The following is a 72,089-nucleotide window of genomic DNA, read 5'->3' as shown; positions in this document are numbered from 1 at the left end:
TGGTTACAAGCTTTCAAGAAGTTTCATATATTCATTCATTAATGAATATAAGCACATACAGTTGAGAAAGCACTTTATAATTCTACTCTATAATTCCTAAAATATCCTTTTTAATATTTCTTGGCTTTGTTTACTTATTTCTTCCAAAGCAAAAAGGCAAGCACTCTTCACATCTTACATAGTCTTTCATAACATAAGGCAAAACAAACTGTGAACAGAACTGCAGGACTGTACACAGACTGTAAATTTCAAACAACTCAAACACTTTGGTATTTTTTATTTCAACCACAGTTTGTTTGGATGGATAAGCACTGATGTTGTTTTTGTACTTTTTAGGTTTTTTTTTCATATTCTCCGTGTCTGACCATTAAATTACTGTGCTTTGGGACCTGATTCTGCATCACTGGTGCTAAGGAGAAATCTACCTCAACTACAGAAAGCCCGCATTTATCTGTCAACATCTTTGAAAGATGATCTTAGACATCTTGATTGTTGGTGTCTATTTTTAAGTGTCTACAGTGCCTTCATTTTCAGAAAATGCTGAATGCCAGTTCCCTTAAATGCGCAATCTCTATATGACTTGAAGGCAGACATCCAGAATATCTATCTGCTTTGGTAGATCTTGCTTTTTAGGTCTCCACTTTTGTTAAACTCTCTGTCAGCATGCCAAGAAACACTAAACATTGGTATAATCAGGAGCGATAAAACCATTCTATTTTAGCCTCTTCAAGCTCATGTAGACTTAATTTTACTTTTTTACCATTTTCAATAACACTTTGAGAAAGAACAGGATATTTCCTTTATGCAATTATCAGATGTCCATAGAGAAAATACTAAAACTTCTAATTTCACTTATGTAGTTGATGAGCAGACAGGCTAATTCCAACTGCTTAAAGGGTTCTTTCACTCTTTCATAGTCTCTAGGCCTATCTGTAATACTTTATGCTTCCATTTTGTGAAGTTTCTTGCAAAACATATTAGCCTCAGTAAGAAATCTTCAATTCCCACGGAGAATTACTTTTCAAAATGATGTTCCGTGCTAGTAAGTAATATTTTTCCTGGGCTTCCACATATGGCAATATTTATCTTCAAAGTTTTCCTCCTTGGCTCATAGGCTGGTTTGTAAACCAGATGGTCTTGTGTGGCCTAATTGTAAGATGATTTGTTGTGTGATTCAGTAGCATTGTTTATTTGTACAGTGGTTTGATGGAATTTGTAAACTGCATAATATTGTTTTACTGTGTTTTCTTTTATGAAAGAGCCACATCTTGCTCTGGCATTTGTGGCGGTGATTATAATTAAATGTAGTTCTCAAGATACTTTGATCTCTCTTTGCTTTCTGCATTACACTGGTAACATAAAAACATAAAATTTCTCATTTAAGCAGGGAACCAGTGCAGAGTTTGAAGGCTGAATGACTGTACCAAGTTCTATCTTACAAAAATAGCTATAATCATACAAATAAGATGTTAAATTAAACGGTGGAATCGTGATGGTTTTTCAGCAGTGTCAACTCATTTATTTGCAGCTAACTTTTTAGTCCCCCTTTAACAAACCTCTTTCATATAATTTCTGTAGAGATATGTTTTTTGCTTTTCAAGATGAGAATAACTTTGTCCTATTTGATCACTGCATATGGTTACTTGTATTCATATGAGTATTCTTTAACTGTGAATATATTTAAGTTGCCAAGTCTATAAAAAGATCTAAGAGCATTCTGGCCTTACCACTCAGTTTACATCATGAAATGTGCCTTCAAGGGTCTGTTTGGCTTCTGGTAAGCAGGCTTGTGAAGGGGTGCTGTGACTGGGAAACCAAGGAATATCTTGGAGAACAGGGGTACCAAACTTAGGAGTTTGGGAGGCTTCTTTATTTTGAGGAACCTAGTGTCAAGCCACTCCACCTAAATTCACGTATCTCCTGGTATTGTTGGCATATGTGGAGCACCGATTGGCTCAGTTCAGTTCCTTATTCTTTTTAAAGTAATGCCCACATCACGTAAAAGAAAATCATCACCATGCTGAAACCAACTCTCAGAAGACAGACCAAAGATAGAGTGAAGAGATATAAGAAACAGGTTTGACTTTTAGCCTCTGGAAACAGTTCCCATAAAGCAGAGGCTGAACACACTGACTGAGCCTTCAGTAATGTAACTGTCTCTATACTAACTATGTGTTAAACTATCTTCAGGACTGCTGACCATAATCTCCTAGTGTCATTGCATTTCTCGACAGCAGAAAGTAAATGCTGTTGTTCCCTTAAAATTCCCTCAGATATGTTTTATCTTGGTGCTACACCTTTGTGCTTGCCATTTATTGGCATACGTACTTCTTTGTAAGGTCCTTACGGGGAATGAATAAGAATCAATAAACCAAATATTTTACATATGCATTGGGAATTATTTTAGCACTGAGATGCTGAGGCTGCAACTTCTCACAAGTATTTTACAACAGATTTGGGAAGAAAAGAATCAAAGTCCTCGAAACAAAACAATTGTTCCAGCAGGACATACAGATATAACAGTGATTTACACAAAAAGGCACAAAAGAGTCTCCTTGATCTTCCATTCTTATTTGGGTGTTACCTATTTTTCATTCCTGTATACAAACAGGTTCTGTACAGACTATCCTTGAAAGAATTTCAGAAGTATAGGTCAAAAACCAGGAGCACAGTGGTAAATCACTCATGTTCACCGTGGTGCTTAAGCTGGTCTGCAGTGAAGTTATTTCCACACCATGACTGAATGTGACTTCTCTAGGATTGTGTCTTCAGTTTTTACTGCTTTGACAGAGGATAGGCACTGGTCTTTGTTTTGTATCGAAACTCAAAACCTCTCATTCTGTCATTTTGACTCTGGAGAGATGGACACAGTTCTTCTTGTTCTTTGTGATCACTTTTCCCCCAGATAAGCTTCCTTCAAGCTTAGATTTTCTTTTTCTGTTGAACATCAAGACGTGCTTGAACACAGTCTGAATTCTCTTACCTACCTTATCTCAATGGCCCATCATAACTTCATTCTCATGTCAGGTTGCAACTTCTAAGCAGTGAACAAAAACCCAACTGGAAGTGAGGCGTACAGGAAAAGCAGTTCAGTTAAAGCAGTTTGCTTCTCTTTTCAGCAGCATGTCCCAGTAGCTCATACAGAGTACTGGTGCTGCAGTGCTTCACACTTTTCTCAGGGAGGGGGTGGGATGAGCTGTGCTCCAGTGCTTTCAGAAAAGTTTCTTATTAGGGCACATATACCAGTGGATAAGCTCACACTAGGATATGAGGGGTTATTATTTTTGCAGAGAATACTGTCAAGACTGAAAGCCATTTGTTTCTTAAGAATTTTTCTGTTTTTCAGCAATAAACTGAAAACCTGAAATTTTCATTCTTGTTTTTTTATATGTCAAAGAGGAAAGAGGAAAAATCTTTGACATGAAAGATTTTTTACTGTATCTTTGGGCTGGAGAGAAAAACTTTTCCTGGGTAAAGAGCATATTCTAAATTGAATAGCCACATAGGGCACAACTTACAGGCTGCCCATAGAGGCTGTGGAGTCTCCTTCTCTGGAGATCTTCAAAACCCGCCTGGATGCCACCCTGTGCCATGTGCTCTAGGTGACCCTGCTGGAGCAGGGGGGTTGGACTAGATGAGCTCTAGAGGTCCCTTCCAACCTTACGCATTCTACGATTCTATGATTCTTTGTTTCAGCTATTCTGCAGACTCAAGTAGACCTTGCTCTGTTAATTCAACACAGCTCATGGTTTCCAGCTTTTTTTACAGTCAGGAACATAGAAAAATTGCTTTCATGTTTGAAATGAAAGCTGAGATACTGGTATAACTGTATGACCCCAGCAATCTAGAGTGCATGTGACTGAATTCTGCTTCCAAGCTAAGCTATGAATGCATAGTATTTCTGATTGGAGAATATGAGGCATATATACTCCCTTGTTGTCCCAGAAGTCAAAGATATCTCCACAAAGTCTGATAAAACTTTGCAGATAAGTTTATCTTTGGGCTTAGTTCCAATATGGAAAAGAGTTAAGCCTGAAAATGATTAGAAAGAGCTACAAGCAACCGAAGAGAATAGTTTCTCCCTAAGCTCAGCTGGATAATATGCACATGCAATACACAAAGCGCAGCAGAATTGAAGCCTATATTAAAGGCTATGTGCCTTTGTTTTCAGCATTGTTGGGTATATTAGAATAACAGCAATACTTTGAAGGTTTTGCAGTTTAAGTAAGAATAAGATCAATTTCCTTCTTTGGTGATTATCATATTTTGCTTTTTTTTTGAGATATGTTTCAAATACAAAGCCAAATGTGTAATATAGATGCTTTCACGTAAGCTGTTGCACCAATTAGTGGTCAAAGAGTTTTTAAAAGCACACACCCTATGTATGTTATTGTCAGTTGAATGACAAACTGGGCCTCACTTGGGCCTGAATTTTCTTGTCTACATGTCATTAGATCCTCATTTGTTCCCAATTGAAATAGCAGGAGTAAAACTAATGTAAGAGAACTAGGGAAAAGACCAATCTGTTCAGCTCAGTTGCCTCCAAAAGTCATTTTCTGCATAAGCAGCACAAGTTACAAAAACAACCTGCTCTTGCTGGAGTAACCCAGAAGTGAGAAAAGCTCCAAAATTTCCTTTTTTTCCTCCCTAGGGCTGTACAGTAAGATTGCTAAGAATATAACTAGTGAAGCTGTCCAGATACCGCAATGATACTTAAGAACTAGAGGGAGAGACTTATGAGTACTGAAGAAAGCATACTATATAAACATTATAGTCCAATGCAAATTTTAGAGAGCTCTAAATTTATATATGTCACTTCAGTCTATGCATCTACACAGATGGATCAAGTATGAAATGATTCCTTCCTTTCCTCATAAGTAAATTCTTGTTTGCTGCTGTATAGATGTGCTTTTCATATCTTCAATCTGGGATACATGTTTTTATATACATAATTCAGTGACTTCTGATGATAGACTGCCTGCGGGGTGACAGCAAGTCACTGATTCCTCCAACACTGCTTACAAAAGAGGAAGAAGTTAGTTAAGACTGAGGGCAAGTTGATGGGTGGGATGAGCCTCAGCATGTACCAGAGTTCAGCCAAGGTGCAATGATGTCTGGAAACCCCTGGTTTGCTTTCTGCTTGTCACCTTGCTATTGAGAGGTTGAGCAAGGAGCAACATATTTCCCTCCAAAAAGCATCTGGAGAATGGATACCCTATTAGTTCTGGGATAAAAGGAGCCTGGAGAGGAGGGTGAGGACAAATGTATGCAGAATGGCTGATAGAGGTTGGTTTATGAAGCTGGTGTACTACAGCAGGACAAACTCGTGGGTTGGAGACAGATACAAGAAATATTTCTGTCACTTCACAGGTCATTGCTAGTGAAGCAAAGAAGCAACTTAGCTCAGCTGGAAAAGCAGGTGAAACCCACAGATCGGCTATTGAGAAGCAAGTGCCTGACATGAAACTAACTTATCCTAGCTAGGAAGAGTTCAGTTGTCTCTTGCTAGAGAAGTAGAGCTGATACAGACTGCTTAGTGTGGATTAACTAATCAAACTTGCATAACTGTATGAAGCACTGGAACCCAGGATCCCCACTATGGGATTAATTGATTAATCTGAGAAATCCAACTCTCTAGGAGGGTCTTGTGGAAGACACAATGCATTTGTATTATTTATATGGATTGGCACTACTGAGAGCGCATTTGAGATCCTATTTTGTGTCCAGCTTGCAGAGGACCTCAGCGGGTTACAGAACTGTGTAAAAAGACTTGGCAAAAGAGCACCTCACGGTTTTAGTTCTTGAGGTCTCTTACTCAGTTCTTGGAATATTGGTTGAATTTTCAAATACATAAAAGACATCATTTGTTACTACAAAGCAGTGAGGGTACTTTTAACACTAAAATAGAGTATGGAAGAGCAGTTAGGGGATGTTTAGTTACTGGAAGTGTTACTTACAGCCTTATTAATAGCTCATTTTAATTATGTCTCCTATCTGATAAACATATTAACGACTTTCAGTTATTCCCCAGTAGAACTGTATCTCCCTTAAGATTCCTCTATTCCAAGGCAAAGTGATGAGAAATAGAAACAGCCTTTTGTGCTATGCAACCACAGCCAAGGCCAAAGCAAAAAGCACAGGAAAATCCAGTGCTGTTTTCCTATAGCTACATTTAGGGCCTGGACTTTATGCTGACATAATCCTTCTGCTGTATTTAACTTTACTGCTCTGTTTTCTGTGACCTGGCTCTGCCTAAATCAGTTGGCTGCATCTGAGACTCAAGAAGTGCAATGATTCATCCCCTGTGTTACACACATCATAACTAGATATCAAGGTAGAAAAAGAAATCAAATCATATTCTTGTTTACAGTCTATTGCTTTTTTTGTCACAGAAGAAGTGGAGGAAACAACATATTTTGAATATCTCCAAACCCATGTTTCACTCCCAAATGTTCAAAAATTGATCCAGACCACCTCTTTGAGAACAGGTTACACACTGCAGTGGAATGCATAACTTGCCCATGAACTGCTGCATATTTTGTCTTTTGTATTTACATTTTTCAAAAGGGGCAAGGGGGAGGAGGAAAGCAGGTTTTTCCAGATAAAGATATATTTTTCTTATGATGGATGAAATAAATCTGCATGTCCCTGGAGACTGCCAACAAGTTTACACCAGGAACTGGAATGAAGCCATCAACTCTTTTCACATGGGTTCCATCAGATGGCATAAAACCCATCACACCAGTCCCATACTGCTGGTCTTTTAATCACTTAAGAACGAGGTGATCTAAGGGCTGGGTATCACACTATTAATTTTCTGGGAACCAACATGACGTGCAGGGATACTCTAGCTGCCTCTGACTGCCGTTACAACCAAGGGCAGTTAGGTCTGCAAGTCTTTATAGCTTGGGAAAAAATATAAAAAAAACACTGCCAGGCTTACTCTCGGCGTGTTCAGAGCTGCTCGCATGCAAGAACTTCTGACACCTTAGAATCATAGAATCATTACAGTTACAAAAAACCTTGAAGATAATTGAGTCCAACCATAAACGCTTCAACATCATGCCTGCTAAACCATGTCCATAAGTGCCTTACCTACCCAGATCTTGAGCACTGCCAGGGACAGTGACTCTACCACTTCCCTGGGCAGCCTGTTCCAATGCTTGCCTACTCTTTCTGTGTAGAAATTCTTCCCAATGTCTAACCTGAACCTCTCCTGATGCAGCAAAGGCCATTTCCTCTTGTTCTACCTGTAGTTATTCTGGAAAAGAGATCAACCTCTACCTCACTGCAACCTCCTTTAAGGTAGTTGTAAAGAGCAATAAGGTCTCCCCTGAGTCTCCTCTTCTCCAGACCAAAGCTGCTCCCTCAGCTGCTCCTGTAAGGTCTGTGCTCCAGTCCCTTCACCAGCTTCGTTGCCCTCCTTTGGACATGATCCAGCACCCCAAATGTCTTTCTTGCAGCAAGGGCCCAAAACTGAACGGACTATTTGAGGTGCAGTCTCACCAGGGCCAAGTACAGGGGAACGATCACTTCCCTGGTGCTGCTGGAACCTGAGGCCTCATACACCCTAGCACTGAACGTGGCCATTAAAGTTTATTTATAAACCAGTTGCTGGGCCTAACCAGATTTTGGAAAAGTGGTTCAGGCTCGAACATTACATCAGAACTCTTAACCACCTGATTTCAGACTTTGGTAAAATGTGGCCTCACACGTTAACATTTTGGCTTGGTCCGTCTCTAATTAGCTGGAAGAAACGTTACGTAAGAACTTTGTTCTTTATCTCACAGCGTGTTTCGCTGCATAAAAAGAGACTCAAGTCCCATTTGCCATTTGTATCTAGCCTGCTCCTTATCTTATGGCTAATGTTTTTGCTCTAAGTCGCATGGATTTTTTTAAAGGGGAGCAGACTACAGTACCTGCAAACTGTACTGAGACCCAGAGATGGATGACTACTGACCCTTCCTCCTTTCCTGCCAGCATCCTGATTGTGCATTAACACTCCGTTCAAAGGCAACATTTGTTTCTTGGACCATCACATGTTTTAAGAAAGGTTTATACCCAAGGGATACTGTATTGGATTCCAACAGGTTACTTCATTAAATGAGCATATCAAATTTGATTGGAAGTTCTCATCAGCTTTCTGTTCCATTTAATTTTATTTTTATACAGATGAAGAAATTACTGTTACACCCATACCCACTGACAAGCCAACTACATTACTTCACATCTACTTTATAACCACATATAATTACATAACCGCTCAGTTTATTTTCTTCCAGAACTCATGGCTCCTCATAGAATCTGTTCCATCTGATCTAAGAGGCAGATTTTGGCGTAAAAATTGGTTTTCAAGACATTTACATGTTTTTTTTTTTTTCCTATATTGAATATTCCGCATTTGTTAACCACAGTTTGATTCAAGCAGATCAGCAAGGGCTTCACAGATACAGCCTGGAAAGGCTGTGTTAGTGAAGGGAAAAGACAGACCCTGAAGCAAAATATTCTGCATAAATAGTTTACTTTCATTTGGGTGTAGCTCTTTGATTACATCTCATTATCGTAGGACAGCTCCCACATTTTCAGCCCCACACTGTAAAACCTCTCTGAGTACAGTGTGTTCCCTCCACTTGGTGCCTCCTTAGTTATCTACGCAATCAGGATTCTAGCTAAAATTTCCCATCAACATTGCTCCTCAAAATCTCTCAAAATTCATTGATTTCAGAAATAAAGCAGCTAGAACTGCAAAGCATTCTCATCTGCGAAAAGCCTGTGAGGGCCACCTTTCACAAGGAAGGGGCTGGCAGATTACATTCATGTCAAAAGCATGTAATTATAGTTATATAACTAAAAATAGAATGAAAATTAGTATCTGACAATGTTTGCAGGACCACATTTTATGTTAGTATAAACTCACTGAAATCAATTAAGACAGACCACTATAAGACTGGCGTATAACTGTGGTTAAATGACCCCGAGGATTGTTTTTATGCTCATCCCAAGTTGCATTCTTAAACACATATTCACAGACCACGGGGGCCATTTGTTATAATTTATCACAATAACACTAAACAATTTGGCATAAACATATCCTTTGTCCTGTGCCAAGAAATGCTATGCACCCCTTAGATCTCCGAGAAGCCACCAGGAGCAGCAGATGTTCAGCCCTTCTTGTGAGCAGCCTCAATGTGGAAGCATTTTCATGGATGATTTTATCAACTTCTAAGAGTCGATAAAAGTTATATCCTGCAGCCCTTCCTCCTGTGAGTTTTATTTATTCTTCACATGGCTGGAGCTGCAGAAGGTCTAGTAAAGCAAAGCTCCTTGATTCTTGTTTGCTTAGATAATGTGACTGTGTATTGCAGAGCACACTAGGAGAGGCTTGCAATAAACGGCCGAATATTTCCTGTCGAAGGAAACCACTTCCATGCAGTTACAGGTCTGCTGTTAGCAAACCGAAATAACCGTGGCAGCAGCGAACCAGCTTTTCTCACACACACACTGCCGGGGACAGAAATAACGCCTGGGTAGGGCCACAATGCTTGTGGAGTCCCAGGATGGTCGAAGTGGGAAGGGGTGATGCTCCCTTAATACTCGCTTTTAAGTATCTTCAAGGAAGGAGATGCCACAAGCACTGGACAACCAGTTCCAGCACTTGGCCACCCTGGCTGCAAAAGTCACCATTTCCTGCATTCCAGCTTTTGCTTCCCATCCAAAACACAACCTCACCCTGCACACAAGCCAGTGCAGGGTGCAAAATCAACAGTTCTGCTGAGCTCTGCTGAAGGATGTCATGGTGTGGGATCCTAGAAGCAGACTCAGATCACCTTCGCCTCCCACTGCACTGCAGAAACAAGGAACAAGCTGTTTTGAGACCCATTGGATCTGAGTTTCAAGTCATTACCGAAGATAAAAGCCACCATCTGCAGCCACCTAACTGCAGGCAAAGAGGCTCTGGATGAGCAGTGCATGATTTGGATGAGGGACATGTTGGGTAAAGCCTCTCCCATCCAGGGCAGTCTCTGTCCCGGGTTTGCAGGGGACACTGCTGTTCCCGACAGTCAGAGACATTTCTTTTCTGTAAGCCAACAAATATTTTGCAGTTGCTCAAGGGACAGCAATCCTTAGGGCAGAAGTGATCCATTCTTACCCTAGATGGTTTTCTTAACTTCAGTCTATGCCGTACCATGTCAAGGTCGCATACACAAAAAATTGCTTTGCACTGATTTGGCTGAGACAGAGCTAAGGAATTTGCTACTTCAGAAAAATACTGCCATAGGGAAGCAACACCAGCATATAATTGAAATAATTTATTTACCACTAGAGCACCACAAAAACAGACATACAATGTGTTAAAATACAGAGTAATCGATCACCAAAGTACAACACAGCTGTCCTTACGTTTCTTTTTTTTTTCCTTTAAACCATGCCAACCATACAATTGTATTGTTGTTAAACACACACAAAAAATGCTGTCCTAACCCACTCAGCTAAGTGCAAAGATGCCCCCTCAGCACTATCCAACCCTATGGGGTCCAATTTTTCAAGGGGCTGCACATTTCCTGCCAAGTGTTGGGTATCACCAGGTCTCAGTGACTTTGCTGAGAGACGTGGTAATCATCTCTTCCTAAGAAAGTCTCTGGTACAAGGTCTTTGAGCTGTTGAAGTCCCATCTAAATGTCACTCAGGGGAGTATTAACATCAGATCCGAGAAGTGCTTAGGCCTCACAATATACCCCCTGTAGAGGGGAATTTTGTCCAGGAGTTTTGCACATTGTAGGATCAGGCCTAGCATCCTTGATAACTAAAGGGAAATATATGTCTAATAATCCCCTTTCCCCCAGGTTGTAGGAGCTTTATAATAAGAGCATTTCAAATATTATCAGTGCATTTCTGAGGAAAAAAAAGTAAAAACAAAAATATATGAGATTCTGGGGTAATGACTTAAAGAAATAAGGTTTTATACTTAGATTCAGAGAGCAAAAACTCCAAACCTAAGCTGAAATTTTCAGCTGCGTCCAGCGCATGGTGAGTACAGTTGGACAACCACAGTGTCTCGTATCCAGCAAGCTTCAAAACTGGCTTTGAGCTGCATTCGCGTGGTAGAGATTGGCAAAAATGTCTTTAAGCTTTTCAAGAAGTGTTCATTTTTGCTCCCTTTCCTGCCCAACAAAAATACAGTTCTCATACTGAACCTGATAAAACTACTTTTGCTGTTTTGTGCAGCAAAATCCAGAGTATTTACTACCCTGAGGAGTTTCACTGAGTTCAGTGCATCTTCTTGCTGGAGTAAATCTGGCTCACGCAAGTGTTAGCAGGACAGATATTTCACTTGTTAGTCTTAACTCACTAAATATAAATCCAAAGTCTAACATACCTCCTCCTCTGCGCTGAGTCAATGCGTGGGATTAAATCATCTGTGGGGCTACATTTCCATGTAGGCAACAAGCATAGGCTCTACTGAAGTCCAGAGGAGCAACGTGTGCAAGCCACTGTGATACTTCAGTATTACATCAGTGTTCTGCTGAAGTTAAAGAAATTGCACTTCTTAAAACTGAAAGCTCAGGAGCATCTTCCTGTTAGCATTGAGATCAATAACAGAAAATGTCCTTCTCATCCACAAAGTTTGTTTCTAGCACAGTTTCGAGCTTTGCCATGCAAAACCATTGATCATGTGAAAGGAACTGAGTGTCTCATCTTCAAGATTTTTTTGCTCATCTAGTTTGGGGATTTTTTTACATTAAATGAATAATGCAGTTTTTTTGCACAAGTATGCAAATAAGAAGAAGATCCTAGGAACATGTTTGATTTTCCTTAAAAAAAGAAAAAAAAAAAAAGCTTTTTACGCAAATTCAATCAAAAAAGAAAACTTTGACCAAGCTCACAAAATCAAGGGGCCAATCCTGCAATTCCTTATATGCACCATAGCCCGCAGTGGCCTGCAGTGCCCTTCAGGAAGCTGAAGACCAACCTCCTAACTGCAAGAGGAGCAGGAAGGTCCCTGCTGCATGACAGGCCAGCACAGGGACACGGTCCCCACCGAGTCCTGCTCCGAGGGCACTGCTGAAGCCTCTGCTTCATCCTAGCCTTCTGCACAGTGGTGAATGTCATTCTCTGTAAGGGTTTGCCTGGCCTCGGCAAGGCTGGCACATCTTTTCTTGAAAAATCTTGCTCCCTGACCATCTGTTTAAATGTCTATAGCCAAAGAAAAAAACAAAATTAAAAATTAAAAAGGCGTAGAAGTCTGAATCACACAGCGATTCAAACATTACACATGGGGATGAATTAGGGGTGAGGGAAGGAGGGAAGGAAAGGTCTTTTTAATCCATCCTTTTTATAAAACAAAAAACAAATGGAGTCAGGTAGCTTATGTCATAATGATGAACAATATACAAAGCACATGTATAGCAATTATTATAAAACATGTATTTGTAGTGCAAGTCAAAATATAGGGACTCTACTCATACTGGCCAGCTAGAGGGAAACACATGATTCTGAGTGATCAAAAAGAGCCCCAAATTCAAATTCAAACTCATGAGAGCTGACAGTATTACAGAGTACAAAAATATGGTGAAAATTTACACATTACACATAAAGTACTTATTTTTTTAATAGTTTACAAATAGAGATCTACAGGTATGTTTCCAATTAAGCTGGCTTTTACTACCCACCTATTGTAATACTCTAGGTATGGTTACATATACCAAAAGAACAAAAAATCCCATAGCATAGCTATACAGCAACATATTAAGGTCTGAAGATTAGACCAGTACATGTTAAATATTTCACTGGTTTACTAAACTGACATTTTAAATCATTTACAGTAAAAAAAAAATCTTATAGACTTGTCTTTGAGACTGAAACAGAGTGTCCTTTATTAGTAAGTTATTCAGTATTTAAAACAAGGGTTTGAGACCTTACAAGAAGCCTCCCTAGGCAGTTGGCATGAAAAAAAAGGTATTTTAAAGGCAGAGTTTCTCAAGAATGTAATAACTGAATTCTATTTAAATTGAACTAAACTAGCCATTACTTTTCAGAATCTTTTGAACTTGAGTTCCTTTAGGCTTTATATGCATTTCTGACAGCTTATTTGGTCTCCACTTTGTCCACATTTGCTGGTTTTCTTTTTTTCCAAATGGTGATATGGAAATGTTCGTTTGATAGTTTTTACATACAAATAAATAATGCACTGTTAACTCTAAAACTAAGAGGAATGGGTAGGATGCCTATTGCGTACAATACAGAGAGATCAAGTAAGGCACGGGACAGATACAGCAACTCCACTTCATGGGATTTTCCTGTTTTTTTCCTTTCACATAGTAACACTAACAAATTTCTTCCAGTGTTTATTTTTTAAAAGGTTTTTTTTTTCCCTTTAACTTTGCTTCTTGTCTATCTCACACTATGTGTAGGTGAAATGTAGGAAAAAGGCCTTCAATGTTTTGCTTCAGATGCCAGTTTTAAAAAAAAAAACAAAACAAACTTTCAAACAGTTCAGACTAGTACCGCTTTTTTTCTTCTTTTTTTTTTCTTTTAACACTGATGAACCTGGGTTTTCATTTTTCTTTCTTTCTCTCTCTCTTTCTTTTTTCCTTGTTTTTTTTTTTTTTTAATACACACACATCACGCTGTTTCAGGGTATTCTTTAGCTGCATTTGCAGGACTTGACGATCATGTTGGACAGCTGTTCGATTTTGGGCGTTTTGCCAATGTAGTACAGGATGGTGAGGGGCTCTAAATCCTGGGACACGCAGCATGGAGAGGCAGAAGCTTCGGGATTTATGGTGTTATACAAGCTGAGTACCTAAAAGGAGAGAGGAGAAAGGGGTGATTAAGCCAGTTATCCCTGCCTTCCTGACACTCTGCAAATCAAATTCCTTTCTGCTTCATTTCCTCTGATGGTGCCTGGCAGGGAGTCCACTCAAATCAACAGGAAGATTCCCGGACATTAAAATTTTAATGCATTTCTCCAGTTCAATCTGTGGTCACCCCTGTGAATTTCCTAAGCTTTTAACTTGACCAATCCCAGAGCAGGTACATGCCTGGAGTGCCACCTTTAAATTACCACATGCATTGTACTGATATTCCCATGTCAGACAACACTGGAAGGGTTGCATTTCTGACCTCAGGTTACCGTTTGCAGTCCCAGGATTTACAGGTGCACTAGAGAAGAGAGCCCATCAGTGTACAAGCTCTCTGCTGCTCCTCTCACGCTACTTTTTAGCAGGTCCATTAATGCCACCGTGCAAGACCTACGACTGCAGCAGCGGTCACTCCTATTGGGAGTCACTGCAGTAGCGTCACCAGCTCCGGAGCCTCCGTCACATCAGACTCATACGCACGGCTCCCTGCACGGGAAGTGTGTCGGCTACCCGCTGATGATACATCGGTATTTCCGAGGATGCCGTTAATGTGTTAGCTAAACACCATGTGATCTTTTCCTAGAGCTTCAGCACAACATTTACATCTTGGGGAGACAGAAGATCTGTTCAGGACAGCAACACTACTTACTTTATTAAGCAACTTTTGACTCCTTGGGTAACTATCCAAGCCACATATTTGTGACCATGACAGTTATTCTTCCTCTTTCCTTAAAAACAAGTGCTGCTCCAAACTATGCACACCATTAGAGACCATCAGCAAGGGAACATACTTGCCATAGCTATACCTGGGCCTGCTGACATTGCTAATACCACGACGACCCAGCCACTGACAGCTATGAGGGCAATTTGCACTTAGCTGTTTAAGCTCAAGGCAAACACAGACCTAGACTACAATAGTTTCACATACCAAAGGGAGAGAAAAGTGCCCCTTTGACATGAAGAGTTCTCACTGCTGGCTATGTTGATCTGATATTTTAAAGGTGGCTTGAAGAGCAGGAGACATTACTATTAGTGTGAATCTGATGGTGAAAGTCTCATTTTGTGATATCTGTCATGCCAATGCATGCCTCTTAACATTTACTGTCTAGACAGCCTTACTGTCAGTAGAGAGAAATAAGCACATAAAAACACTATTCCACTCATGCAAAGGTAGGTGGCTAAAATCCCTAAAATTAAAGACATCATTCCAGATTTTCATGAGTTCATCACCACCACAGAGAAAGAGTCTCTGGTTTACTTACAAACTTTCAGAGTAAAAGAATAAATACATGCATTGGCATATTTTCACAAAATGGCAGTAGATTCAGATCATTTCTTGGTCTGGCAGCAGATCAATAACAACAGATCTGTTGTTCAACAAATGAAGAACAGCAGATCATACAGGAGGTGATAATCATGTGGTCAGATTCAGCCACACTGTTACTCCGAGAGTGTCTCCCTTGGTACCTCTAGAAAGATTTCACTGTCATCTGTGCCATCTTTCAGTTATTCTCTTTAGTGAGCCTTCCAAAACTACACCCTGTTAATATTCAGAAACACTATTTGATACATCCATGTGCCATATTGGCAAACACATTAAAAATAAATCTCTGTGACAATACATGCCCTCTGCTTCAATTATAGCTTGAAGTCATGTGCAGGTCCCTCTGTAGGGCCGTATTTCATCATCGTGTTATTAGGATAATAAATGGAAACTTTTGGCATTAGTACTGATGACAGTCCTAGAAATGTATTTCACCCTGCAATTCAGAGCTTAAAATTACCAAAGTCGTAACTTACTCTGCTGTGCTGTGTATCTGAGCTCCATAAATATGGGCAGGCTCCTGCACAGAAATTAGCATGATACCCTTTAGGTTCATGAATCCATTTCCAGCCAAGATCCCTCTTGAAGTCAATGTAAAGTGGACGCAGGCAACAATTATCCTGCACATTCCTGGAAATAAAATACAGACAAATGCATCAGTCAGAGAAGCCTGCGCAGAGGGGCAGAAAACAATCCGTTTGCTTGCTCCCTGAAAGATGCTTTACATGCAGGAAATTCTGATTCTCAGCAATTCACAACCAAATAATCCACAACACTAATAATAGCTTACAGTGTATCTGAAATCAGGTGCTTAGGCATGGCAGTGCTTGTCTATATAGCCAAAGCTAATGGTTTGCTTGGAGAATCAATCAGTAAGCATTTTTCTCCAGATGCTCCTGAATGGCATATCTGAGTAGTTGAACCTGACAATTTCCCTATAATTATGGGCCTGATAAGCCTGGGAAGCATCCCAGACGGAGCTCAGTTTCCTGCTTTCTAGGGCCATAAGCACCACATTTGCCATTAACTTCCCTAGGAGGGCAGAGTGCTTGGCAGATATAAACACCTATCAAAAAGAAACATCAGTTTATGTTATCAGCAACTACTTTACACCTCAAAAGGACATATGTTGGTATGATTATATAAGCATATAGAACACAGATGCATAGTTACCTAAAGCAATAGGCAGCATCTAGAGCACGCTTCTTCCGCCGACTGGGCTGTTGCGACTCAAGTCTGTAGGAGGGTAATAACATTAGCAGAAGATGTGGGGTCTTCCCACTGTATTTTTTCCTATTGGACTTTAAAGCTTTCACATCACCACTGGAATATGTGTAGTCATCAATACCTTCAAAAAATACATTTTGGTGATAAACATTGTGTTGCTTTTTCTTAACAAATTAAATAAACCATCTCTTTAAAAAAATTATCTCAGAAACTGGGCAATGATGTTGTCAGCTGAACGTGCTTATTGGCAAAGTGGCAGCATTAAGACATTCACAGTTCTTATGTATCTTATGTATAAAATTGTCAGCCATCCCGCCTTCAGAACCATCAGAATGGCTTTTCAGTACATTAACTCAAATGCTGAAATAACAGAAAAGACCTTTGGAATATGTAATTTTGTTAATTTCCCAGGAAATCAGTTATTCTAGGCCTTTCCTTTGCATGCATTTGGCAAGGACATTGATCAAAGCATTTCTTCTTGAAGTGGAAATCAGTGACCTCATATTTTTTGTTTTCTCTCTTGAAACACTAAGTGCTTTATTAGTTTCTTATCTTGGCCAGAGCATGGGCAAAAGAACTCAAGGCGTTAGCCTTTTGTAGCAGTTCAAACAGCAAGTAATATGCTTTGGGCTAAGTACATTTTGAAAATTACCCTCCTGAAGCAGATAATGCTATCTAAAAAGATAGCCTTTTCATTTTGTAACATAGACAATTACAGTGATCAAATGCCATAATTGCAGTTTTAAACTTCATAGTAAATATACACAGTGGCCATAGTCATATATAGATATATATATATACACACACACACAGGAAAAAAACAATCCAACACAGCAAAACAATGGTAAAAAAAAATATAACACTTGAGACAGAATATAGTCAAATTTTTGAAAAAAAAATTGAAAAATAAATGAGCCATATCATGATATACTTGAGTAAATGAGAATTTCACAAACAGAATTTCAGCTGGTTCTCATATGACTATATTGCATATATAATGGTAATGATTTTACAATCAATGCCAATTCAGTAATAACTCCCCTTTTTGGGACTGAAACTTGGTTTAAAAACACAAGGGAAGCTATGTGATCTTGATATACTTGCGCTATCTTATTTTGCTGTCCATAAGAAGCACACATCCATAGTCCTAAATACAAACTATTACTATTATTTTACAGCCTCAACAAGCTGAATTCTGTTTTAAAGAGACAGTAAGAGCTCTTTGTTTCTCTCCACAGTTAAAAGTATAATGACATTTTAAGAAGTCTTTTCTTTTATTACCTGCAAATCTTGCTTCAAGCTCTTCACTTTTATTTGGGATGATATAATTATTGGAAGGCACGAAGGTGCAGCATGGACAATGTAAACTTATCTTAAATCCAAGGTTCCTGTCTGCAAAACATGAAAGTAAGTGGAATTGATTTTCGCATGTGGAGTGAACCTGAAATGATGCTGAATTTATGGAGAAGTTGGGTCAGGAGTGAGGGGAAAGAGTACTTGTCACCTCTGTGATGGAGCCATTCATGCACAGCCTCAGTGACATCAAAAGATAACCATTCTCCTTCAGCTCGTGTTTTAACTACTTTGCTGTCGATGTAGCGTTGTCCTGGTGATGATAATTCTTTGGATTTTAGAACCTGCAAGAAACAACCAGTGTGACTGCTTAGGTTAAAATTTAGTAGGTTTTTAAGCAAAATAAACAGCTAGGAAAAGTCATGTAGAAAGAGAGCATTGAACTCTTGCCTTGCAATACAAGTGGACAAGAGATCACAGTAAAGTAGGACATATTTTGTTACCATTTTCAATAATACTTACACTGGCCAGATCATGCCAGATGCTAAAGTAGAGCCTACACAGTATGTCATACCCAACCATAACTAATCTGTGCTGTTGCTTTATCAAGGGTTTCAGTTCTCCCTTCGATTTTAGTTACTGGTCACACATTAAAAAGAAAAAAGAAGTATGGTTCATACAACTAATCTGGGGGCATGCAGAAACTCTGTGAGGTGTGAAACTTAGCCTCACAGAGATTTGTGCAACAGATGATGCTGCTTCTGTCCAGATTTTGATCGCACCTGGGTCAGTATTTGTGTCACAAGGTTTATCAAAGCTAGCTGGGGAGCACACAACAAAACTACCTTTAAGGAAAAAATAAAAAAGCCTCCTCGCCTTCAGGACACAGCAGCACGTGCCTGGGAGGTCAAGTCTTCTTTATGTCTAAATGACTGAGCAAGCACTTTCCTCACACGAGCATAGACTGCTATTATTTTCTCTCACTTTTGAAAGGAAACACTTGGGCTGTTGGCTGCTAACAAGTTTCTAGTTTCCTGGTTATTACTGTGTTGATAGTTTTGTGATGCAGGGAGGCAGAACGCAATGCAATGTTAAGTCAATTCTAATCAAGAACATATGATAATACCACACTGAATCTTCTGGCATGTCAGCCATGTGACTTTGTACTTTGTTTGGGAGTTCTTCCTTTATCTTACTACCCAGGTCTATCTCCAAATGAATAACTGGCAGACCTTTATCACTGGGTCCTCTTATTTTCTGAACCTAGACATCTAGCAAACTGTGTTGGTATAAAAATGGTGAAAATGCATAAAATAAGTAAAGAATTTTTTTTTAAAAGAGGTGTGAAATTATGTAATTATGATAAAATTATGCTTTTCCAAAATGAAAAAGAAAAAAAGGCAACACTGAAACATGCATATTGTACGTGCCCAACACGTGCCCTTTTTATTTCATTGGAGCTCTAGATCTCTCAAACACCAACCGTGCATTTGATGCAAACGATAACATTTGTCCGCTGACAGGAACAGAGGTATAAGAAGCTCTAGCTCTTCCTTCTGATCAAGGCATTTACAGTAGGAAGTGAAAAGACAGTCCAAATCCAGAAAATTATGAAATGCCCTTAGGTAGAAATTGAGGGCATTCAAGCATTTAACATTGGGGCCCCTTTTTTATAAGGTAACCTTCAAACAAAGTGTTTGAACAACTGTTTATAGAGAGCCTGGCAGCAGCAAGGAGGCTCTCGTTGCTCAAAAGTGCCAGAGGGATAAGAGAATCAGTAATCACTGCTGGGAAAGTCCCAGAGAAGCACAAATATAACTTTGCCTTCCCTTTGGTCTTTACTCAAGTGTTTTTGAGAACGTAACACAGCTGTCATTCTGCAGAGATATGTCTGAGGAGGGAAAAAGAAAAGGCACAAGAGACACAAGAATTTGGTTCTCCCATTCCTTTCTGCACAGTCATGTCTTTCCTAAGACGCCAAAAACTGCACAGCTCACCAGCAGGTTTGGCAATGATGTAAGGATCTAAAAATAAGTAACACGTTAAGAGCAACCTACTGTTAACTGTAATTGGTCTTCAGTATATCACAAAGACTCAGCTGCACCTTGGAATCCAAAAGAGAATGTCTTTATCCCAATCCCACTCCCATGAAAAGACAAAAGTCAGAAGCTGTCAGCATGTACCTGGCAGGAAGCAAAACTACGACAGATGCTCACTACACATATTCAAAAGTAGTGAGAAAAAACATCATGACCTATGAACTGAACGATAAGAAAAGCATTGGCGGGTTTCAAAACAGTGTGGCATCAGTGTGGATGTAAAACAGCTGTGAAAGCCATACTGTACGGCCCATACTGTGACTGCTGAGAGTGGGTCTTCTCTCCAAATAGTTTATGTAGCATGTTTCTGTAAGAAAATTATACCATAACAAATGAGCTAAAGGGTCGCAAACTAACTATTTCTTAAGTAATTTCTATGATCAACATCATGGGTTTAGTAGTAGCACTAGTAGTTCTAAGGTAAAAACTGTGAGAAGGGCCGTATTTGGTGAGATTATAAAATCTGTTTCAATCTATGCATTCTACATGATGATAAATGAAGTGGTGTAGCTGTAAAAATTTCTGATCTGTCCACAAATACAACACGTTCTTCAAATGTATACTCCATAAATTACTATGTCATAAATACTTGAGGGGTTGTCTCCCCCCTTCGATTCACTGCTTTGTACTTCACTTCTGGTCATACCTTCTGCTTCAGTAACACATCCTTTTCTTCCAATACACACTCAAGCCCCTTTTCTTTGAAAAACCTCTCTTCCAGTACTTCTGACACTCTTCCCACAAGAACAATTAGATTTGTTGCAAAAAAAGCACAGCCTTTTGTATACCTTGAAGCTCCTGTGCTTGAATGTCTGCCTACTTCTTACAACTACTCTGACTGGTCCCTGGAGAGATACTACCTTTAACGATAAACTTTGCTTTACCTATAAACATCACCTTGTCTTTGTACGTAGCCCATCATAACCACATCAAATCCCACTATCAGATTGCCATTTTAATGCTCTATCAGCTTAAAATATTGCTGTATAGCTTATATTTGCAGGAGCTAAGCGAAAGACTGAGAAGTGAAGGCCTTTGTCCAAAAGAGTTTATCTGTAAAATCTAATTTACATTTTCAGTGCACCAAAAGTATTAACAGAAGACAAAATTAAAAAAAAAAAGAGCATAGGAGGGAATAAAACCTAAAATCTGCATGTAAAAGAGGTTATGAGTAAAAGTTCCACTTTATTCTCCTTTATCATTTTCCTCTTGCACCTTATCTAAGCACTCCCTCTTAAAAAGACATAAAGAGTTTGAAATCTCTTTGAAACCCAACCTGAACTGCTAGGGTTATTTTTTTGTGTCTTTTTTTTTTTTTTACATTTGGTGCATCACCACCTGCATGTAGAAATGCCAGATTCAATCACTTGCATGACCAGGAGACAGAAATTCCACATACACAGACAGCCTCATCCCCCTCACTCACTCGCAGCACATTTGAACATCTGCAGGGTTAACTAGCTGACAATGTGCAAAAAGTGCACACATGCAGGTGAGAGCTTGCACACCTTTACACATGCATGAGCGAAAGCTCAAGACCAAAATATTCTAAATTTGGGCTGTGCAAACTCTCTGCAACATTTAAATGTGGGTTTATCTTCTAGGTAGATCTGTTTCTTTGGTGTTGCTTTCAGCAGAGGGATAATGCATCTCTGCCATTTTTAGAAAAAGGATTAGAGAGGGAATATATGCCCATGATCATATGATGTGGGGATTAGCACAATAAGTGGACATGTTAAGAGAAGGTTAGCCAGTAAACTTCTGGCCCAGGGTGCACAGTAATTTTCCTTCAGTAGCACTGCTTTAAATTTTAAAAACATCACTTTTTTTTTCGTCTGACTTCTTTTTGTATGAGATTCCTCCCTTTCTCATGAAAGCAAATTCGTAGCCACAGTATCTTGTATACTTCTCTTCTAGATATCATTTCTTAAGAAGAGCCTTGCCTTCTACAGATCATTTCCTCGGGCACTGCTAATCCTTCTCACAGCATTTTTTCTATTCTGAATTTTCTTAAACACATGAAAAAGACTTTTAACTATACCCATGATATCTAAATATCCCATACATAAAGATACTGTCAGTACTATAACAACACAGAAACAAATAGCAAAGAAACACACAAATAAAAGTGAATTATCTAAATGAACAAAGCAGGTAATTGTTGGAAAGGACTAAGGAAGGAACACAGACAGTTGCAAATGAAGAATTGCTTCTGCTTTTCCATCTTCATATGTCTAGGAAGCCCCATCGGTGTTCTCAGCGATGAGAAGATTTACTTGTTACCTATATCAAGCCTACCAGATTTACAGTATTTACATTCATCCTGTTGAAATCTCCTCCTCTTTAGTTCTATAAAGGCATTCTGTCCAATCCTGCTTTTAAAGGGGAGATTTTTAAAGGAGAGAATCGCTGCTCTGTTGGCAGTGATTCATCTGCGTTCCTCCCTGTCCGTTATGATGAGACTTGACCCCCGTGCTGCCTTGCAAGCATATCCTGAATCACCACAATCTGTGCAATTAGAAACCAAATGACTGAGCTTCACTGCAAGCTGGCTGCAGAAGAACAACAAATGAGTTTCCTGAAAGGGCTGATCTCTAAAATACTCTGCCAACTGCTCTTTTTATTTGTCAGCTCAACAGGAGTGCCTTAACTGATCTATTCTTTAAATCTAAGTATAAGAAAACTAAAGTAGTTATAAAAATACTGGAGGATAAACCTGTTGATGTGCATGCATGCTTATACTCCCAAATAAGATTTGTATAACAAGTATCACTCCGTGACCATAGCTCAGTTCCAAGCATAAAAATAAGGATAATGATTATATTAGTATGTATCTTATAAACTGCAAAGTACAGTAAGAGCACTATATAAATCGAAACAAGAAACAAAATAGTGTTTGCAAAAATAGTAGAAATGTCTTCTTTAAAAAAATGAGGCAAGTTGGAGGCTGCTAAAAATCTGAGTACCAGTATTTCACGTCAATGTAATTATAGCAGTTGAAAAACAAAAACAAGAACAGAAGAAAAAACTCCAAGATCCAAGATTCCATTAACAGAAACTGATAAATATTTTGCTCAAATGTTTGTCTACTTCCTTTCTCATATATGTGTAAGCAGCTAAAGGAGGGGATAGCTGAAGGAAAACATTAGTGTATGTATTCTAAACAATAACTACTGAAAGCAGTCTCCAGAGCAGCCTGGCTATGTGACTCATGGCACATATCACAGGAAAGAGCTCTGCAGAAGGACAACTGGTTCTTTCAAAGAACTAGAGCTCCAGAGGAGCTTACTTTATTTCAGGCTTAACAGGCCTAACCTGTAAATATTCGTATTTTCCTAGAGATAACACAATAAGATGCCAGAGAGTAAAAAAAAAAAAAAAATTAAGCATAATTCACAGTGCAATAGTTTTGGCTAATAAAATCATCACCTCCCAGAAACCAAACAAGCACAATATTGACTGCGGCTCGGCAGTTTTGATAAACAGGCTGGTGTTCATTCATCTTCATTCATCTACTGAAGCCATTAAAACTGTAGGCACACATCAAGGGCTACACTTCAGCAACAAAGGCATTCTGTAACCAGTTTTGAGAACCATGGTCATCAAGAGGTAGGGTTTATCTTTTGGCGTTGCATGTGTTCTTCAAAACAAACTGAAGAACTTACAAAACATAGCAAGAAGATTATCTATTCGCCTAAAAATACCTATCTATCTTATATTCTGCATTAACCTGGAACTCAGGATGGTAACTGCAATCAGACAGTGTGGTTTCTAGCTATCACTGAATGAAAGTAAATACAGTATTATCTTGTTAAAGCCTCCTATTAATCTGTTTTTTTTCTTTCCATTTGCTCTGAACTGCCTGATCACCTCCCTCCAGATGCTGCTGACTCCCTGATGACTTCTTTCCCCTCTCTACCATCTCAGACTTCAGTGATGTTCTTGTATTACAACATCTTGGCAGATTCACTAATCATTCTCTTACTTATCAGTCATTATCCGTGGTTTCCACTGGAACTTCAAGGGCCTTTTACAACAACGGCAATAACCTGACGTGTACTTGTGATCACAAAGTAACTCACTCCAGGCAACGAGATCCAGCGAGAAGTTACATGCTGGTTAACATCAGAGCAGAGAGAAGCTCAGCTGTACACAACACTGTGCCTGAAAACAGCCACTTAGGATAACCTCTTTGGAATTAACAGAATACTGCAAGGGACTAAAACGTAACCCTGTGTAATATAACTGGATTCCTGAGATTTGCATAAGCAGCCTCTTGTGGCTTCAGAATCTGTATGCAGTTTGCTGCCTCATTCCAAATCCCAAAGGCCTCTTCAGACAGCTCTCAGTGACTTCATCCAGTCCTTCCTGAAGATTAAAGTTAAAAAACAACCTCCATGTTAGTTCCCAGTCGTTTCTTATTCTCTTGTTCAAGGCCTTGGGTACTGTCTTGGACACAGGGTAAGCAACCTTTAATTCTACTTCAAACCACTACAATCTCTTCTCTCCAATTTGTTGCTCAGTGTATGTGAAAACATACGTTGTAAAGTGCAAAACCTCCACATAGCACATTTTTCAAGAAAATCAAAAGTCTACCAGCTATCAAAATATTTGCTTTTTCTTATCACCACTGGTGCAAGAAACCAACTGCATATTTTTTGAAAAAATTATCTATGTGAATTTGCAAGCTCTTTTTGTAACTACTTTTGCCAGAGTTAAGCTAGATTCTGCTTTCAGTGCTCTGGAGTCAAAAGGAGTTTATAGCTCTCCTGTTTATCAATGGAAGTTTTTCCATTACTTGCAAGGGTCTCTGAATCAGGCTCAAACTGAGGGCAGAATCTTTAGAGACTTGTATATGAGATGCACAGTGCCTGCCAAATTACAAGGTATGGAGTACTTGCCAAAGTTTTAAAAAAGCTGTAGCTTTCTGATCCATCTGCTCTGAACTTGCCAGACACGTTCTTCATGCAAGCTTGCAAATAAAAAGAACGTATTGCACGCATAACCCAACCCTCTTTATATCTAGATGGGCCACAGCTGCAGGAAGATTCCCTCACTGTGCTGGCTGCGACTCCCTGAAGGGTGAAAGAAGGTGAAGTGCAAAGAGGGTAAACAGAAGAAGGGCCAAAGAGGGTCAAAAAGAGAGGGGGCATCAGATAGTTTAGGGAATCACTGAGACTGATTCGTTGCATTACCCCGTGGTGACGGGATGCGCCTCAGGGCCTAAGAGAACGCATCGTGAGGAGGGATTTCCTCCCCATTTGCTCCCCAAATAAGGCCTTCCTCGTGCCACTGAAGATAGATGTGCAGTATAAGTTCGGGATGCAGCTCTGAGGTTGTTCAGTCTGATTTATGTTTAACCTGGCAGAAAGACTCTACATTGCATAAGCAATAAACAAGACTGAAGGGTCTGGGGTCCTTCTCCTGGAAGATTTTGAAATAGTGAGTGCAATTTCCTGCCATTTAAGAGATTTTAAGATAGCTCCAAAGAAAGATTTTATGTAAAATGAAGCAAAACAACAAAAAAAGTCCTGTAAACTTATCTAGTATTTAGCTGCAACTTGCCAGAAGCACATTATGTTTTATTAAAACATCAACAAAGAAGCCAAAGTCAACAGCGACAGAGCGGGTTCTCCTGTCCCCCAGCCAAACCCCCCGAGCCCTGCGGGGTGCTCCTGTGCTCATTTCTCCCCTAAGCGCAGGTCGCACAACCCCTGCCCTCTCCTTGGTCCAGCCCCAAGAGCCTTATTTCGCTGTATGATACACATGAGCTCCTTGCCAATGAGCTTCAGACTCTTTCCCTACACCTCTCCTCCACAGGTTTTCCTCACAGACACAGTACTGAGAAAGGCACACAAGGACTAAGGAGGCCCAGGCTCATTTTGTTGTCTCATCATTGCTGGCTGAGTGATGCCCAAAGCAATTTTTGCTGAGGGCCTGTCATCTTATTTCCATGTCTAAAAAGGCTCTTTTGACTGAGGACTCAATCCTTTTCCTTTCTTCCAGACAGTTCTGTTGGTTAGCTCGCCCCAACGACACCACTCCCCCCTTCTCCTGAACACTTTCCTCTCTACGGACCTGCAAACATCTGCGCTACCTCCTCATCACTTTGGGGCTTCCTAGCACAGAGCTGGAAAGCCAAGCTAATATTCTTCAGCGTGCTGGCAACTAAGCTGCTGACTTTGGTTGAAAAACGTGTCTGTCGGCATACCTGGCAGATCGCAGCTCTGATCGCAGGCGCTCGACCCCACGAGCCAGAGGGCTGGTTCAGACGCATGCCCCACTTTCCTATGCCCCATAACGTAGGCTATCATCTGCTAGGGGCAATAAATCTGTCCATCAGCTCAGTGTCCTGGATTTGCGCACACAGTAACGCATAGCTGGGAGGATGCACTGGCTCGTGCCACGGGATATGACATCCCTCCTTAAGTCATCTGCAGTAACTGCTCTGTTCCTGGCAGGAGGTGGCTGCACTGCAGATAAGCTCTCGAGTCACAGCACGTATGACGCGCTGTTAAATACTTCCCTTAACCCACGCTCGTAGACCGCTTGCCAAAGGTTCTCTATCCACAGTCTCAAATGTGCTAAATTTCTGTAGGGAATACAGTGTCAGGGAAAAAACAGGGATTCTAGAACAATGAGAAAGCAATTTACTGAAATATACTGCAAATTAACTTCCTCTGACCCTCTAGGCCTGAGTGGTTGCTGGGGGGGCTTGAGGGCAGGGGGGAAAAAGAGGTTGGTAGAGCAGAAAGTTATTAGGTCCACACTTCATACTGTGTTTGACACTTCAAAGAGCGCTGTACAGTTGCCAAATAATGTAACCTTGCAACCCTTCAGATTATAAGAGTCTGGTTTCAGGAGAGCGATACAGAAACTGAGAGACCCAAATATATTACTTTATATGTGGGTCACAGCGATGGCAGTCAATTAAAATCAAATGCCCCAGGTGATATTTGTAATACAGATATCCCGCAGCAGCTGACAGCCACAAATCCTGCTTCCCGGCATTTTGCTCCATGGCATAAGAGACAGCACTTTGTGCTCTTGATTATATTGGAATCAATCTGGAGCAGCTCTACTGCAGTTAGTGCAAATTGCCTCAGATTTGCACTACCGAGATTTGGCCCAAATTTACAGTAGCTTACTCTCAACATGTTCCCTAACTGAATAACAAGACAAAACACTGTCTGAATTAGACGTAAGGCATCTGAAAGACTGACTGTGGTTTAAATTTAAATCTGACTCATAATGGGTAATATGTTCCATAGTATCTTCTTTTTTATACCTCCAAGTGAAGAAAGAATCAGTCCTGCCTGAACACTGCAGGAACAGCTGGACGGACCAGGATCTCCTGATGCAGACGGAGCAAAGTCCTACTCTCGCTTTCCTCAAATTCTTAACAGTAACGTGATGTCCCCCTTGGGCTTTAACCTGGTGCTGCACATTTAATCTGGCTCAGCTCTCTCTTCTTCTGATATTTCGTGTAGTGCATTCCATTGCTCCGCAGCCTATCAGGTACCCACACATGCAGCAGCCTCAGGTAACGACAACATTAAAACCCAGCGCTTCAGCTGCATTTTTGATGATGCTTTATGATGTGTTACCAAAACATGGCACTGTTTCCATAGGAAGCAATTATTACTTGTTATTGTTTGACAATCTGTACATAATAAAACTACCTTAAAAACAATACCACAACACTCGCTGAGCAACTGGTTTTCACTTGTCCAGCTTTGTGGCCATGCCTATTCATTTTTTGGAATGCTTATTCATAAAAGACAATTTTTCCTGAAAGGTTCGGGCACTTTATTCATAAATACAGAAGCACCTTAATAAAAGAAAGATGTGATGAAGTCTTCAAAGCAAGCAAGAAAAATGATGAACAAAGACATTCTCATAACAACTGAGCTTTATCTGATCAAATTTCAATAAAGCCTGCATTTGGCATAAATCTTTAAAAACATAGCAAGGGCCACTGGAGGATGCTAAAACTTGTTTATTTAATATTATTCCTCCTCCCTTCCCCCAAAGTACTTTATCCTCTTAATATTTTCTGAAGACTTGGTGTACGTTAAAAAGCGCATCAACTGAACACACTTGAATGGAAGGATGGGAAGAGGAGCACAGAAGAGCTCTGCATCTGAGCCTCTGCTGCCTCACTTCCTTCCAGCTCCCCACTCTCCAAAGTGCTGATGTCCAGTAACTGTGAGGAACATATCAACCCTCGCTTTCGAGGAAAAGGAACACCAGAAAGGATATTTAGTGCCCTTAATAAATGCGGTTCTCTGCGCCTTCACTTACGATAGTCAAGAAAAGAAAGCAGCTTTTGTATCTATCTTATGAAAGAAACAATTTCTACTTCTCTGAGTTTTCTTTTATTATACTCTATCATAAGAATGCTTAATATGCACACTGGGCTTCCCATCTGTACAGGAACACACAGATGTTGGCAGACTAATCCTTAAATACCAAGGATAGCATTCTTGGTGAAAACAGACATTAAAGGAAACCGTTTCCATGCTCAGGGATTACAAGTCACCCAGTGGCTTCCGTGGACAATTCGAGACATGACACTGGAGTGCAGCATGTTGTACAATGCTGTCAAGGACCCTGTTTGACACCACAGAGAGCTAACAGCAGACACAGGTGGGAACTGGGTCCTGCTCTTCCTGTTCCAGGGCCCCAATAGAATGGTCCAAATTGCCTTACTGGAGTCTGTGCAAACAAGGCTGTAGGAAAACACAAAGTTCATTTCTGATGTGGTTTGGAAAAAAGACATAGGTGTTAGCCCTGGGAAAGCTTATACAACAAGGTGCAGTCTTTATTTATTTATTTATTCCAGCAATTCAAGTGCTAGGTCTGTAAGGTCAGAGGACCACACACACACACACACACACAAAAAAAAAAAAGAATTAGAAGGAGAAATATGTGTATTCTGTTTGCTTTCCTCTCTAGCCATTCCTAAAATAGCACTTGGGCGCTCTATTGTCTTTTTGGTACCACTGGTGCATAGCACTATTAATTTGTCACTGGAATCAGAATCAGAGAGCTCCAGGGGAGCAATTAACAAGATTTGCATGTGTTCAGGAAGGGCTGCTTTCCCAAGGAACCAAGTCAGGTGAGATCCTACTCTCCCTATACGACTTCTGCATCTCTTTCGGCTTGACAGAGAAAGAGGAGGGGACTCCAGAACAATCATTCCCTGAAACGGGTATGAGAAGAATTTGAAAAACCCTCATCAAGTAGATCTTGAACAAAACAAAACAGTTAGCAATCCTGAACTTGGTTGGAGAGTAAAAAAAAAAAGTAATTAAGTGTTGATTATACAAGAAGAAAACATTTACTCCTTCTGGACATAGCACTGCCAAACCCAGCCAGCACATCTCACCAGAGGACAGAAATCAGCATTTATGCATTGAGGAGGAACATCAGGCACACATGCCAACTCTGCTGGCCATCTCCTCTGTGAGGCTCTGTCCAGGCATGGCTTTTAATATTGGAAGCACAGAAGTTTGAGAAATTCTTCAAACTCTAGAAAATCTATTTGCCTCTCCCATTTCTATTGATATGAGCACCTTCTTCATTTTCCTCTTTTACTATTTACGTATCTGTGCTTTTTTACAGCACTAGATACTTCTATCACTGCCTTGTTTTGAAGTTCCTCCTGCATCAAAGGCAGCAATGCTTTTGACCCACCCTTCTCCACCTTGAGCTGCCTTAGGTTCTGTCTGCCTTCTGAAATCACATACTGATTTCTACACACTTCCCTTCAACTTCTCCCTGCTTTTGCTTCTCTGTGAAACGCTCACTGCATGCTAACCTCAAGTGCTGAGATGGAAATCACACTTAGCAGTATTTATGGACAGTGATTCTCCTACAGCACGAACTGCTGGTAAGGAATCCATGCAATTCACATCAGCCATCACTGAGATAAATGAAAATGTAGATACAAGCTTTTGTAGAGAGCTGCATACAAGAAGTGGTAAACATGACTGAAGGAAAAGTTAAAAAGGGATAGCAGAAAGATGAAGGCCACAGAGTATCTGGAGCTTATAAGGAGTAAAGCAGAAAAAAAGCACTAGCAGGCAGCTCTATCATTTTGATAGGTGCTCTGCAGGAGAAAAGTTCCAGAGACAGCCTGCTCCTCCACGGACAGAGCAGCAAAATTAACATGCCTAACATTTGCTGGCTACCTTGGGCTCGCCTTGTCTAGCTAGGAAAACCTCTACTAAAGCTTGTTAACATACAGAGACTGTTCTGGGTGGTTGTGATGGTTCGTATACAGGACAGAATTTTGCTTTTTTTGATTATAACACCATCTAACCAAGTTTATAAATCATCTGATGTCGATGGCTGAAGTGCTCAATGCAGTTTTAAAACAAAAAGAATACAGATAAGCCTTATCGACCTTCATAAGCAGAGCAGCCATCCAGTCACTTTCTTTCTCCCTCCTCAGTTCCAGAATTTCCTGTTCTCTCACTTCAATCCCTGGGCCAGCATAGAGAAATGAATCAGACCCAAATTACTATGCTTTGAAACTCTATTAACAAAGTCATTTCTGTCTGGAACAGTTAATAGACTTATCCTGAGCACAGGCCACACAAAACAAATTTAATTTCTCCTATGCAAACTATATCATAGGTCAGATGCTGGAAGACAGAGATACTTTAGCACTACTGCTTGATACATCATTCTGTCATTTACTTAAGGAAAGTCATCAAGAGTTAACTTTAGCAATCCTCTTCTGTCAGGATATGCTGAAGCTCAGAGTCCTGGGGCATACTTTCTAGAAAAGTTTTGCATATTTCAGCTTCACACGATTTTGGAAGATCTTGTTCTTAGAAGAAGGCCAGGAAATGGGAGGTTACTTTTGAAAGAAAGGACTTAAATCACTTTTCCCTGTGATATGCTCTACCTGTCAAATGGGTATAACGCTAGTTGATCTCAGAGAAGTGCTGTGAAAACCAATGAATTTATACATATAAAGCGCTTTGAGATAGGGAAGTATAAAACTTTACTATTCTTAGCAATTTGCTAAGTTGTTCCCTGGACACCTCAAACCAGTTTTTCAAATGGATGTTACGGGGCAACAAAACAGAGCAAGGACCGGAGCTTTACCTGGTACAGCTCTATGCGTTGTTCTGACACCCGCGCCTTCGAGTTCTGCAGTCGGAAGACTCGGAACTCTGCCTTCACCAAGTTGGAAGCATTTTTCTCCATCGTTGAGACATCAAATCTTACAATTCTGAAGTAAAGGCTGTAATAGCTCGGTGGGATGGCATCTGCAAGAAGTCAGCATATTTTTTTTTAATAATAAATATATTTTTCTTTCAAACACTGTAATACAAGACAGCCTCGGGAATCGGTGAGGGAAATATCTGTAGCATGATTCAGTTTCCAATGGCCAATTTAATATTATTAACAATTTAACCCCCTCAAAAAAATAACTCACATGTGTTTGATTATAGGAAGAGTATATTAATAAAAATGAATAGTCATTTCCAACTGAATTTCAGGGTGCACATTTAACCCTGCTCTTTCAATGTACTGGTGGAAAATCCTGCAGACTAATAAATTGGGAAAGATTCTTAACAGTTGGTATCTGTCAAATGCTTCAGACTTGCATACAGTTCATTGGGTCTGCTAAGAAGACAAATGTAACTGCAGATCATTTGCTCTGTATGTTCTCTGAATCCCATTCCCTCCTTCTCCCCATCCCAAATTTGGAGTATAAATAAAGTATAAATTAGCCAGCTTCAGATTTCATTTTCTATTTAGTAACAAAAGAATTTTAGCAGAATAAAAAATTTATTCTGATTCTAATAACTAGGACAGGGAGAAAACAGAATTACATTCATCTGGATTGTTGGGAGCGGTAAAAGTCAGAAAGGTAACAACCCCTATTTATACATGGGGGCAGGGTGGAAAAAAACAGTTGGCAAAAAACAAAACCAAGTCTTCAATAATGCCTTTAAAAACAGGCTTCGGTTTAGGTTTCAAAACAGTCTCTTCTTTCTTTCCAGCTGCACATGCTGACTGAGGTCAAGCAGCCGAGCACTTGTGTGTAATCCCAACTACCCGCCTGGGTTCAGTGACTATGTCGGGCTGTTCCACCTCATCCTGGCCAAAAGCACACACAGAAAACCGTGCGTGAGGCCGCTGACCATGCTCCCACCCCGGGACACTCTCCACACCCTGTTGTTTGGCAAGAGGTTCCTCGAGCTGTGAGAGGGCATCAAAATTGGGATGAACCGTAGGGACTCAAAGGGCCTGGTAACATCTCTGCCATGCTGATGGATGGGAAGTCTTCCTCTTTCTTTGCATTTTTAAAAGCAAAATGTTTATAGGAATGAGAGAAGGAGGAAAGTTTGATATATTGCTCTGAGCAAGACAGCAGTTCCAGGCAATATGAAGAAGCACTGCTCTTGGTAACACATTTAATAGGGAGGTTGCCACAGCTCTTCAGATGATAAGTCTTTCTGGGCTTAGCCTGGCTGCAGAGTAAGTACCAACAAGTCAGTCAAGAGAAGAATAAAGTAAAATATTTATTCTGTCTTTATAATATTCAAGAAAGACAGAAAATGATCAGAGGTGAACACTCCTAAAGCAATCCTAGATATGGACAAGCTTAGAGTTCAACTCTAGATGCAATGTGAGACAAGACAAGTCATCAAAATTCTTAAAAAGATTGCTGAAAGTGTACTTCCCAAAGGAGATCCTCAGTACGGTCAAAAGTGTGTGAGGTATAAATACAGGAAATCCCACGCTTCTTTACGGTCCCCTTTAAATAATAATAATAAAGAAATGTTCTCAAATTTCCACACATGCAATGATCTGAAGTAAACTGCATCATGATCAGTATTCTTACCTAAGAGGCTTATTGACATTTTTTTTTGTTACAATCTTATAATGAGAATACAAAGAAGAACATACCAGAATTGTTCTACTAAAGCTCAAGAGTATTAGTCTTTCTCTCAAAATACTCAATGAAGGTCTTCTAAGAAAAGCTTAACCTTTAATGGTCATCTTAATTTTGACAGATTTTGAAAATTTTAATAAAAGCTATATTGTTCAGATATCATATCCTTATTTAAAAAAAAAAAGTCTCTTAAATTTACTTTTCTGTTGTAGGAAGCTATACATACCACTTGTTCTTCAGCCAAACCTAATCCTACTAAGAATATAATTTGACATAATAATATGTGTATATATATATGATTTATGTTTCCAGGATGAATTTTAAGTTGTCCTTCCCTGTCATTTATTTGAGACATCAGCCTGTAGTTGTAGGCTGACGAACACTTGCCCTGGCACACACAAACCCTGTTCATCTTTACTGTATTTCATATTCATAAAATTGTATTTGATCCCGTTTGATTTTAATTAAAGTTTCTGAGTTATTTCCACAGATTTCTTCTTCTCTCTTTGCAGAGCTGTATTTTTTTTCAGCTTCATTTTCTCTATCTTAGATGAGATTGAATCAGATTTATATATACATTCATAGATTCCTGTGTGTTAGGAATCTGCACATGTGTATCTGAAAGGATTTTCCTACATCACCTCTGCATTTTGTATCTTTTCTCTATTTATTGTACAAAGAAGATAGAAGACAAATGAATACTGTTATAATATGTATGTTTTTGTATTCATGCATGTTCATTCATGTATACTGTGAACAAAAGACTACTTTATGGGACGAAAGGTATGGGACACCAATAAACTGACAGGAATAAATTCTTATCTTACAAAAGTTTCTTCTCCTACAAGGTAAGTTTTACTTCTCATGAAAACACATAAGAAATCTGATTTACTTGTTCTGTCATTCACAACAGTATTCACAGAAAGACAATTCAGGAAGAGGTCTTATTCATGGATAACTAATAAATAAATAAATAAATAAATTTGCCTCTTTACTGACTGGAGTCCCTCATTTGTAGAAAAAATGACTGACTGCAGAATTGGGATTTACATTAAACTTAATCAACATTAACATGGAGACCTTTATCGAGTTTACAAGGTTTTGTATTAGCCTTTAAGTGATTTCAGATGATGTAATTTATATATTTTTGTGACTCCACCTCAACCTGACAGTTGTATCAATTCAGACTCAGTTGGACACGTCTGGGCTCCCCTCTGATTTTGGCCCAGTGATTTCAGTAGGTGCCAGGTTAACTTTGACCAGTCTAGCCTGCAAACATAGTTACGCTGTTACAGAGTAGACTCCTTAAGTATTCTTTGAAAGATTATCACTAATAAGTGGAATTAAATCAATATGTTTCCTGTAGCTAAGAAAACACAATTTTCTTTTGTTTTGGAGAGAGGGAATAGCAAATGCAATCAAAGATTTCATCTTTATTGTCTTTAAATTATTCATTAATTCAACCTCAAATCTCTGAAGACTTCCAGCTGTAATAATCATAGTCACAACCACCACAGTAAAACTGAGGCAACAGTTACAAAACACAGTTGGAGAAGGTGAAAGCAGCATCCCTCCACGTCCCTTCAGCTCAACAGCTCACCACTTTCACCACTCATTCAAGATACGAGCACCCTGCGATCAGCCTTTTGCTTCTTTTCCTACTCAAATAAGTTCTATTCCCAAGGCCCAGGTTCAAAGGTGGTATGTGAATGTCCTTTGCTGATGGCTAAGGACAGCGCGGTTGCTGAGGCTCTGACTCACTCTGCTCGGTGCGGTGGAGAGGTTGAAACCCAGGCACCCTCTGTGCTAACACTGAGGACAGAAAACAGTTGTGTTCCTGTGGAGCAGGAGGGATGCAGGGAGCCTCTCCAAGGTATGGAGCAGTGCAGTCAGCAGCCTGATACCTGCCCCTAGTATTGCTCCAATTAATACTTCTGCGGGACGGAACAGTGTCAACAGGAAAGACTGACCACATCCTGTGACCTGCGGCCCAAAATAGCATGCAGACACCTGGGCATCGCTCCTGGCAGGAGAGAGCGATGGAGCCAAGTTCCCTGAAACTGAGAGGGGGAACCAAAAGAGTTCGTTTCATCTGAGGAATATTCCCCAAGTCAGGGATTTCCTCCAAGAAAGGATGACACTTTTGCCTTCAACAGTCGTGTCTGATGAGCTAAGCCCTTCATTCCAATTGCTTTTCTCACAAGTACCGAGTGTACCGACATTTCAAGAGAAACAAAACATTGTTTGACACAGTGCTTTTAGGATTTGGGCTTTGTTTCTGGTAAGAAGAAAAAAAAAAGAAAAGATATGAATTTGACTGTATCCAAACTAGGGCCTTCCACCCTGAATTTTCACTTCTGCTATTGATCCCCCCCAAAATTAATGATATGCACAGCACTAGTTAGGAAATGTAAACAACTTTTCTGTTCTTGCTGGAAGAAGCAAGACAGGCCGACTTCACACATACACCCACACTGGAAAGGCTGAGAGCTCCATCCTAATCCTTCCATCAAGGACTCGTAATAAATGCTCCAGAGATTTATTTTTATTTCCTTTTGTGTTTATTAAACTTTGGAGGGTTTCTTTTCCTTTTTCTTTTCTCCCTGGTGTTTTGCCCATTCTTTATTACAGCATCTACCAAACACAGTGACCTTTTTTTTTTACCCTCTCCCTCTTTTTTCTCCTCATCTTCTTTCTGACTGCAGTACATGAATGACCATGTAGTAGGCTTTGAAGCAGCACATGCAAATATTTATAAGAGTAGCTTGATTGTTATTAAATGCAGTTGTTACGCTTTCTATGCTCTGGCAAGCTTCCCTAAACCCTGCAACTATTAGGACCATTTAGGCTGTTTAGATTTCAACTCACTGATAGCAAATCCTACTTTTTTTTTTTTTTTTTTTAAACAAGCAGCAGCCCTTTACAAAACATGATGTTGTTTCTTCCCCTGCTCTCTGATCAACATATGGGATCTTGTCATGAGTCAGGCCTGACATCCCTTTAATGACATCAAAATGTGGTAAGCAAAGCCGCATGCTCAACATCATGGAAGGAAGGACAACTTGTAAGCTGAAACTGCTCATCTTTTCAGCAGGATCCTGTCCTGTCTGGCACACTTGGGTCACAAATCCTTCTCTTTTTCACGAAAAGTCTCTCCAAGAAATTAGAAACTTGCCTAACCCATGTGAATTTCCGGAGCTCATGGACAACAACTGCTGGAAATAGGCTCTCTGGAATGACAGTGGATATATAAATAGAGTGAACCACATTATGGGGGCCTACAGGCCACAGTGGGGAACTCCAATCAGCCCTCAGAGGTAAATCAGTTGTACATCAGCTTTTCATTATTTCTGAAACTCTATCCTGCCATGTGACATTAAGTTATGAACATGTCCATTAGCTAATTGGGGTTCTTGGGCAGAAATACATGCAGAGCTCTCGGACATCACTTGCAGCTGCTTGCAGCAAGTGTTCAGAGTCAGGCAGTGCAAAAGAAATATAAGAGACACTGCACGGGCCCTGTGGCCAATTCCAATTTTGCTGTAATATTCCAGTTTTCACCTCCAAAGCTGCCAACGAACTGTTGTTATCTATACATGTCAGCAACCATTTGCTACTGAGGTTAAGAGACTTCAAGAGTAGTAGACTGTGATGAAAGTCAGAATGGAACTGGGAACATAGCAAGTACAGTTTCCAGCTGAGGCTTCATGGCTCTGGAGAAGCTTTTCACCCAGAACAGGACATATGTGCATCTAGACCATAATACAAGGCATATACACACTGTTATTGCACCTTCCTGTAGTCAAGAACCCCTACAAAAAGGCCAGTACCCAGACATCTTTCACAGACCTAGAACCTTTCCATGTCAAAAAGTGGTGCATAGCTGATGCATAGTTTCCTATTCCCTGATGCCTTTAATCTTGCAGTTTACTACATTAAGTAAGTCTGGATTGCTGACACTTTGCAAGTGACAGACAGGCACAGATACAGGAACAAAGAGATTTCTTCAGCAAAAATGCAAAGAGAATGAGAACACGTTGAGGTCCCAACTGCTGAATGAGCCTTTTAGACATTAGAACAACTGAAAACTAAAAACTGAAAGCACTTCCACTCCTGCACCACTAGATCTGTCACTGCAGTCAAATGGTGAAGCCTCAATATGTCTTCACTAAGAAAACAGATTTTAAAGTTATGAAATTATTCCAATGGGGAAAATCAAAGAAACCTAACTCTAGTCCTACTGGGTCTCCTACTGCAGCTATTTAAACATGTCTTTCTTTCACCAGTTACGCTAACAGAAGCCAATCTCAAAATTGTTTTCTTATTTCAGTAATTTCTTGGTATAGTAGCTAACATTTTTTTTCTTTATAATGAAGACACATTGGGTGCCTGACATTCAGCAGGGAATCCATATGTGTGATTATTTATACCATAAAATAGTTTTGAGGACTTAATGAATGCCACAAGCTCTCTGCAAACTCTCAGGCTGCCAGAGTAAAAGTACTTCATACTATTCAGGTCATTCAAATAGGTCTTTATTCTTCTGCTTATGTTGCCTCTATCAGGCTCTTTATGCCCAACAATCGGAAGCAATCATGATGTAGGTGGGCACGGATTTACAAAAGAATAACTACCAGAGTTTGTGACATATCTTCCACTGCTGAACCACTTGCTATTGCCCATTAAAAACTCACTGAGCTCTGCCAGAAAATAAGGTGGGCAGAGGGAGGAAGAAAAAATCCCCAAAATCTCCTGGTTGGGGTATTAGGTACAATTAGGCCAAGATAGAATTTTCTGAGGATATGATTGATCAAACTATTTTTCCTTACTTAAAATCTAACAAAAGGCTTCTGGTTCTGCTGCTACTTTCCCATTGCTTCACCATCTTGAAGCAAGAGAAGCCTTGCCAAAGCGCTGACCTCAGTCGTGCAGCAAGCCGGCGGGCTGGCTTCCGGTTACTGAAGTAATTAATCTATCAAGCTGCTCCTACCACCCTGGGGTTTGGTGGACTTTTGACATTCTGAAATAATTGCCTTTTGTATTCTCGATTTCCATAATGGTGAAAAATATCCTGCCGTGATCTTCAGGTCAAAATTCAACTGGCATAACAAGGCAATTGAGGCAGGGTGATTAGACATTGGGGAATCATAATTGGGGATTAGGTTGGGTTCTTACAAAGAGAGGCAATAAAATAAAACTCAAATGATTGGTGTTGTCCTAGCAAAGCTGTTGCTTGGGATTTGTGATGCAAAATGGCTCTTTGGGTCATTCTGAGGACACACGGGGAAGAGCATCTTGTTACACTCTCCCTAGTTTCCATTGCTGCTTCTTTACAGCACACTGGAGTTGTGTGAGTCCTACAGCAAACACCAAGAAAACCTTGCCAAGGAAAGCTACCATTGCAGTTTTAAGGTTCTGACAATATAAGTCATTTTAGACCTGTATTTTTTCAATTGTCCCTAGGCTGAACCAAATCATGTTGCAAATCAAACCTCAAATGTATTTAAATGCTGCCACTAAAACCCAGCATTTAATTCCTTTTCCGTTTGGTCATTCTCCTTCTGTCACCCTTTCACAATTATTTCCAGAAACCTACTAGCCTCTGATGTCTCAATCCAAAAAATATTTAGTCTAAAAAAGATGGCAATACTATTCACACCAGCTAAAAACACAAGAAAGACAAGGTATTAATTCGGAACAACCAGCTATGGCATCTCTTTTTATCTCCTCCTTTTCCTAATAATACTGTAGGGGATTAAAAAAAAATGCTGGAAAATGCAAGATTACCTATGTTTGTCCATTTCCTGTGCGATGTAACACTAACGGCCAAGAAGTCTGGAGTACGGCAGACTCCTGTTACAAATCCTTGAGAAAGGTTCACGGCTATTTCATCACCCAGAAAGTGATGGAGAATTAAAATTAATGCTAAGGGAAATACTTCAGGAGCACTCTGCTTTACCTGAAAGCATGGCCAAAAGCCTCTGATACAGATCGTATACACGATCATCCTCCCGTTGAGGACATGGAGGTGTTGCTGTCTGACGTACTGCTGCTGTGAGGGGGTTAATGCAGGTACAAACTGCCGCACACAGACTCAGGTTCTCTTCCTGGGTTGTGCTACTGATGCTAACGCACTGCTAATAAAAATGGATTAACTCCTTTGGTGCATGAAGCCAAGTTTATAGACCAGACCAGATTTTCAGGTGTTTAGCAGCCAGTAATTTGAAAGAGATTTTCTTTTCTTTGCCTTTTTTTTTTTTAATCACAGATTTCCAAAGAAGTTGCAATTTGATGTTTCTGGCCTGGTTTTCAGGGACCTCAACAGTTCTTGTGATGTTTTGAAAATCAGTTGCAGGTTTTGGCACTGAAATGGAACTGGATGTCTTGGCCAACTAGTCCCAACTTAGTCCCTGCTAAGATGTACAGAAAACTTTGACCTTAAATCTTGTCTGTTCCCTGGCTCGTCTTGCCCAAAAACATATAGCAAAAGTTCTCTATCAGTCTCTGAAAGCTGCAGAATAGCCACATATGTAAAAAATAATAATAAAAAAATCAAAAACATATCTGCAGGATTAGAAGCCAAGCCACTAGGCTACACAGCAAAATCAAACTACCAAAAAAAAAAAAAGTAGAAAAGCTACAAAAATTCCCTGTACGTCTTTCCTCTCTCTCTCTTTGATACTGTATATCATCTACAGCCTTCATCTACCTTGCCAGCACAGTATATCACTAGATGTCAGTGGAATCAGATATTCTGCTTTTATCTGCCCTGCAACTGACTGAACCATCGGGAAAGGAGCACCCCATCACAGCTGTAACAGAAGAGGCAGCAACAGCCAAACAGTTCAGAGGAAGAGCTCCTGCCTGCAGCTGCCCCATTAGCTTCTGTCTCCTACCACCAAGAAAGTGATAGTGAAGGAGGCCAGTTGGCTAGAAAGCCAAGAAATCACCACCTGCAACTGCAACAGCTACTATCCCCTTTCATCTCTGATTTGTTATGTGTAAACATCTCCAGACTGAGCCATTATCTTTGCACAGATCAAACGCGCTGGATGCAATCAGAAAGTGATGCTCACAGAACAACGCTTCTCTCGGCCAGACTGCAGCGCTTCTGCCTGAGGAACTGCAGTCTAAGTTTTCCCCTGGCCTCCCTTCCTCTCCCCTGTAATTGCACATTTGCAAATAAGATTAGAAAATTCGAATGTGTTTCAGGATTGGAAGAGAAATACTTAAGAAATGTATGCATCAGTGCACAGCCCTTCCACACACAGCCACGCAATTTGCTTAAGAGGAAGTCAGGCAGCTGTATAGGCTGTCCTGAATAAAAGGGAAGTATCTGAGGAATGCATAGGAAGAATTCCGAAAATAAGGGTTGGAGACAGTGCACATTGGGTATCCATCTTCAAATGTGCATTAGGATAAATTAGCGCAGAGGTTTCTAAAACTTGTGCTGCTATTACTTTCCAGCCATAGAGTAGCAGTGAGGCAATTACATGTCACAATCGTGGCCTTTCAGAAACTCTTCTGTCCCAAGACTGCATTCTGTTGAGTAAAACTATGTTCCTTAAGAACCTGTATTTTCCTTCTGCAGCTTTAAGAAAGTGAGGACTGCCCAGAAGATCACTTCTGCTATAAAATAAAATTCTGTATTAACTTTAGAACAGTCAGACCAAGTAAGTACAAAGCATTGAATCAAATGCCTGGATCCAAATGTCTGAAGTTGGAGGATCATCAGAAGGCAAGACTCCACTTGCTGAAACTTCTGGCTAAAATGAAAAGGGAAACTGTCCGGTCTCTTCTAGGGAAAAAAAAAAAAAAAAAAAAAATCACCCCAAAACAAAACCCAAACCCATTTTGTCCTCAATCTGCTTTCAGTAGGTACTCAAAACTTATCTTTTGTCACTGCTAGCCTTAGTCTATTACATCTGCTGTGTGAGCAATGCATCCCATTACATTGCTGGGCAAAGTAAATGATTAATGGACCTCTCTATTCCTTCCCAAAACAGCAGAGTACAGACGGGATCAAGCAATCGCTCAGGACGGACTTAGTGTTACCGATGCTGAATGATCCTGTTTCTCAAAATGAACACAGAAATCTTCCCAAGTTCTCTGTGCAAGATCAGCTATTTGCCTACTTGCAAAAACTGAAGTAAAAGGAAAACTGGGTCAGCTAGCATGTAGCATGTAAATACTTGCAAGTCTCTCTCAGATGTGCAGCACTCCGCGTGTGCTTTCGGATGCTGCCTTTAAGATTGCTCGGAAATGAATCTGCCGAAGAGAAATTCCACAGCAAAACCTCACCAGACTCTCTGCTTTCCCTAAATCTTTTTAGGCGCTTGGCTTGCTCTCACCCTTCCAGCTGAAACGCAGCAGCCGGGCCATGCAAACAACACTAATTCGTCACAGAAGCGCTGTTTTCAGGTCTGAATTTTGAGCTGTTGAGCAATGTTTTATTGGGGTAAGAGCTGCAAATGCTGATTTTCCCATGCTGGACCATCTTTGAGGCATATACAAATCTCACATGCATTTTAGAAAGTCGGAAAGGCTTGATCTCAATTCTTTTTTTTAAAGTCCTATTTACACATCTCCTTTCATGCAGAGAAGCCAAAAGGAAAGGTAAACATAAATCACGCTGCTATCTTTGCTTCTCAATGAAGATGTTTCAATCTCATGTCAGGTTAAAACATACGGTGGGAAGACTCAGCAGAACTGCTTTCCTTCCCACACAGAACCCCCCCGGGATACCACTGCCGATCATACAATGCTGCAATTGTAATAGGGAGAGAAAAAACACCTCTTCACAAGCAAACCCAGCAGCTTTGCCTGCTGCTCTGTTATGAGAACGTGTCCCTTGCTGCTGGGTTTCATGCCACCGTAGAAGTCTTGTACTTTTTTGATAGCAACTGCCAGATCCTTTTCTGCTGGGAAGATGTGGGACAAGCTAGTTGGAAACCTGCTGCATCCATCAACAGGTATCTGGACCACTTATAAAGTTACTTAATCCGAGTGCTGTTTTGTCCCCACTGAAAGCATTTTCACCATGTTCAAAAGGCCCAGGAGTTTACCTCCACAACTGTACATAGAGAGGTTTTTCACACAAGAGACAACTTCCTCAGGCTCTTTGCCTCATGCTCGCTGTTGCTTTGGGTTACCAACAAAAGGTCCTTTGGCTTTCAGCAGTTATTTTGTGAACATTCAAGAAAGAAGAACTCCTTTCAAATCACCATCAGGATCCTTTGAATGAAATCCCAGATTATCATGTATCACCACTGAAATCAAATATGTAAATAGATGTGTGTTGTGTTTGGAAAATTCTCAGGTATGTACTTTGCTATTCTGCTTACACTGGAATGCAAGAAAAATACTCGTAGTGTCTTTCATCTCTCTCCATAGAGTGCTGCTCCTCTTTCAGCTAGGAATCATAAGCAACAATTGCAAGTACACTCTCCTATCCCCTCTTAAAAAAAATTATCCTCATCAGGGAATACAAACCAGCCTTCCCCAATGGCAAAGCATGTCTTTTGGCTTGCCTGAATTGTGGGGCTGAGCATTTGTGATTGCAGTAACTTCACTCACTTAAAACGGATTAGTCTTCAATCATTCACAAGACTCACTAGCAATTTTCCTCGTAACAAAGTCAAGGACCTTCTCTCTCTTTCATTCCACAGCCTCTTTTTTTTCCCCTGGTTGCATACCAGTGATAACTTCAAAAGCAATCTGTAACAAGAGACCTGGTTGGATGAAGCAACAGCTGTGAGCGCAAGTCCAGCTGCATCCCTTGTAAATCAGACTGCTTTATACAGAGACTTTGGGGTGCTGACTGCAGTGATTAAAAAAACAGAGGAGCCATCATCCTCCTTCCTAAACCAAGCAACTTCTAATTTTTATGTAATAAAATACCTTTTCCTCTCTTACCAACAACAGACTAAGTGCAAGGTTAAGATGTGCGTTTGTGTTTAAGAAATAGACTATATATGTTCTCTTTTATTATTTATTTTTTCCTCTTTTTGGGATCTTTCTGATGAATTTCACTTACAGCAATGTTTTTGCCAGCTGAATTAAAACTTACTTCACGGTGTTATCTCAGTGCCAATTTCCTAATGCGCTGTATTTAAAAATACATATATTGTGCAGACACACACTTTTATTGAGTCCACCAGACTCAATGAAGCCCTTCCTTACTTCTCTTACGAATCTGCTCTTCCCCTCAGTACGGAAGAAAGACTCCTGGCATATACCTACGGATAGCTGCATATGCTCTGCATGTGTCTCTCTTCACAGCTCTAGGATTTCGGCAGGCTCTGAGGCCGAGGTCAGCGCCAGGCACGTGGGAACGGAGGAATCTTAACAACTTCGCTGGGAACCTGCCGCAGATGGACAGGATGCACCTGCGCTTGGAGACAGCGGTCGGGTGCCAAGGGGGCTGCTCGGGCCAGCTCGGAGGCAGCAGGAATGCGCTCCTCAACACACGGCACCGAGTGCTAAAAGGATTTGTCACCAGCGCTCGGTCATAAACTGAAAACCGTAAATGTAAGTCAGGCAAAGAAAGTGGCGTTCCTTCAGCTACGGCTAACGCTCCTTGAGTACGCGCTGCACAGCTGGGGATACTTTTTGGAGACCTCTGTACAGTCCAGTTTTGACACTTTCAGGCACTTGGCATTTTTAGGTAGCCCCGTGGGCTAGCCCCACACCTACCAAGTGTAAGTGACTCCCTGGCACTCGCTGTGACCATGGGACTATGCTCAGAGCCGGGCTGAAGACTCTCCAGGAGAGTGCAAGAGTCATCTAAGAGAAACCTCAAAATTAATAATTAGCTTTAGGGGGTCTGGGGCCAGAAGACAACCCTATGCTCCTTTTTTCCAGCCATGAACCTTGCTTCAGAGGCTTGCACTGGAGTGAAATGCATTTTGAAGTGTTTTGCCCTGGTATTTGAAGCACAGCGTGTGTCTCCAAGGGAGGACGTCACCCACCATCAGCAACTACAGGATGCCAGCCCCAAAGCCCACAGCGATGAAACCAGCACACACCTTATTTTCCTCAGGAGGTCATGGCCAGGAGGCCATGCTAACATATATTTTTATTCCTGTCCTATAGACACAAGCAAGCTGTGCTTAGCTGTATATGCATGTGTGTGCAAAATTAGGCTATTCAGTAGTCAGTTCAGTAAAGCCTGCAACTCTGAGGGCAAACATGCTCATTGCAGGCTCTGACTTGTGCCTTTTAGTGCTGGATGGCTTGAACCGTGCTTTAAGTCTCTGCATATGCATCTGCATTTTAAGTTCCTACATAAAAGGGCCTTTAAGCATAAGTACTGCTATGAAATCCAAGAGAATGCCAGGAAATCTCTTGAATCTATCCTCTAGATTAGACAATGCCACAGTGAAACAACACTATAGGCAAAGCTACTTTACAAAAAATGTACCACTGCAGAGGGAAGCCGTACTGGGGAGGAAAAAAAATGGAAAACATTTTGAATTATTTAAAGAACTACTAGGAAAACTTTCCCCAAATCCAATTTTCTCCAACAGTGTCACAACAACCACAAAGCCGTCATACATGACAAACTTAGTGGTGTTGAAATCCAGAAAATGGCAATGAAGAGACATTCCCAGGCTATTTCACAATTCAGTTTATTCATACTGCTGCATTTATGTGTGTCTCTACCTTAGCACAGAGTAATTCAAATTTTTCTTTTTTATTTTTTTTCATGTCAAATGTTTTATTTTCCTCTGTGTTTTATTTTTCCTGTGTTCAGGGTGATTTGCCTATCTAGAAATGAATGTATGTGAAATAAGTGATCAAATCAGTCTGAATCTTCAGTAGAATAGCAGGGAAGAAGCCTACCACTCTGATTCACAAAAAAGCCAAGGCATTTATTCACTTTAAATAAAGCCCCAGTGAAATCAGTTTAAGAGCTTTCCTAAATAGTCTTGTGCTTAAAAGCCTTCCTGCATCAGAGCCCTTTGCAGTAAAGGAAAATGGTATGAATTTATTTCTCATGAAATTCCTTAGATTGAGAGCCCACAGGATAAAATGCTTGATGCATCTCAGTCTAGCAATGTGATTTTCCCTACTGCTTTCCCAACCTACCTAACATCTGTGTTCTGGAAAAAACTCCTCTGCGTAGGAGTAATAGAGGATGCTCATTTTCATGCCTATGCTGTTACTGGCTTTCCTGTTCTAACTACCAGTGGGGAGGATAAAAACAAGTGTCAGCTTTTTGTGCATATTGAAAGATTTACCCTACTAGGCTGAGCTTATCCCACTCATGTCAAAGCAGCTAATCCATAGGCACCTGCTAGTAATGCTCTCCAGACTTCCCCGGCCTGGGTTAAATTTCAGTCAAGAAAAAGCCATTCTGTATCACAAAACACATCTCATTTTCAAGTGTGAAGACAGTGCTGTTTCAACCGAAAAAAAAAATGTTAACATAGATCTCTTGCATGGAGATCAAATTAAATGGTGTATATCAAGTAAGAGTATACTGTAAACAATATCCTAAGTTGCTTTCCCCGTTAACCTGAAACTTGGAAGTGGTGGTGTCCTACTAACATACGACAGAGGAGGACAAAGTACTGCCTCTAACCTACCACTGCAGACTACTGCATCAGGTGGTTTACCTTAGAATTGTTGTTTTGTGAACAAATTGTGATTTATCCTCTTCCTCTCTCTGTTTGCATACTTATATAATCCCCATGACCACATTTTAAAGCACACATCTACCATTCATCGCAGTTGGTGGTAGCTCTTTTGCTTCTGCTGCCTCATCGCACTTGGAGCTCTCCCATCATTTAATTCCTTTAAACCACCAAGCCATTTCCCCACTTTAATTAGTCCCTTAAAAGTTTCCTTTCTCTTTTAGCTTATGATTATTCTTTCATTAGAGCTTTTTGTAGTGCCCTGTAAGCATAAAAAAATGATTACACTGTTAAGTTCTATACAATGAAATACATGTACAACTTCTAAGAAACAGAGCCAATGCACAGATTGCTAATGAAGGTAACTCCAGTGAGCTTCACCCTCTTCTGGAAGAGAAAAAGAGTGGAACTGAATATACAGTCATAGAATATACAAAATTAAATAGGCTTCTATAAATGAAGGTTGCTTGTGAAAGCAGTTTCCAGGTCTATGGTTTTAATTACTACATAAATGAATGGAAAATAAGATTAAGGAATTTGCACAATTGTAACACATCCTATTTGGAATTAGAGCATTTCTTTCAGCTACAATAGCACAAAGGCATAATCAAATAAAATTCAACTGAACTGGAGCCAATTCCTCCCTGATATTCCAGTTTTGTAGGCAAGAATCTGAAATCACTCTCCAGCAGCATTCAGATGGGACTGAGACACAAAGTATGTGGGTGATTTTGCCAATCTCCCTCATTTCTTCCCCAGCTTTGGATTTTACAATTTGCTCAGATCAAGAATGTTTATGAGTTCCAGTCATTTGGCCTTGTCTCATTTACTAGCTCTGTTTGTAAACAAGATTTCAAGCAGTGATTGAGCCATGGAACATGATCTCCTCTAGCAGCAGAAGTCTTGTGACTAGACACAGGCCTGTAGATACAAAAGCAAAGCATGCACAGGGGCAAAAACTTCTGTTGTGTCATTGTATTTGCAAATGTGCACTGAGTCTTACACATTCCCCTCCAAGCCAAGGCAGATTTTCCCCCATGGTTGGAGTAGGTCTTTCATTTTTCCCCTTCCTTTTTCTGTTTTTCTTTTACAGTCATGCACAGCAATTTTAGCCTGAATAAATTGCCTGCGAGTGACTGTTTTTCACACTGCCTTCATCTAAGTCAGTTGCCCAGGAAGAATTTAGCATGATGGACCAGCTCATTCAAGTTTTTCTTCCTCGAGCTTAAAATCTCCCTAACTCCCCATTCCTTCACAGGCCTGCTCTTCATCTCCAGCTGAACTGAAATCTGGTAAATATTACACCGAGAAGGTAACAGGTCTGGAATGTGAAGCATCTAAAGCCCAGCATAGTCTCTTCTTGGCATCTCAATGTATATACTTTGTTGCCTAGTGCCAAACAGTATTTGACTGGCTTTATTCAATTCAAATAAAGATACTAAATCCTAGGACTGTATAAACATTGTTTACCAATCAAAACTATAGTTGAAAGAAATGCCTTCCTAAGGGAAGGAGAGAAAGGCCACTTGCCTTTTTTTGAGTCCCTGAAGAGCAGTGTCTCAAATAACCCTTTCTGTCTGGGATACAGAAGCACACGCGAACATTTTTGGTACCAAAAAAACAGCACAAAAACAAGGACTGGCACCTGCAAATCTCCAACAATTTGTAGCATCAAACTTCAAATATTTCTTACCTGTTGGCTCAGACCTACAAAGATTCCTGTGTTCTCCTGATACAAAAAGGTTCAGAGCAGGATAGGGGATGGTTAAGCTGTCTCATGTCACTTTGGATCGCCCACAGGTGATAGCTTCCCATCTCTTTCCATGCTATCTACACTCCTGCAGACATGGAGATGTAAAACAAACCTTCTACAAAACCACTATCACTTTGATGACAGTGCAAAAACTAACAGCCACTGAAGCGGTACTAGAGTCTCAGCTCAGTATTAGACATATGGAAATCCTGTGTATTTTTAGGGAGTGGCTCTACTTCAGCCACTTGTTGATACCAGATCTGGAACTGAGTAACTCTGGACCCACCTGCAGGTTTCACCACTTCAAAATATCAAAGAGAATCCAAAAAGGCACCAACACTCAGCACAGTAGCCTATGTAAGAACCTCTGACCAGTGGTTTACCATTGCCTCTCAAACCCACTTGTTTTGTTGAAATATTTTTTTAACCTAATGCTAGAAAGGTTCTGAATACTGATGACAGGAATTGATTTATCTGACAGTGAGTAGACTGGTGTTTTTTTTACTCAAAGACATGTCTAGTCTAAGCTGTCGTCTCCAGCCGCACTGGCCCATGCACAGTAACTGGGTAAATAATGCTGTTGTGAACAAGTGAGAGCCTCGCCAGCATGCTTCAAAATAGTGAAAAGTTAAAAAAAAGAAAAAAAATGTTTTGCCAAAATACTACAGTCAAGTGTTTGAACTATTCAAGTTCTAATGTTTGTCACTGCTATTACAAAACTTAGCTATTTCCGACAGTTTTATTAAAAAAAAAAAAAAAAGAAAGATCATTTTTCTGAAACATTTCAGGCTAACATAGTGTATGATGTCCTAGACAGCTTTTTAAGCTTTAAAACCGTCCTGTTTCAAATACTGGTTAATGTAAATCTGGAAAGTTGCCTTGTCTAGAGTAAAATCATACACAGATTGAAAAAGGATTAAGTTTTTGTTACAATATATGCACTTTTTGTGTTTTAACCTCCTGCTGCCTGGACTGAAAGAAGTGAAAAAAAAAAACAAAAAATACTAAATGTTATAGTTTATTCTAAGCACCACCACGGCAGCATGCACTGCCTTTTAATGACCCTCAGTGTAATATGGGCATTGTAGATATTTAACTGTCACCTTGTGGCATGGCTCCTCCTTGAGTCAGGTTAACACTCTGGAGGTCCTGCACGAAGAAAGGACACAAGTTCACAGAGCAACGAGCACGCAGCTCTTGTCTGTGCTACTCATAACAGAGTTTTCCGGTTTATAAGGCTAGTCTAGTTTTCCTGGATCTTACTGAAGCAGATAGATGGATCCAGTTGGGTTTTCCAAAGCGTGGAACAAATGCCCTTCACTGAGACGCTATAACTATCAATCACTCAGGAGTGTGGCTACCTGCTTCACATTCATCTACAGAGGACTGGCTTTTAGAGGGGTATTACCAAGATTCAGGGTGTGTTTTTCTGGGTTTTTTTTCTGAGTGTTTGTCTGTGTGTTTCTAGTTCATGTAGCATACTGACCAAACCCTGACATACTGAGGGAGAGGGCATGCCATGGCAATAAAACTGCAGCTCAGAACAGCAGAGAGGCATCTGCTCAACTATTTTCCTCCCTCTAACTCCACCTGAAGATTTTCCAATTTTGTTTTACTTATCCAGTCTGTCCTCCCGAGTAACAATTAAAACAAACAAACAAACAACAAAAAATCCTCTAACTTCATATTCGCAAGCAACAACCTCCTGAGCAGGCATACGTGCTTGAGACAAAATTCCCTACAGAAAGTCATGCATATACATATACACAAATATATATATTAACATGAAGAAAGGAAAAAAAAAAGAATATATATTTCAGACCGAGAAGATGATATCCAAAATAATATTAGAAAAAGATGTTCTGACCATTTCTGGTTCAGAGGGATCCAAAACTAACGCAGACTCCAGACAGAGATCACATTCAGTGAAAAAGTTCCATAAACTGCATCACACAACACCACGACTGCAATAATGAATATGGATAGCAATTACAGAGTCAATGTCTGCAATTCTTAGAGATCAAAACAGACTAGGAATGCATCAGCAGCTCCTCAGAATAAACTGCAGAATGAATTATGTGCAAACACATTAGTTCAAAGGAACGTGAAAATTACAGTGCTCTCCAGAGCTATAAATTTCCTGCTGTATGTGCATCATAGGTCACTCTCATTCCTAGGGTGATCGACCTGTACCTACAGAGAAGGGCTCCAGTTATGTTAATTCTTCAGTTACTGTGGAACACCACACTGGGAATGAGACTGTGCAACAGAGAATGGTCCAGATGGCTTCTGATTGTGCTGGATTTATTTTTTAATTAATGGTTGTATACCCTGGAGGCATAGTCCACCTAAGTGTTACATGTCACTGGGAAATATCATACACATTTACAAGCAGCAGGAATATGTTTCAGGAGTGTTCTAGCTCTACCCAACCCAAGGTTGCCCTACTGCCAAGATGAAGGGCTCCATATCTCAGAGGTGGGACTTCTGAACTCATGTTGAGACATCTACATAGGGAACATGACAATTATTACATCTATTACAAGGGCATGATGCCTTTTACCCAGTTCGATATATTTGACGTACGTAAGGTAACACAACAGGATGACGCTTTCCAGGGCGAACTACTGGAAACTTCAGCTAACCGCACCACAGTTAAACCACATAACAAAGTGGAAAGACGAGCCATTTTTAAATTACACAAAAATGTCAAGAGTTTCTTTTACATGTACAAATGCTGTACTGGAACCCAGAGGGAGCGGCAGCAAAATAAAAATCTTCCTTTCAGAGCTGGACATCTCTATCCAAGGACAGTGGCAAAAGGGAGAGAATTCAGATCTGAGCAGTGAGATCAGGAGGCTCCAGAGTCTGAGGGAAGACAACAAAGACTAAAAACTCATACGAAAAATAACAGAATGGATCACAAATCAATTACGCAGGGTCATCTGAGGCATGCAATCATGAAAAAGGGACGAGAACTTTCTTTAGCAGAAGTTATGGCAGTAAAACTTGCCTATAGAAACTTACTTTCCTAGGCCTTCTTGGCCTCATGATGATAAATAAAAAGGTGTCAGAATACAGTGGAGCAGGAAGGGTAAAAGCAAGAAAGACCAAAAAAAAAAAAAAAAAAAAAAAAAGCTTGCCCATCCAGCAAATCCAGCATCTCTTTAGAGCATGATATCCAACATAATTTTCTACTTCATTTGACTTAGTTTGATATTTCACTTAACTGTAGCTGGCAGATAAGCATCAATTTTAAACTAATATTCCATGTGGTCCCCCAAACTAGTGGAATATAGCTGGAAAACATCTCATTTCATCCTAAAACGGGTAGGATAAATCTCCCTTTGGAGGATATCCTTTTCCATTCACTGCAAAACGGCCAGAAGGACTAGGCTACTTTTTCAGCTGCTAAAATTAGGTAATATACATATCAATCCTAGAGGCTTACATTCTGACTTTTGCTAAGTAACTGGATAACTTTTGGGATGGTGATTAATTTCTTAGACTATTTTCTTTTTTTTTCCTTTTTTTTTTCCCCCCCTTTTGAAAATTGTAGCTATATTCCCTCAAATGTGATGCGAGACCAAGGTTTTGTGCACTTGACCTTTAAAACTGACTAAAGGAAAAGGACATACCAGCACTGGTAGGAAAACAGACCATTTGAATATCAAATCTCTTATAACCTCAGCTTCTCTGCTGTATATATATAGCTGAACACTTAACTATACTGTCTAGGTGGTAGATGTCTTTCTCACAAAGCAACACCTGTAAGTTCTGGAGAACTTAGTATTTTTTTTCCTTTTTTGACAGATATAAAAGCTTCTCTATCTTTGTACGTGGCATCATGGAGAGTACACACAAATACTCAATTTTGCATTAAAGTTCCCCAAAACATTTCGGATTGGGGGATCAAATGAGATGCATAAAAGAGCCCATGAAGGAGCTTTAAAAAGATGCTTATTATTTTTATTACAATTTCACAACTCAAGCAAGCAGTACTGTGCAAGTTCATCAGCAGACCCTCTCTCAGTTCAAATACACCAGGGCAGTGACACTGCAGTAGATGCCACTATGGCAAGCTGTAGCAGCTAAGGAGCTAATCTATGCACATTCGAGTCCTTTTGAAAACAAGGTATCAATGGGCAAAGCTAATGCTCAGGTGGACAGGACTTCTTAGAAACATGCTCTGTGGTCACACGATGTCATGCCAAGGGAGGAAGGACCAACATGCAAGAAAGTATGGGAGCTGATGAGCCCCAAGCAGTAGAAGAGAGAGAAAAGAGAGAGGAGTTCATTAGCAAAGTTATAGAGTCAAAGTTACATAATCCTGACACTCAGTCAGGGAGATGTTACCACTTTGCTTTTATTTCTTTGAGGTTCACACCTCTGCACCTTTTTTTATATAGCTTCCATTCTTGAAAAGGCATCAAATCCTAATTCCATCTGTGAGAAGGAAGAGCATTAATAATACACAGCAAGAAGTTGGAGTCCTTAGGCACCTGTGCAAGGTTTAGAGACCCTTGAGTAAAAGCTACTGAAGAATGCTTCCTTCCACTGATTCTTAAAAAGAAGAGTGTGACAGTGACAGCACTCCAGTTCGACAGGTGGCTGTCACATGGACAGCAACCTGGCTCACTTTTTGCACAGCATTTCCAGAGAAAGGGCTCCTGAGGCCTGTCTCTCTGCCCCATGCAGATGGTAAGCTATAGAAGCAATGAAATTCATTCCGCATGTGGCACACAAGGGCCACTGCAAAATGTAAACCCCCTCCAGAAACAGACAAATAGCATTTGGTAAGGCAGAGTCATTCTCTCCACTCACAGGACCAATGTACAAGCTTGGACACAAAGGTCTACCACCATCTACAGAAATGTTTCACTTAACTTTTTGCAAAAAAAAGAGTTTATGTGTAAGAAAAGATGTTTTTAAATACAATTTAGTGTCACGTATGGAATATGAGAAAGATAAAATAGAGCAAATGTTATCTATGAGAAAATGAAAACATGAAATAATGAGGAACCATAGACAGAAAAAGAGTGGAAAAATATATGCTAGCACCTGAGAGAAAACAAGGTGTTGAATAACAGCTCACATGGACTTGTCAAAAGCTATTAATGCCCCAACAAACTGAAATGCCTTTGGGCCTGGATAAAAAGTTTTGCAGATAAACCACAAGTGCCATTTACCTTGACTTTAGTAAGTTTGGACACTGATACACCCACTATCAAATCTGGGAAACATGGTCAAGACAAAAAATACAGTGTGTAGGTTGTGAGAAAATACTGATCAGTGGTTGCCTGTCAAAATGTAAGGATTTATCAAACTAAGTGCTGTAGGTCAATGAGATTATTACAGAACTATAACTCATGGAGCAAGAAGTAAATCCGGGTGGCTCAGCCAAAGGAAGGAAAAACTGAAGATGTTACAGAAAAAAAAAAAAAAGAAAAATCTTCAAGTATGTAAATGGTTACTGCAAAAAGCAGGGGAATGACCTGCTTTCCATGTCTATGAGATGAGTAATTCCAGGCTGCAGCAAGGGAGGCTCATGTTAGACCTCAGGAACATCTCTGAACACAAAGGAAAACAGCATTTATACAACAGGCTGCACTGGGAGGCTGTCGTGGCAGCTGAGAGTCTTTCAGACCAGGTTACACAAATAACTAACCAGAACTACAGAGCCCATTCCCTGCTCCCAGTGCAGTAGCAGCAAAGCGGCCTCCTGAAGCCCCTCCAGCTGTGCGCGTCCTCCGCGATAACTGTTGGCAAACAGCTCACGTTTCCAAACAAGCCTTATGAATGCATCTATTGATCCCGACAGCCATCAGATATATTTATACAGAGTAATTCAGGAATGTATGCCATGGGGTCAGGCCCCAGGGGTTAAAGATCAATATATTAACACTACTACTGTCAACAGATCTATGTTCTGCTCAGCCAGAACTGGGCCCACTACGCAGCCAGGTAACAGTATCTGGGAGCATGAAGCTGAAGCTGTCACATGCAGAAAGCTCTTTCTACAGTCCCTGCAAATGCCAGCCTTCTAAAACGCTTTCTGTGGGGATGATTTGCATGTGCTGTTAAACACAGAGCTGCAAAGCTAACAGCTAAAGACTTGTGTTCTTTGAAGCATTCTGTTTCCTGGGGAATCCACTTAAAATATCTAGATATCTAATAAACCCTAACAGCTAAAAATACAAGCCCTGTGTTAAAATCATTCATATTAGTATGTTCAAAATATGTAATATTTTGAATATCAATAAAATATCTGCAGTATTAATGTCAAGTTCACACTTACAGCAACACTTACAAAAATTAATCATGCCTGATATCCCATCCCCTGGTCTTGAACTCCTCAGGCTAGACTGCTATAGTGTCCAGGGCCTTCTTCCCCCACTGATACATTATTTTGGGAGTGCTTGTTAAAGAAAAGCTATCTTCAGTATGCAGAGTGATGGTGAACTTTTAGTGAATTTACTATCCTGTGCTTTTTTCCCCCTCAGACTTTGGCATTATTTCATCCTAAACTTTGAACTTCCTGCTTTTGCTGATGTGCTTTTCAAGTTTAAAGTGAAAGATTCCAATAACTGAAGCCAAAAGTTTGACCTCCATTACAACTCATTCAATCTTCTGGGAAAATATCCTCTTGACTCTAATTTCTCTTTTCAGGCTCACCATGCTGTTGATGAGAAATTATAGTTATTGGAGCCATAAGGCCATGATTTATGGCTGGTCTTGCAAAATAGCAAAGTACCAGTAGCACTGAAAGACATGTGAGGGCTCTTCATTTCTTATGTGCTATGACTTCTCAGACAAGCAGGCTGGACAAGCACAGCCGCAGGATGAGGAACACGATCACAGGAAGAAATACTTGAGCTCATAGATGGGAAGGTCTGTGGTGCTGGAAAACTACTTTCAGATCAACGGTGCTGCACACAAGAGCATCGTATCTTCATGGGGCCTGGTGCAACTGCTGCAATACAAATATTGCGGCGTTCTTTGCTTCGCCTCAGTCGGGCAGTGTTGTTAGATGGATGCAGCACCGTTCTATCAAGAAATATTTGGCTGCCCTTCTACTGAAGTGAAATGATCCCTGTAAATACATGGACAAATTGTGGTTGGCCTCTGGTTCCACACATCAGAAGACCCCTCTGTCAGCAGCTGCAGTTTGGGGTGAAAGTTGGCTGATGCACTAGCAGGACCAGAATGGGAGCGAAGAAAAGGATCTCTGTTCCAGGAGCTGTGGAGAGCCCTGACTCACTAAAGTGGGCAGGCATAACCTCCCCAGCTGCACTATTCCTACCCCGGCATGTTTTCCTTAGCATCTCTCAGTGTTTTTTGTTTTGTTTTGTTTTTCCTCTTAACTTTTTCTTCAAGTATAAGAATGTGACTGCTTTTACATTGATTATTTTTCTCCAGGGACACCAAAGAAATTTTATATTTGCAGTGTTGCTGCTGATAGCAACTGCCTGCAAAGGCACATGTAACACTGAAGCGCTCCTCCTGCCAGCACTTCAACTTGGCAACAGGACTCAGAGTCTGCAGCACGCAGGGCTCCAAAAGTGTTCCAAAACTAACTCACAGATTCAAACATTCCCAGAATTTGGGGGAAAAAATGTGGAAATTAGAACATTATAGGTTGCATCCAGCCCTGAATATGATGAAATCGAGGACAAAGCATGGACCTATGTCCTTTTCTCAACAGAAGAGTCATGTGCATGTATCTAAACAAAGTGGGGACTCTTGCAAGGTGACAGTGATGGTGGGCAGGCCACCCTTCTTTACAGGGCAATCAAAATCACATGCAGAGAAACTCACTCGGACGCTGGATTGCCAACACACAATAATATTTTAAAATCTATTACTATTTATATGAGCAAAAGAGTTTTGTTCCCTTTTACTTTATTTTTTAAGTAGGCCTCCCTGCTCAGCTATTCTGCCTGGAAGAGTTAGAAGCGGTCAGGAAATCTCGGTATTGACTTGCAGAGAGAGCGGAGGAGATGAAAGCGAGTCCCACGGCATAGACTGGGTTCCTATAGCCCCACCTCTGCCAGGAAGCGCTCCTGTTCTCCTGGCAAGCTGCGCAGCTGGCTGCCTCCTCCCGCTCCACCAAGGGCCCAGGGAACAGAATTTCCCAACTATTCCCTGGCTGCAGGAGGAAAGGAAAGCAAGTCATTTTCAAGAAGAGCAGGTTGGCCTGTCCAACCCCTTCACTCTGGGGAGTTAAATAAATAAATAAATAAATAAAAGGGAATTATACAAGAAGTAAAAGTGTAGCAGAGGAGAAAAGGGAAAAGAGAACTGCATTTTTTGTGTTGCAAAGAAGTCAAGATTTAGAGACTCAAAGCACAGGCAGCACATCTTTAAATGATTACAATAAAGACAGTGGGTAACAGATGAATGTTAGAGGCGGAGGGAAGTGAAACATTTTAACCGCATTAAAATCATGCGATCTTTCCTGCTTCGTAACAGTAATTACAATTAAAATGATTTACACTCATTTCAAATCAGGAATAGAAAATAGAGATCAGGAATAGAAAATAGAGGTTGCCATTCTTTCTTAGGTACAACTCTAACTATTGAGTGTTAATGCCACTAGCTGCCTAAACACAGCTAATGTTCCTCACCTCTCTGCCGTACAGAGGTGCTCAACTCTCAATTCCTTTCTTTATTTTTCCTCACAGTTGGCAGGCAGCTTATTTCCGAGGACCCCTAAAACTCTGCCTGGTTGTATTAAATCATAATACATCTTGTCATCTATGATATTTTAAGGCAAGTGACATTTCTTTATAGGTTAGGGGCACAAATCTCCAGCTGGCGTAGGAAGAGCATTTCCGCAACTTCTTTTACCACATGCAGGCAGCAGCTGAGTCAGCACTTGCATGTCTCCCATGCCTTGCGCTTTGACAAGTGCAAAAGAAACCCCCAGACAGCATGTGCCTGCCCAACTTGCGGTCTCTTGCCGCAGAACTAGCATCAGGCCTGCCCCCGTACGAGCATGACACAACAAAGGGCCACCTGCTTTGGCCTTACTAGGGCTGTGCTGGAAGACATCCTGGAAGAGCGGGAAAGCATCTGCCTGGAACAGCCAAGGGGCAGTTCATTTCCAAGGAATAGCACTTATTCAGGTTTAGTTATTGCGAAGAAGAACACAGTGATGAGCTAAATGAGTTGGGCAGTATTCAGAGAAAAAATGGAAATGGTAATTGGCATGTTTCATTTACGTGCAATATAGGCAGAAATGAAACCGCCCCATGATTGAAAAAAAACAAGACCCCTCCCTCAAGTCAGAAAAACAACTGTGGCAGGAACTGAACACAACCATTAAAAGAATAAAATTTAAAATATACTATACATTGCAAACAGAAGCAAAAGCATTAACTGCTATGAAATAACATATACCAGAAGCTAGCAACTGCAAACAACAGATAAGAAAGCCCAAAAGACACACGAACTGCATTGTCAACAAGCTTGAAGACAGCATTTACGTAAGTGTGAAGGAAGCTTTACAGTAATACTCATCTATTACAAGATAAAAATGGTGGAGGTAATAGCACAGGAATCTTAAATATATTCTGCTGACAAAAAAGCCAGGCTATCGGAGAATGGGGCTTTTATTCCAGTGGCAACTCCAAAAGATCTTAAAGAAACACTACTACAATCAGATACTGCAAACTAGCAAGATTAGGTAACTCGCACCACAACTTTTTGAAGAGATATCCAAAGAACTACCTAAACTATTAAAAACAGTCTCTTAGTGAATCCCAAATACTGAAAAATATCTTAACAATTGAAGGTAGGATACATTTGTTAATATACAATCCCTAAACAGGACAACACAGGCCATTTCACACATGCAGTCAGCCTTATATTGATCAAAAAAAAATACACAAAGTGGAGGAATAAGAATATACTGTTAGGAATTAAAGGAGGACAACCAAAATGAGTGCAAGGAAAACAGGTCCCATTGGTCTGGTATCTCGGTAAGTGAGATCGATAGTTGTGTTGATAGGACAACTGTGTTAGTATAATATACCCAGGTTGCTCTAAGACTTTTAAACTGATGTTACATGACAAAATCATTAAGAAACAGGAAAAAACACCTAGTCATGCAGTAAAATACTTGGGTTTTTTTGATGGGACTCAAAATATAGTTGACTGGAAATCATTACTGGGAGACAAACTTCTATTGAGGTCCCATAAGGCTTGTGTTAGAGTCCTCTACTGTCTAATATCCTTATAATTTGTCTGAAGAAAACTAAACAATTATTAATCAATTGCTCCAACTTAGTTACTCAAATTAGGGATATAGACTGCAGGATATTAAATTCAAGCAGAGAGTCTGTAAACATGCATGCATTTGCTATTGGCACAGCTACTGCTGAAACACTCTGATATCTCTGTTTCCAAAAGTATATGAACACCATTTCAGAGGGGTGCTGGGCAGTAAGAATGAAGAAGGTTAGAAAGTGTCTCAAGGAGCTGAACATTTTCAACTTACCAGAGAGCTGTGGCTTGATGGGAGCCCATGGATGTGAAGCATACACAAGGTAAGCAAAGTAGGCCCTAGGCCAGGGTCTTCCAGAAGTCAAGCCAGCTTGCTTACAGCTAGACCAGTGCCCTCCCACAAAGCTCCAATTTTCTGTTAAGTGTTTACAGAATGCACACAAATCTGACAATGAGCCTTCAAAATAGCAAGTAAAGCTATAAACTAATTCAACTGCTACACCTTGAAGTTCAACAACTTAAAACTGAAAGACACTCATTTTTAATGAATATAGTCAGTCACTGGAATAATTTACCAAGTGTTGTGTGTGTTCCCTTTCAAAAAGGAATTAATTCAGCCAAATTCAATGCTCTGGAAAATGCAGGTAATGAAACCAGAAGACCAGCACAGTGGTTTCCCATTCCTTAATCTATTAGTCCTATTTTCTACTATAACCCAAAGCAACATAAGTCTCACCTTTCCCACAGCACAGTAAAATATTAATTATTCAATAACTATGAATGTGACACTATACACTGTGGAGAATCTCCTGTTCCTGAACTTTGTATCTTCTTCAGTTGGGAGGTTCAAAGTTAAACCTGCTCGCAGATCTGACTGCTGTGTTTAAGATGCTTTACATTCTTTGACACTGTAATATCACCATAGACTAAAAAAGAATCAAGACTTTTGATTTCATACTCAGCAAGTGGTTTCAGATCAAATCTGAGCCAAACAAGACATGAGAAGCACCACAGTAGGGATGGCTGTGTGTAGATAAAATGTAAACCAAACTGAGTCCTTTTTCTGCCTATGTTGGCTGCCGAGTCCACCCACATTTTGAAGGATATATAGTAGTAATAGAATACCAATGTGAACATGACAAAAGCCAGCACCCAGGACACTTCTAACCAACAAGAACACTTGATTCGAACTTTATCTGCACAGAAGGCTGGGATCCTCAAAGATTATCAAAGAAGCAGGAGGATCTGAATTTGTAACTGCTTTAAGCGCGTCTTACAAAAGCCAGCCACAAAGACTGCTCCCCTTGCCTAAAAAATCACTGCATGGACTCCAAGTCCAGCAGCACAAGGAAAAGTCTGGCGTGGCTTTACTGACTTAAATTACCTTGTTCCAACTTTCTATGCACACATAGAAAAAAGTACTTCAAAAGTTAACTCGCTACTCTGAGAGGCACTTTGAAACACACCAACTCCGAGAGGCTTTACATAAAACTACACAAACTTTCATGCTACTCCACTCCCAAACTATTTGATTCTCCAGCCTGTAAACTCAGCATATATTATGCAGCAAATGAACTTTTAGAAGTTGTTCTCCTGGCTCTAGCTCTTTTCTGAACTGACCTGTAAGATTTTACCGTTTTACATAAAAACACCTTGTTGCCTAAGCCCTGACCTTTCTTTATACTCCAGTCCTCAGGGATTTGCAACATTCTTATTTGCAGCCTTCAGATTCTTCCCTGCTCTGGGTATCGAGGTCTGATTTTACACTTGTTTTTAAGAAATCTGTGGATGTGGAGTGATGAGATTCTAGACAAAAACTCGCTGTAGGGAGGATGATAGAGCTATATTATGGTATGTTTATTTGCTAAGAACTTCATGGTCAGATGGTCATTTATTTTAGATGGGGGAGTGCGGAATACCTAAATAGTACAGGACATGAACTGATGCCTGCCTCTCTGCATTCTGCAATTCTTGCCATATTGTTGCCATATGCTGTTCACAGATGACATCTGCCACCAAATACTTCTATCAATAAGCTACTACGGTATTTTTTACAGAGTGTTAGGCTTTTTTGTCTGTTTTTTTTTTTTTTTTTTTGACATGTAAACCCTCATGTAGAGGACTATCTCTGTGGCAACTCAATAAAAGGGGATGTACATTACAGAAACATGCCCCAGTATATTGTGAAGATGAGGCTGCTCCATAAAGCAAAGGCACTTAATGCCTCATGCAAAGACTTCTGCAGTCAATGGAAAGACTTCCAGTATTTTCATCAGGCTTTGGACCAGGTCTCTTAAACTGGGGAACATACTCTCAAAATGCAGAAAAATGGAAAGGTCTGCCTGTATCACATATATAGCTGGCCTTGTGGCAAATCTGCATTAGGTAGATTGCTTTCCAAACTCTACCTCAACAAATACTCTTCCAGCCAGAGAAAATTAAGTCTCCCAGTAAAGTGGGTAAATAACAGGACTCCAATCTGGAAGGAGATATGCTCTTTTAGACACACGATATTGTTGAAACAGCCTCTGGCCACCTTTATGAAGACTGCTTTTTCTAGATCCTTTTGGGGCCCCTTTCTTCCTTGATTAGCAAGGGGAATGCAAAAATTCCAAGTACATGGTTCCTCACATTGGGAAGAAATCTAAGCTGTAAAATGGGAATCCAGATTCAAAGATAAAGAGAAAGCTCAGACCCCCAACAATCTCTTCGAGTTCATCATAAATGGGACAAAGCTGCTCACTTTGTTCCCTTGCTTTCCAAACTGTATATCCTGGCAGAGAGCCTCTCAGTTCATATCACACCACCAGATCAGAACAGCAAATTTATTTTCAAGAAAGCTGGAACTTGTTGCTCACTCGCAAACCTAAAGCTGTATGTACTGTCTGCTGCAAGAGTCTGCCATTATATGCAACCAGCACAACAAAGGGAAGGTACAGGCATCTTTCAGCACACCTCGGTATTGAAATGCGGCTACTTCAGTTCCAAAGTGTACATCAGGAAAAATTCACGTATAGAGCATGATTGGCACAAGACATAATGTAGCCCTTCTTCTGCCAGGGAGGCCCAGAGCCAGCTATGACAGCCAAGAAAACTGGGCTAGATTATTCAGAGATTGGGCAAGAATGAGAACATCAAGGATCTGCACGGATCCAACACATCTCCAGGCAGATTAAAATGCCCTACTAATGCTATACCAGAGAATACAATATTGCTTAACAGGCCTTGATGGCAAAAGTCCTGTGTGGAAGCATCTCCTGTAGGCGTGTAGGCAAAGGAACGAGCAGCCAGCATCGTACGCAGCACTGCCCCTGAGCCCTGGTCTCCATACATTTTGTTGACTAGACATTCACCACAGGCTCCATTTCAGTATTATCCTGTCAACTGGACTGATTCCAGCATCAATCTCCAAAGCACAAGAACGAGGAGCTGCAACACAAAGAAAAGAGCTGCTCCTCTGACATTGCATCCTTAGAGAGTCTCTCAATTTTCCTAACCTGGCCCACTCCTGGAATAAAGCAGAGGTTGGATGTGAAGCTGCAGTCTGCCACAAGCTCTGCTGACTGCCAGACTCCCATCACTTTGTGCTTGCCTGCCACTCCTGGCTATTATTGCAATCTACTGCTGTATCTGGAAAGAGTAAATTTGCTTCATCATATTTATACGGTACTTTGAACATGCAAAGTTCTGTAAATGTTATTCCTCCTCATGCACATCTTGGCAGTCCTAGAGAAGCTCTACATGACCATTTACTCAAAGAACAAAAAGTTCAATTTATGTATCATCCTGGACATCCTCTAACAGCGAGGTCAGCTCAGTGTTCACTTGGGGATAGTTAGACCTTGTCTGTAAATACATTTTGCAGATTTATTCAGCATTGCCCACAAGCCTTTGCCAGGTATGGGATTCCTGATTCTGGAGACTACCTGACTGCAGAGTCAGTGCGGCTAGATATTTGCTCTTCGCTCTCCTGAGTACAAAGTTCACCCATTTTTTTTTCAAGGAATGAAAACCAATATTTTCACATTTCTATCTCAGTCACCGCTATGTTAAAGGTAAGTTGCCACTGTTATTTCAACTGAGCTAGCTGATGAATTGCAAATGCTCTAGGTAAGCAAAAACAAGTAAGAAAAGGGACTTCAGCAGAGCTTAGCTTGCCTTCTAAAATTCAAGGCAGGGGTTTAAAAGAGATGAAGCCAGGGAAAACACTGGATACTGACACCAGCCAAACAGGGAAACATAACAAAATTGTAAGACTGAAAAACTGAAATGGAAAGAATGACAGATTTACTGCTGCATTTGATGCACGTAACCACTGATAGACTCTCCCCAGGAAGTGTTGAAATTGCCATCACTGAAATAAATCCAGAAGCTAAAAATTAAATTATCTTTCCCAGAACATTCCAGTTTGAGCTTTGGCAACAACAGATGTTTTAATGCTCTTGAATATATGCACACACGTGTGTGTGCGCACGTGCATGCATACACACACATATATATTTAAGTACAGTATCCTCTTTCATGCAAGACCTTCCTCTCAGTTTTCTCAAAGTCAGATTGAAGTCATGGACATTTTGCAAACTTCTTTCTTCAAAGCCTATGTGAAATGCACAACTGTCAGATTAAGCAGCCAGTGAAGAGTCTTATGGCAGCTACAAGCCATGAACGAGCGGTTCCTTGTGAACTCAGCTGTCAAGACAGACGTGGTATTTTTGTCAGTGCAGTGTGGGTTAGATACAGTGGGAAGGAGCAAACAAACAAAGCCAAAGGGCAGTGACACAACTTTCTCCCTCTTCACTTTACCTAAAATGATGCTACAGCTTTTGCTGAAGCACAATACAGTATTTTCACCCAACTTACCATATTTATTTACAAACCAATACTCACACAAGAAAAGTAAAAGAAGAATAGGGCAGAGAGAAGGGACATGATCTTTGTGATGCAAGAAAAATAAAACATTGAGGGACAAATCCAGATTCACAGAAATCAACATATCTTTGCAATGTCAGTGATACCAAACCAAAACCACCATAGGGAAGCTGAAACACATCATTTTTGTTACATTAAAATGTATTATTATGAGGACCACAGGTTAATTCAGGTCGGAAGGACCATCTAGTCCAGCTTCCTGCTCAAAGTAGGGTCAGCTATGAGGTCAGCCTATTATTTATAATGATTTATATAACGACAAGTAATTACCTCAGGTCAGCTTATTATTTAAAGGTTTGCAGAGCCACTGTGCTCACCAGCAGCCCACTGAGGCCCTGCACATCAGCAAGAAGCCTCTGCAGAGGCTTCAGTGGAAGTAAACTTAGCTGCAGTGAAGATCCTGACCACATCAACGAGCACATGTGCAGTTAAAATTAACTCATTCGTCTTCCAAATCACACCCTGAACCATGGGAGCAAAGTTCTAAAGATCCCCTGCAATCTCTTGGCCACAAACCACGCAGGGATGACTGCAAGGTTCAGCATCTCCTGGAAATCAAACAGACATGCCAGCAAATCCCTACAATAACACTAGATATATATCTATAGAGCCTGGCATTTTACGGGGAATAAGCAGCCTCTCTGTGCTGCAGCCCAAATTCCTCCTCATCCGACTTCCCCCACATATGAACTGCCACACAGTTTTCCAGCAGAAAATCTGATGGTTTCAGAGGCCGGTATGCCACGTAAGGAGGCAGCTTCTGCACTCTGGACCAACTTGCAGAGCACCATGAACATGTAAAAACCTGTTCACAGGCAGACAGCTCTAATGAAGGTGGGTTGAGCACTTCAGTTCACCACGTCCAACCCCGTGCCACTCAAGCTAAGAGAACCACAGTACTCAACAGACTTATGAATCATTATTAAATTTAAAACCCAGTGGTTACACTGGAAGCAGATAAAACACAGCTCTTCTACTAAGTTTTTCCACCTTCTTGTTTTCTCACAGACAAATTTTTGAGTTTCTTCTCTACATCCTTCAGTTCAGATACATTTCCTGTATTGCTGAGTGCTCAGCAGCAGTTGTTACAGGGCAGCAAAGACAAGTGTGGAGGAGCCGTTTTAAGAAGACACACAGTTGCTTTAGACAGACCACGGCATGAAGCCAACTGATAGTAACGTTGCAGTTAGGCACCTACTAGTGGATATCAAAGATTTAAAAAGAAACAAACAACAGCTTGTGGTTGAAGCAGGATGCAAACCTCCTCTAAACAAATGACCAAAGCAAACTTTATAGCCTAAACAATCAGCTGAAACATCCATAACACAGTATTAAATTAAATAATACCTGGGGAGCGTATCATTCTCAAGTCAAAAACTGCCTGCTTGGAAATGTACGGCATGCAGTTTCACAATAGGAATGAAAACATTTGTGTATCTTCACTAATGACTTGTTTTGTCAAGATTCACTGGGAGTCTCCTCTTCGTCTGTAGCACTGAAAGAGCCTAGCACAGACACTGCAGAGGCAAAGCAGCCAGCTGCCCAACAGGATAAGGCTTTTTGAGGGGCACAGAAGCATTAAAGGGTCTTTTTTGTTTGTTTGTTTCTTTGTTTCTCCTTTCCAAAGTATTTCCTTTTCACTGAGCTCTGATGCCCAAATGACAGATTTAAAAAAAAAAAAAAAAAAAAAAAAAAACAAAACCCTAGAACAGTGCTTACAGGGCACCAAGGACAAGACAGACTAAAACCAGCAAATAAAAAAGATTAAGATGATACTGCTTTCTTTGTGTCCTCTCCTACTCACACCTGATCCTGCCACAGAAAAGGAGCTAGGAAGAGCAGCCGAGTGCTGGGCATCCCCAGCAGGCCTTCAGCAACAAGCTTCCTCCACCATACACACGGGCTTCACGGAGCACCAGAAAAGACAAGCAGAAGACACAGAGATCCTTCCAATAGCTCTGGGCTCATGAAACATCCACACTGGCAATGGCCTGGAGAGTGGCAGGGCCATGATACATAGCCAGCTCTTTCACTCACCAAATTACTGAGTGAAAGTGTCTCTTCAAAGAAGACATCACAGAGAAACTCAAAAGGGCTAGAGAAAGGGCTTTGAAGTTGAGTCTGACATTTCTATCTTGCAGGTTTTCCCATCTTTCAGAGGTAAAGGGTCTTTTTTCTTTTCCAGACACATCCTGCTCCTACAAAACACGGTGAGTCTGGATTTACCAGGCCTCACCAGACTCTTGATCCCCCTCCCAAGCTGGTGCCCTGCGCATGGCTGTAGCAAGTAAGTAGCGATTCAGAAGTCAGAAACACCCCAACACACCTCTCCATCTCTTGGTAAGAGCAGAGGTGGACGAAGACTGCTCTCAGACTTCTGCAGCATTCAGAGTGCACCACAACATACTCTTTTATTATCACCTTGCAGGTAATTATTACTGTCCTGCCCCTTTTAAAAGTTACTTGCAGCTTCCTGCTTTTCCCTCACCACAGAAGACTGTTCTGAAGGTCATTCACAAATAGGAAGCAAAAAAGCTGTTCCTTGCACATATCCCCAGGAAAGCCTTCAGGTCTGCTCGGCCAAAGATAGCAAGTCTAGTTGATACGGTTAAGACCTCCTGCAAGGTGGCCCAGCAATGCCAGCAGGCCACAGTGTCATCACAGCTAGAAGGGTTGAAAATAAGGTATCCCCCCCCAAGGTGATTACCACAGCACTAACAGGATAGGAAATCCTGAGAGATTAAGCTCTATGTTGGGCTAAATGCAAACACACACGAGCTGCAAAGCAGTAGCTGTTAACATTTTGGTAAGGATGCAGTCAGCATAGAGAGACACAGAGCACAGCCACTTCTGGGCTGGTAATTCCAGTGCCCCGAAGACAAGGAACCCACATGCGTTTAAACACTGCTAAATCAAGTCCTTGTTGACAAAGTAGAAGCATGTCATTGTGCCCAGCCAGCTTATAATGTTGTCTTTCATTAGGCAAATATTCTGCAGAATGACAGTCTATGTAAAGCAATATTCATGAATTACTTCTCCGTGAAAAGATAAATCCTACCTCTAAGCTCAAGCTGGAGCTTGTAGAGGCTACTTTGTACCAAAGCAGTTTAAAATCCAGGTAAAAACAGGATCAAACCCAAAAGAACAGAGACTTTCTTAGGCTCTTGTATATTTCCAGGCTCCAAGCATGCAGAAAACTCAAAAGAGTCATTTACTTGCATAAGCCTTAAGTGATCAGTACTGACCAACTCATTGACTGAGATACTAATTGCCATGAATGAAGACGACAGAATTACATCTTTAGCCCTACAAACACATGTTGCCTATTTTTCCCTTGAGTGTCTCAGGTATGCATTAGTATCACAATTTGCAACCCGCATGCGAGCTGGAGTTTACTTTCTGTGTGTTATTGGTGCAATAGTTCTCAAATTAGCTCAGCCTCACATCAGTAACTGGCTTCAGTAGCAGGCCCTGCATAATCACTGATGAACTGAGGAATAATAAAATCTGCATGAGGTTCAACTTGCGCAGGAATCCGTGCCATGCACCTAGTCAGACAACTGTTTCTCAGCACAGAGCGTTCACGAATCCTGTCTAACGCTGCATGCAGGTTCTGTACTCTGTCTTTGAGCAGCTTTGCAAAACAACTCCATTTCTGGCTGCCAAACGAGTTGAAGGAGAGAGTTAAACTCCCAATATCTAATCCATGCTGCTGCAAGCACAAAACACATAGGCATGCTTCATAAACAAACACCTTCTGATTTCTCAAAACCTCTTTGTAGCATTTTTTCCATCAGTATTTCTCCCAACTGTTGTTTCTGGGTCCGTCAGAAATTGCTGAACTTCCACATATATTCTGACTAGATGTATCTTTAACCTCAAGTGGACTGTCAAGCCAGATGCCAGATGCCCCCTTACTTCCTCAGAGCAAACTATCAGTAAACCTTAGCATAACTTTACTTTGAGCCTTAAACTAACAGCATGTGAAAAGATTAATATGAATAAATTCAAAACTAATCAGATCCCTTCTTTAAATGTTGACACAGTATTATTTATATCCCATAAATACCTTCTTGACTAAAATTCATCCCAGGAGATTGGCATCTTGCCAGTTCTATTCATATTTACTGTATTTATATAGTACAGTTGGCCAAGGATAATATTTAAGACAAAATATGCCTTAGGGTATATACAATATCTCTTATAGTTTTCCTTTTAAATCTCCTCATTGCTAAAAATATTTAGTCTGAACTTTATAAAAATGCCCCACAAAGACCTATCAGCAATCTGCAGTGATATATGGCTGACTACGAGTATAATTAGAACATATTTGTAATAGTTGGGCTGTAGTCAGTTACTGAATGTTAGCAACTCGCGGTAGAAAGCGAACCACTGATCTTTCCCATGCCTTCCCCCGAGCAGCCTCTGACCTTCGGTGCGCTCACGCCGAACCCCCTCTCCCTCCTGCCTGTCCCGAGCGCAGCAGAAACTGGAGAGTTTTAAAAAAAAAATCACTTTGAGAAGTTTAGGACAAAGCGGCTGTGGCCGCCAAAGCTGCGTTTTCAATTTCTTCCTTTAAAATATGGTGGAATGATTTCTTCCCTCCTGTCTTTTTTGGAAAGGTTCGCCCCATCCAGTATAACTAGAGAGCAGTGGAAAAACAGTTAACCTACTTACTATGATGTTAGCGACAGCACTTGCACAGTAGTGCTGGATTTGCTACTAAATGGCCTTTCCCAAACTTCCCAAGTTTGCTAAATCCCAAACTTCTGATGCTCTCTGTTGGTAGATACCTGCAATCTACCCTGCTCTTCCAAAACCTCTATCGATACTTCAGCACAAACCTGGCCTCCGTCAACATTTTAAAAATAGTTCTTCTTTTGTCAACACTATCCAAGTCGCACACCACAGATATTTTAATTTTCTGGAAAGTCTGTGGCTGCATTCTGGACTCTCGGGTCTCTGTTGGTGGTTCAAGCAAGGAAACAGGAGAGACGCGTGGCCAGGATGGATGCGTTTCTGCCCTCAGAGACTGCTGCAGGCTGCGCTCCGCGTGGCAGGCAGCCCGTATAACCTCTGCTCCTGGGCGCTCACCACCAAAAGCAGCCCCAGCAAAATGCGCCTTGACACCAGGGAGAAACCGACGCGATTTCCACCTCCTCGCTCCACGCTACTGCTACAAATCGCACTGCACCTCTCTGCTCAGACCCGCTTGGCTCCGCCGCGCATTTTTTTCAAAAAGTATTTCTCCCCTGAGGGGAACAAGTGTGGAGTGTATTTATCATGGCTATTATGGATGGTGCCATAATTACAATAATAAAATGGCTCTGACTGCCAGGGTGTCCTGTACCTGATGCTGTCATTTAACGATAGAGGAGGAAGGGAAGGCAGCTGCAGAGTGTGGGGCTCAGATACTTTGGCTGGCATCCTAGCAGTATCGTATGCAAGACGGAGCAAGCCCCTAAGCCACAACTTGCTAAAACCAAAAATAAATAAGGGAAAATGCAATTAGAAACTCGGATAAAGTTACCAAGATGGCTCCATTATCTATTTAAACACGAGGCACATGCTTTCCAAAAGCACACGGCGAGGATGGGGGGGCGTCAAGTGGCAGGGAGGGGGAAGAGGGAGTGAAATGAAAAGAGTCGGGACGAGGAGCTGGATACGCCAGCGGTGCAGTTATTTTTGACTTCTGGTATTTCACTTTCCTCGGTAGGATGATGATCTAGATTCTTTTAAGGGAGTGTTACGCTTTTCCATTTTTTTTTTGTCCCCCCCTCTCAAACTTTGCTACCAAAACAGACAGGCGTGTTGTTACGATTAATAACCATCCTAGGTGGATTTGCTCAGCACAGAGAATTTATGCCCTTTTCTTTTGCAAAATGTGGTGCGGGTCATAGGGAGGTCGTTGGGAAGCGCCAGAGGGGCTGAGGCAGGTTCCAGGAACCAACTAACCAGGAGGGAAAACTTCTCCTCTCCCCGAAATGAGAGCACCGATGAACTGAAGTGGGTGGCCGGATAAGGGAGAAGGGAGGGAGGCAGCCTGTCCTCCCCAAGCACCACTCGGGATAGTGGTTTGCAGGACCATGTCCTGGAGAGAAAGGAGCAAATCGAAGCTGGTGGATTTCTTTCCTCTTTATTTATTATTTATTATTATTTAAGTCCTCCTTTTCTTTTCAGTCATGACGAGGTGGAAACCTGCCCGACTCAGACACTCCAAGGGAAACAACAGCAGTGGAAAGATATTTTAGGAGGCTGCACATGGGGCCGCAGGGGAGCCAGGGATCTGAGCTGGCGGCGGGCAGGGAGCGGGATCCCGGGATGGGGGGAGCTCAGGTACGTGGTGCTGGGAAGTGGAGGCACTGCCCGAGATCCCCGGAAGGGACTTCCAAGGGGGACCCAAAACCTCACGAGCACACACAGACACCCCCACCAAAGGAAACCCTCCGAGAGGCTCCGCAGGCGAGCGCAAAGCGAGCAGATACGGATAATGATGCAGGGGGACGGTATTTCCAGGTGCCGGGCACCGCCAAGCCCCCGGGCCAGCATCACCCTCACACGCACAAACCCAGAGCACTTACTTTCGGGGTAAAAAGGCTGCATGTCTACTTTGTAGACTTCTTTGGCGTAGTACTCCTCGTCGCTCCGCTCCCGCTCGCAAGTGGCGGCTCGGTGGTTGGCTTTCTCCTGCAGCAGGTCCCTGGTGCTGTTGTAGATGGAGATGACCTCCGGGGGCACCTCCTCGGGCTCGGGGTACTCGTCCGGGGGGCTGGTGAGCTTCAGCTTGCTCAAGATCTGCCCCCGGATCGCCTCGATCCTCTTGCGCATGAACTGATCCATGTCGAGGGTGCTGCAGGTAGACAGGCTGAGCGCCACGGCGGCCAGATCCAGGGTGAGAAACACGCTCAGGAGATAGCAGTGCATTTTAGGCGTTTAAATACAGCGCCCCCCCCTCCCAAAAAAAAAAAAAAAAAAAGTGACTTTATCAACGCGCGGCAGCGACGAAGTTTCAAAAAGATTAATAATTAAAAAATGAAACGGGGAGTCGTGTGCAAACAAAACGGAAGATCTGCAGACAAGATGCAATTAAAAAAACGGACTGCAGGGAACGACTTGCAATCAAAAAAAAAAAAAAAAAAGCACGGGAGTCGCCAGTGAAAAAAAAAATCAAAAATAACAATAATAAAAAAGGAGCAAGTCGCTACAACTAGCTAAAAACTTCGGGGGTGGAGAGAGGGACGCAGCCAAGAGGAAAAAAAAAAAAAAAAAGTGAAAACCCAAACGGACAAACAAACCTGCGACTCAAGCGGGTCGGAAAGAGACTGTTCTCAGCGAGCTGGCGGCGCGGGGTGGAAAACACACAGGGAAAAAAAAAGGGAAAAAAAAAAAAAAAGCAGCAGCGGCAGCCCCGGGGAGGGGAGCGGAGCGGCGCGGCGCGGCGCGCGGGGAGGGGGCAGGGAGCGCGGCGGGGGCTGCTCACGGGCGGCGGGGCCGGGCGGCGGGCGCTGCGCCCCGCCGCGCCCGGCGGCCCCCGGCGGGCACCGCGCAGCGGCCCGCGCCGCGCGCAGCGGCCCCGCGGAGGCTCGGCGAGAGGCGCGCACGTGCGCGGAGCGCCCGCGGGCGGCAGCGATGGCGCGGCCGGCCGCGTCGCGCCGCCTGCACCGGCGCCACCCCCGCGCGGGCCCGGGCCGCTTCCAGCGCCCTCCTCTTCCTCCCGCCGCCGCCGCCGCCGCTGTGAGGGCGCGGGGCGGCCGCCCGCGCTCGCCGCCTGCCGCCGCTGTGAGGCCCGCGGCCGGGCCGCGCTACGCCACGCTGCGCTGCGAGCGGGGCAGCGCTGCCAGCAGATAACATCGCGGCCGCGCCGCCGCGGGGACGTTTATAAGCGCTGCCCGCCCCACGTGCTCGCCCCGCCGCGCCGCGCCGCGGAGCGACGTGACGTGGGGGCGCGGAGCGGCGCGGGGGCTCCCGCGGCGGCGGCGACCGCCCCGGCGCTGCCCCCCGGCCGGGAGCCCCGGGCGAGGAGGCGGCGGGGGCGGGCATGGAAAGGCACCTCACTCCTGCCAGCCCTGTTTGCTTTTTTTTCCCCCTTTTTTTTTTTTTTCTAAAAGGCTTTAATGTTGCTTACACCTATTATTAAAGCAATTGGGCCAAACACCACCCTAGCCTTACAGGAAGAAGGAGCAGCCCTGCTCAGACGCCTCAAGAAAAGCACCTGGATGTGTTGCTGTGGAAAGTGTACAGGGGCAAAGAGGGGATGAGCCCGCACGGCTCTACCTGGGCCTTGCTCCTGGATTTCACTGCCAAGGGGGGTTTGGGCAGGGCTCCTGCCTCCCCTCTGACCCGCCACCTGGTACGAGTGCTCTGCAGGACGTGGGGGCGAGGGCCGGCTGCTCCTCTGCCTGCTCGGGTCCTGCCACGAGGGTGCAAAAGCAGCCTCAGCTGCACTTGACAGAGCTGCTCCAGCCCCGCGCTCTCTGTCCGCGTCTGCAATTCAGTTTTTCCGCTACCTCTTCTGGCCACAGGAAACATCACAGTCTCAAACACTTGCCTTATCCAGAGCATGTCTAAGGGGAATGTCTCATACTTCAACCTCAGGAGGACAGCCTCCCACCTCTTCCCTAGAAAAATTACAGTCTACTAGACATCCCTCCACTTCATGACACAAGGCTTTTCTTGCACAGGGCCTTTATCACTGACTTCATAAAGTCAACACTGACTTCATACAATGATCAAGTGGCCTTTTTCCTTATGCTCACTAATTTTATCCCTAAGCTCACCTCAGAAGTAAGTTGTCACAGTCTTTAGTCAATAGGTGGAAACACAGAAGGACTTTCAAAGCTTTGTGTAGTGGTGAAGCTATTTCTGAAGAACCTCTTCTGAAGAGCACATGCTCGTAGGACAGGCCAAGAAGGTGCTCTAAGGGGCACAGGCACTCAGGACTAGGGCTCAATCCTCTGTTTAAAAATACGTGGATATGCGCAGCTCTGCAGACACAACTGAGATGACATCTTCATGGATGCAAGCGCCAGTGGTGCTTTCCATTTAAATCTCGGAATTCTGCAAGACCAGATTAAGCATCTGTGCCACAACACCACATTTAACTGCCAAGTGTGTCAATGTCCTGCTCCTTCTGACCTAAAAAACACAGCTGCAGTGATGGGAACGGCAACGCTTCCAGCAGCCACTTGCATAAGCAAGGAAACCCTGTGTGCAGACTCAGCTGCTTTTACTTGGGCAACAACACACCTGTACAAAACCCGGGGACACTTCCTTGAGCTGCGACGTCCCACGGCTCCGCTCACTTGGATAAGCAGCTGAGGAACTCTGTATCACGAGGTACCTTGACTGCAAATAACCGCAAAAAGCATTATTAAATTATTTCCTCCAAAACCTAGGGCTAAAGCCCTAGAAATGAAGAAATGTCATATACTCCATCCTTAGCCTCGATCCCTGGCCCTGGATGACTTGGCTGTTGTTAATGTGCTAACTGGGGAGCTTCAGAACAGCCCTGGGGACAGCAGGTCACTCAGCTTCTGCAAGGGCCCTGGCACAGCATCAACAGCAAACTTTGTGCTATTGCTCAGGAGAGCTGCGTGGACTTAGTACTGCCACAAAGCAAATGTTTTGAATCTTTAAAAGTGTATTTCTATGCCAGTTTGGAAGGAAAATTAAACATCACAGCATCTTTCACAAAAAGAAATCCTACAGCCTCATTGGTGCCCAAATTAAGGCAACCCCTAACAGGGGCTGCCGAAATTCCGGTATCTTCCACAGCTGGGAAGGCAGCGCACGCAGTGGCAGATGTTCTGCAGGAA

General features: G+C 41.6%; 1 protein-coding gene across 1 annotated transcript; it reads right to left on the bottom strand.

Annotated features, from left to right (window-relative positions):
* Positions 1-12,354: 12,354 nt before the first annotated feature.
* Positions 12,355-69,245, bottom strand: TGFB2 (transforming growth factor beta 2). The gene is made up of 7 exons (XM_010216545.2): positions 68,856-69,245; positions 30,927-31,090; positions 17,918-18,050; positions 17,695-17,805; positions 16,360-16,534; positions 15,663-15,816; positions 12,355-13,804 (listed from the first exon to the last, which is right to left on the bottom strand). The coding sequence occupies exons 1-7, from the start codon at positions 69,196-69,198 to the stop codon at positions 13,646-13,648; spliced, it is 1,239 nt and encodes a 412-aa protein (XP_010214847.1). The 5' UTR covers positions 69,199-69,245; the 3' UTR covers positions 12,355-13,645.
* Positions 69,246-72,089: the final 2,844 nt, after the last annotated feature.

The sequence above is a fragment of the Tinamus guttatus genome, unplaced genomic scaffold, assembly GCF_059628265.1.
Source record: "Tinamus guttatus ecotype Peru unplaced genomic scaffold, ASM5962826v1 Tinamus_guttatus_pri_ptg000033l, whole genome shotgun sequence".
Taxonomy (NCBI): domain Eukaryota; kingdom Metazoa; phylum Chordata; class Aves; order Tinamiformes; family Tinamidae; genus Tinamus; species Tinamus guttatus.
This window is presented reverse-complemented; position numbering and strand designations above follow the sequence as displayed.

What these genes read in the sequence shown, in the direction of transcription:
- TGFB2 (XM_010216545.2), bottom strand. Translation starts at nt 69,198, where the DNA reads ATGCACTGCTATCTCCTGAGCGTGTTTCTCACCCTGGATCTGGCCGCC. An exon ending in GCAGCCTTTTTACCCCGAAA is followed by an intron (nt 31,091 to 68,855) that starts GTAAGTGCTCTG and finishes GACTTCTTGCAG; the next exon opens with ATGCCATCCCACCGAGCTAT. An exon ending in GCTTGAAGCAAGATTTGCAG is followed by an intron (nt 16,535 to 17,694) that starts GTAATAAAAGAA and finishes TATTTTTTGAAG; the next exon opens with GTATTGATGACTACACATAT.